At 47.2% G+C, this 62,877-nt stretch overlaps 1 protein-coding gene and 1 non-coding gene across 11 annotated transcripts; one reads left to right on the forward strand and one right to left on the reverse strand.

Annotated features, from left to right (window-relative positions):
• Nucleotides 1–917: 917 nt before the first annotated feature.
• On the reverse strand, nt 918–51,576 carry ARHGEF37 (Rho guanine nucleotide exchange factor 37). 10 transcript variants are annotated; one of them, XM_054513967.2, is made up of 15 exons: nt 51,002–51,347; nt 39,132–39,190; nt 38,483–38,589; nt 35,365–35,561; nt 34,024–34,147; nt 26,707–26,854; nt 18,710–18,909; nt 17,324–17,454; nt 16,530–16,634; nt 14,481–14,591; nt 13,346–13,675; nt 10,752–10,880; nt 8,095–8,290; nt 6,336–6,493; nt 918–3,812 (listed from the first exon to the last, which is right to left on the reverse strand). In XM_054513967.2, exons 3-15 carry the CDS (start codon nt 38,517–38,519, stop codon nt 3,603–3,605), a joined length of 2,076 nt encoding a protein of 691 aa, XP_054369942.1. In that variant the 5' UTR covers nt 38,520–38,589; nt 39,132–39,190; nt 51,002–51,347; the 3' UTR covers nt 918–3,602. The 10 variants fall into 10 exon arrangements, with proteins under 10 accessions (XP_054369942.1, XP_045759019.1, XP_054369952.1 ...); XM_045903063.3 differs by lacking the exon at nt 51,002–51,347 and adding an exon at nt 50,732–50,970; XM_054513977.2 differs by lacking the exon at nt 38,483–38,589.
• Nucleotides 28,284–28,393, forward strand: LOC123836623 (U6 spliceosomal RNA). Its single transcript, XR_006789010.1, has one exon. It is a non-coding gene; the product is annotated as a U6 spliceosomal RNA (small nuclear RNA).
• Nucleotides 51,577–62,877: the final 11,301 nt, after the last annotated feature.

Genomic DNA, 62,877 nt, shown 5'->3' on the forward strand with positions numbered 1-62,877 from the left:
CCACGTGACAGAACCTTGGGGAAATTCCAGAATGAACTGGAGCTTGCATCCTAAAATACGACCCTGGGCATGTCACTCCTCTACTTCAATCCTTTTGGTGGCTCTCCACTGCCCTCAGAACACAGCTCAGAGCTCCTTCCCATGCGGACATCTCTAAGCCATCTCTCACCACACCTAGCACTCCTCCACACACCTTGTGTTCTAGCTCTACAGCATTTTGTTTCCCTGATGAAACATGCTTATGCCTACCTCTGGGCCTTTGCATGTGCCCTCCCTCCCACCTTCACCCAACCCAAGTTACCCGTTAACCCTCAGCTCCCATATTACTTCTTTCAGGAAGCCTTCCTTAGCTGCCTAGGGTCAGTTAGGGGCTGACCCCTCCACTGGACTCCAGTGGTACCTGCCATTGCCCTATTCTAATACCTACACTGCATGTAACAGATTACTGCCTTGTCTGTCTCCCTCCCGAGACTGTGGGCTTTGGGAGGACAGGGCCCCCATCTGTCTGACTTCTCTGACTTCTCCCTGTATCCCAGCAGCTGAGGCCAACTCCTAGAGGCGTCAGCAGTGTGTGGTAGACCCTCCTCAAATGAACACATGAGGGGTGCCTGGGTGGCTCAGTTGGTTAAGCATCTGCCTTTGGCTCGGGTCATTATCTCTGGGTCCTGGGATTGAGCCCTGAGTTGTGCTCCCTGCTCAGCGGGGAGTCTGCTTCTCCCTCTGCCTCTCCCCACCCACCCCTCCGCTTGTGTGCATGCGAGCTCTCTCTCAAATAAGTATAGTCTTTTAAAAAAGAAAAAAATGAATGCATTAACAAATGAGGTCCCATTTTTATGAACAGTAGATGTCCAGTGAGCACCTGTCACACTGGGGCATCTGACTATCCAATGGTTAGAGTTCTGCAAACTCCAGAGACATTTTCATCTTTGAAGTCCTTTATTCTCTGTGGTTCACGTCACTGATTCACCAAGCTAGAGCTCCTCACAGTAAGCAGGCATTCATTCATCTTTCCTCCATATTGTAACCTTGTCCTCATGTTCAAACCTGAGCTTGGGCCCAAAAGGTTAAAGAGGACACACCCTGTGGCAGGGAGCAAGGGCCACCCTGGGGATCAGCCTTGTTTGGTTCCCAGGCAAATACCTTAGCAAGTTTAGCATGTGGCAGCCCCGAAGTGCAATACATAAGACAGTGCAATGGCTCCAGGCATCGGGGGGAGGGAGGGTGGGGGGGGGGAGGGAGGCACATTACATAGAGGCCCCTGGAAAAAATCCAGGCCATTCTCTCTCTCTCAACATGCATTTTTCTCAGCCGTCCGTGACTCCGGACCTCCTTCCCTGGTCTACAAGAAACCACAACCCGTGTGCTACTGAAGACATTTTCATTTTCCCCTCATGAGATAGATGTGGTTCCAAGTATATTCCAGGTTTCTCCCTTCCGCCTTCAAGAACATCCAGTTTTGTTCAGGTCCCTCTTAATGGCACTTAATAAATATACATTCTGGGACTGACAGAACAGGCTGTCCTCTTTCAAAGCACCTTTAAAACTGCCTGTTCAAAAATCTGAGCTAGGACAGAACTCAGAAGGGGCACATCCTAGCTTATAGCTGGTGGCCGCTTCTGACCGCAGGCCTGTCTCGTCCACTACTGCGTGTCTAGGGTCGAGGTCCCCACTCCTGGTGACACACCAAAGCACCTGGGGAGCTTTCTGAGTTCCTGAGGGCCTGGCCACACCCCAGACCGACCCTATTACAATCTTTGCGGGGGGCGGGGGAACGGGCAAGCAGCCAGGTTGAGAAGCCTGAGCTGGGGTTCTAGTCCACAGGACATTCTCAGTAAGCACTGAGGAACCCACAAACGGATTTCCTATGTTATTGTCTGCTCCCCTATGCCTCCTATTTGTATTAGAAATCTGAGTAGGAAAAAGAAAGGAAAATGAGTCAAGAGCATCTTAAAGAGTGAATTTGGTGCCAGGACAGGGCCAGTGGGGACTGAGTTTCTCTTGCATGATGCATCTTCCCGCTCTCACAAGCCGAGGAGTGAGGTGAAGATCTCACGCAGGCACGTATGTATTTCTTCAAAGCCCTGGAAAGCCAGAGCTAACAGCGTTACGCACTACAGTTATAATACCATGGAGATGTTCTTAGAAATAAGTCTAAACTACCACTGGATTTTCCCCCACACTCTCCAACTTGGGTTGGTCCCCAAATATATAATTTGTATTACAGATCAGACTGAACCACCTTTTCCCACTTCTGTGAATCTTGAGATGTATCTTAGCCAAACCGACAACCCGGAGAGGATGATTCAACAGGGGCTGCACCCAAAATGGCCCCGCTGGGTCAGTCTGCCTTGAACAGGAACTGTTTTTCCCATTTCCAGGTCCTAGAAAGGGATGACAATGGGTTTGATCTCACCAAGTTCAAGAGACTGGCTACCTAGAACGCAGCATGGAGAAGGGTCCTAAGGTGCCCCTGGGCTGAGGGGAAAAGTCACCACGCTGATTCCTAGTGTCCGCCACGCCCGGGCGGGGCCAGCAGCAGCATGCAGGCTTGTCTGCAGCCGGGCCGCTGGAGGCTGGAGCCATCCTGAGACCACTTCCGAGTGCATCCTGCTACCAGTGGCCATTTACATTTTATCACACTTCCCAATTTACAAGGAGCTTCCCTCAGGCCATTCTCACCACAACCCTGTGAGTTAGGTCTTTGTGGATGGGAAAACTGAGGTTGTGTCCTATGTCTAAGGCCCTACAGCCAACTGACATCACACTCACCTGCCGCCTCCAGCCCTGAAACCACCCGGGGATCCCCCTGGCTCCCGACTTCCAGAAACAGGAAAGCAAACCAACACCCAAGCTCCCCCACCCACCAGGCTGTTGATCACCTGCTGCACAGAGTTGCCTAAGCAATCTGCATGCCCTTTGTTCCCTAGTCCAGAGAACACAACAGCCTCACACACACCCCACATAACACACCCTCAAAATCTCCTGGTCCCTGGAATAGCCTCTGAATTTGCCTAAACACATTCCAGAACTGTGACCTGGCCACACCTGCTCCGAGACTCAGCCAAGAATCTCCTGAGAACCTTTCCGTTGCCCACAAGCCCTTTCTCCTCAGCTAGAGAGGGCTCCGAGGGGGTTCACTGCCCAAGATAACTCAGCTGCCAGTGTGGGTCGGCTGCGGTGTCTCCTGATGCCACACGGAGGGAGTGAACCGTCAGGCCAGGCAGCTCTGGACGTGTCCAGTGCCCCCCTCCCCGCAACCCCATCGCACACAGGTAACATTCACCTGGGTGACCCACTCTGGTGGGCAGGGCTGGATGAGAGCACAGGTAAGATGGGCCATAAGCTACAGCAAGTTCTCATCACCTTGACCTGCCATCCAAGCTGTTGTGACTTCAGATGGGAACCACCTTTTCTGCAGACCTGATGAGCGGTTCTGGCTGGAGCCTTTCATGCTCACCCATGCCAGGCACTCCTGCAAGGCCCACCCACCTCTTCTCCTTGCCCTTCACCCTACCTCGGCCTGATCTCCCCTTCTGCCCCCACAGGGTCCTAGCATCTAAGCCTCCCTGTCCCTTGGCAGCATGGGCTCCGCGGCGGGCCCCCTAGGAGGGCAGACCCCAGCCCCATGGAGCTGGGCTTGCGGCCCTGGCCAGGAAGCTGGAAGGCACATATCCCCGCTGCTCGTTCACTTCCACGAGGCTCCATTCCGGGTTCCCCTTCTTGTCCTGGGCCTCCAGGACAGTCACCAGCTGGCCCGCCTGCAGACTCACTTCATGGCTGCTTCTGGCCACAAAGGGGTACACTGCCACCACCTGAAACACATGGGGAGCGACAAAGAAACGGTCAGAGCGGGGGGGACAGACAAACCCAGCGCAGAGACGCTATTCATCCTGCTCGCCCCCTGCCCCGACCCCACTCAGTCCCCAAGGCTGGGCAGTCGCCGCCTCCCAAGGACATCCTCGTGCTAAAGATGAAGCCTGCTGCTTCGTCTTCTGCCAGCAACAACAACTGCGTGCCAGGCTCTGTTCCAGGTGCTACTTGGCCTTGACTTTCACAGTTCTATAATTCAATTTGCCCCATTTTTCAGATAGGGAAATCGAGACTCAGAGAAGTCAAAGAGCTTATTCAAAATCACATGGCAACAAAGCCAGGCCTGTCAGAATGGGTGCCCTCGGTCCACTGCTGCCACCCCACTGAGCAGAGGACATGGCACCCTCTCCCCCAACACCCTGCCCAGATCTGAGGGTGTCATCCGCCCAGGCCTGCTTCCCAACTTGGAGTAGAGACTGGGGGTTGGGGGACTTGGTTAATTTTTAGGGAAAGTAATTGAACTGGACAAAAAACTAGAGGGGAGGGCATTTATTAGGCTAATATTTCACTTCCCTGGCCTCGGTTTCATCATCTGCAAAATGGAAGTAATAACATCCTCCCCTCCAGGTAATTGTGGGAATTCAACAAATGATGTACGCCCGTGCCTGGTACATGCTCAGGGCTCAGTAAATGCAGGCTGCTCTGATTTTGTTTACCATTCCTGTTGTCAGAAGCTGGGGAGGACTGGGATGACCCCACAAGTGTGGACCCATGAACAGAAGAAGCAGCTGATGTGTCTAGGAAGATGGACAGCTGGGCTCACCGGCAGCAGGGTTCCTAGAGACGCTGCCCACACTGGGTGGAGCTGGGGCTGAGCTGGGTGGCCAGGCCCTCTGGGGAGCTCCTTGTGGGTCCTTTGCTGAAAGTCAGGAATGCCCAGCAGGAGGCAGCCCTGATGCACCACTTGTGGATAATGCTCCAGGCACTGGCCCTCGGAGCCTTCCCGGGGACGTGCCGCAAGCCGCACACCTCAGATTCCACAGGCTTCTTGGCAACCTGCACACCGCCCCCCTGAGGCTCCTCCCTGGGCTATTCAGCACCAGCCTCTGGGTTCCGCCGCTGCTCCCTGCCACTGCTCCGGCCCTTTCTGCCGCTTACCTGTCACCGGTGAAGTCCTTTTCTAACTGGGAGCGTGGCTGCCATTTACTGAGGCTCACTTTGGCCCTGCCTGGCCTTCCTGTCTCATCCAGCCCTCACAGCGACCCCACGGAGTTCTCCTCCCTCGAGGACTCCGTCCCAGCAAAGCCAAAGCCTTTCATGGCTTCCCATCACTTTTTGTTTGTTTTGAGACAGAATTCAAATACCGTAACAGTCATCTTTTCAAAGTGCACAATTCAGTAGTTTTTAATATGTTCAAAGGCTGTGCAACCATCATTACTAATCCCAGAACATTTTCATCCCCTCAAAAAGAAACCCCACACAAGATAGCAGTCCTTTCCCAACCCCCCACTCCGCAGCCAACCACTAATCTACTTCTCGTCTCTATGCATTTGCCTGGTCTGGACATTTCATATAAACAGAGTCATACAACACATGGCCTTTTGTACGGAGTTGCATGTGACAGCACGTATTGGCCCTCCCTTCTTTTTTATGGCTGAGTAATATGCCATTGTATGGATATGCCACATTTTGCTTATCCATCCACCAGCTGATGGACATTTCAGTTGTTTCTACTTTCTGGCAATTATGAATAATGCTGTTGTGAACATGCATGTAGGTTTCCCATTGCTCTGAAGTGAAGGCTGACACCCTCGCCAAGTCCACAAGGCCCTGCCCACCTCTCTAGCAGTACCTCACCCCTATCCTCTCTCCCCGGCCACAGCCCCTTCATTCAGTTCCTCACACACCCCTCCTTTGTACACACACACACACACACACACACACACACACACACCGGCCCCTTTGTGTTCACTAGGCATGCTTTCTGGGGAGCTCTTCCCACTCACAGCCTGGCACAGTCCCTTTATCCAATTAATCCCTGCTCACCCTTCAAATCTGAGAAAAAGCATCATTCCTCTTAGAAAAGCTTTTCCTGAACCTCTCCCAGCTAGGGCTCTGGCATTTATCACTGCTCTAACTTTACAGTGATTCACATGATTATTTTATTAATTGCTGTTTTCCCCACCCCCAGATTATAAATCTGAGGAAGGCAACGACCAAGATTTACTTTTGCTCATTATTACATCTCTCATCCAGCACATTGCCTGGCAAATACTGAATGAATGAATGAATGAATGAATGAATGAATGAATCCCACTTGCCCTGCTGATACGGAGCAAGGGCTTGTTGATGTGGCAGGGATGGGAGGCTCCTTTTTCCAGGTTCACTCCTGACCAGGACACTGGTGAGGCCACTGACCAAGACCATGGCCTCACAGGATGGTAGCCTCTTCCAACAGGAGGGAAATCAAAGCCCCACTCCAGGTGGCCATGGGGAGGCAAACCCCACCCCTCTCTTAGACTCACCTGGGTCACCACTGGGACAGAGGGGACGGGGGCTGGAGTGGGCTCTGGTGTTAGGTGACGGGAGTCCTTGTGAGGCCACTCCTGCTCTTTGACCTCCTCCTGCCTGGGGATGACACGGTACAGCTCCAGTTTCCCAGCCGGCACATACCCTCGATGTCCTACAGGACATGCAGAACGTTATCTGGCTGCAGACCACCTCCCCATCCCTTTTAGTGATAGAGGAATCAGCACCATTCAGGGATGTGAATACCTCCAGCACAGCTTCCCAGCACTAAAGAGGACCTGAAAAAGTCATCCAGGAAACTCACAAACCCACCCCTAACCAACCCACACTCACTGTTTCCAGCTTCTACTTGCACACCCCCGGTGACAGGGTGCTTATTCCCTACTGAGGCAGCCCACTCTGTTTTGAACAGCTTTGACAGACATAAGAAGTTCTTCCTTGGGCTGGTATAAACACAGCTTTCCTGGTGCTGGGCCCACTGATCCCCTTCCCCTTGAGCAGAGGCCTAGAGTAGGGCTGTTTCCTCACCCAGGACAGCCTTTTCCAGAAGGCAGCAACTGCCTTTCTCTTCGCTGAGTGCCCCCAGTCCCTGCTCATGAACAGCTACCCCAGGACTGTTCTGGTCACTATCCCCGCCCACGGCCGACACCTCCCGAGGGCTTGCTAGGTGCCAAACCGGCATTCAATTGTCCAGTCTTCACATCAACCCTCCAGGTCAGTACCGTTGTTTCCATCTGATGGCCGAGCCACTGCAGCTCAGAGAGGCTCTGTAACTTCTCTGAGATCACACAGTTAGTAAAGTGGCTGATTTGGAATCCAAACTCAGTCCTCTTGACCCCAGTGGCCAGCCTGAATCCCCGTTCAGCTGTTTGTCAACTTGAGTCACGAGACTGCCCTTTCACGGTTTCTGCTGGATTTGTACTGTTTTCTTAATTTCTTTTTAAAAGTAGTCTCCATGCCTAGCGTGGAGGCCAACATGGGCTTGAACTCATGACCCTGAGATCAAGACCTGAAGCAAGATCAAGAGTCACCCACTTAATTTTTTGATAGACTCACTTTTTAAAACTTAGACTTGTTCTATTAATATTATGAATAAAATCACAGGTTTACGTACTAGCTATGGTTTCTCTCATATTCAGAAAAATATTTCAATAACAATTATGATAAACTGTCTGAAGGGGGAAAACTATCTGCGGGTCCCCTCCCAATAATCCTGTGTGACCCTCATCTTGTGGGTCACAGGCCCCTTTTTGGGACACATGGCTGCGCCATCTCCTCTTGGGTTCAAGGTGCCACCTGCCTCCTGCCCAGTTACACTGGGGCACCCAGACCTGAGCGGCACATCCAAGGGTGGGACCAGTACATGGGAGACAGGACCACACGTCCCTCAATCTGGATACCAGATGTCTCCCTGCAGCTGGGATCCAAGCGCGCCCTCTCTGCCTTTCTACACCTTTCAGGGTGATGCTGGACTCTCTCCGTACACCTCTGTCTACCCCAACGGCCTGTGAGGTCCCCAAGGCTGAATAACGTAAGTGCTGAATAACGGATGTAGCAATGTAAGACTCACTTCCTCTTTGTGGCATGTCACGGGCCACACTAAGCTGGCTGTGCCCCAAGCCCTGCACTTTCACCTGTGTCAATTCCCATCCTGGATTTGCACAGCCAGACCCCTGCCCACACCTGGATCTCCCCACTGGTTCCTGTTGGGGGGTTTCCCAGAGGGAGGGGAAGAGCCCATGAAGGCCCACGTACCCCCAGTGTCCACCAGCCAGCGACTGCTGTTGCCTCTGGTGTCCTTGTTTTGAAGGAGAGCCACGATTTGGCCCCGCTGCAGGGTCAGGTCCAGAGTCCCAGCCCCACTGACGCCGCTCATCACCTGGTACAGCTTTTCGGGGCCATACCTGCTCAGGAGAGCCTGCACCTGGCGCTCAGCCCCTGGAAGGAGTGGCTGGGGGGGGGGGGAGGGACAAAGAGAGACACACGTGCCTGAGTTGGCGTCTCAGAGCTGGTGCGCCAGCATATGCCCACGTGCTGACAGCCAGGAATCCCACGCCGATCCTACCTCTGCTGCCAGTGGGCAACAGTCTCCTCGCTAACAGATGGCTGGGTTAGAGGAAGAACACACTCTTGGGATCCAAAGGGATCTCAAAACAAAAAAAAAAAACAACCGCACAAAACACCCTCTCATTTAACCTCTAACATCCCTCCTGGGTCTAAACTTCCGGGATTTTCTAAAATCCTAATTCAGGTTCCAAAAGTTCTCAGTTACAGAACTCTAGGATGGGACCCTAAATTCTGGCCACAGCATCAAGCTAGATTATCCCACAGGAAAAAGCCCGGCACAGGTCTTCCGGCCTGAATGAGCAGGACCGTGAGCTTCACGCGGGCACCAGGCGTATGGCTGCTTTGAACGCCAGTGGAGGGTGACGCGTGCAGACCCTCCCTCACGTGTGAAGGGAGTGCTAGCTTTTATTCCACAAGTATTTATTGAGCACCTACTGTTTACAAGGCACAGTAAGCCTTGTGAATGGGGTAAAAGAAACACAGAAGACAGCTTTGCCCTGATGGAAACTGCCATCTAGCTGGGACGAATGACTCAGTGGCGCTGTCCATGCATCCAAAAATCTCCTGGCATTGCCTTTGTTTTCTTGTTCATTGCTTCCAGCAAAAGTATCACCAAGAAGAGACTCAGGGGTGACTGTCTCTTTTTGTAAAACAAAGAAGAAACTAAAAATGTTGAATATAGATTTACTATACACTCTCTCTCTGACTATATACGTGTGTGTGTGTGTGTGTATAGAGATCATATTCTATGTGGTTATTTCTGGGGGGAGGTGGTGCTTGGTGTAGGAAAAGCAGACAGAAGTGCCCTTCGGGGACATCTGGGCACAGACTCTGCCATTACCCCTACTCCAATGGGGTTCACTAGTCAGGATCAAGAACTAGGAGAACCTGATGTTTCTAAATGGGCCCTTAGGTGGAAGTGGAGACAGGGTAGCTTTTTTTCAGAATGGAGGTGTTACCCTGCGTATGAAAGTCAGCAGTGTAGAAACATTTGCCTTCTTTCTCAAGTCTGAGAGGCCCCGGGCAGAGAACAGCAGTATTCCCTGGAGGGACCAAGGGGAGACATGGGAAAATATCACGAGGACTGCTTCTGTCCTAGGTGACCACCTCACTTCTGTGGGTTCTGAACCCTTAGCCAAAGAAGTCAGGAATTATAGGAGGGGTGTGGGGGGGTGGGGTGGAAACAAAGGTGGAAAAGAGGGGGCATCTCTTCTCTTCCTACCAATTTGCAACACACACTGGGATTATGCTGTTCCCATTTGTTTCTCTTTTTTGTTTCTCTGTGTCTTCTCTTTTTTCTATGATCAGCATGGAATACTTTTCCAATAAGACAAATGTTATTGTGTCTCAAGTAGCAAGAGAGAGGAGCTTCCCAGGACTCATCCCAGTAGCTGCTCTGCTCTTTACTTTCTGCCCCATCCTCCCCCCACACAGCAGGGCCCATGCCCCCCCCACCATGGGACTTCTGGCTGGGACAGCCTCGGTGTGGGGAAGGAAGGGGGATGGCTGTGGCCCAAGGAAGAGTCCACCCTCCTCCTGCATCCCTGATGGCCTTTGACCTTCTCTGCATTCCAGTCAGGTGTGCAGGCCACCTCTATGGGCCAGCTCTGCTGGGCTCCTTTCCTTGTCTCTCTGGGTCTCTGGAGCCCCCTTCTCCCTTCTGGGGAATCCTGGCCATCTCCCGGTCCTTCACTTCACATTTCACATGTGACTGAACACACAGTTTCAGGATCCTCTCATCTAGGTCTGTCCCCATGTGGGGCCCCCTCCGCCTTTCAGCTACTTCAGTTCCACTTCTGAAATATACTACCTGGGGACATCCTTCAAGTCCACTGGAAGATTCCCTTTCCTTCTATTTTAGAGAAAAATACTTTACTGCAAAGAAGGATTTGGCCAGCCAAAGTCTGTAAACCATAATGCAGCTGAAATACTGTCTCTTGCAATTAAAAATTCCATAGCAAAAAGAAAATTTAAATGATTTGTTATTCCAACTTTTTATTCATCCTGAATGCTGGTATCTGAAGGCAGTTCAGTGAGATGGTGAGGAAACAGGGGCTTTGATAAAAAAAATGTGAAGTTCCAGGCTTGGGGATGCTAATGCCACTTGTCTGTTATTATGTCTAATTTCACTTAATATTCTATTGTTCTGCTCTTATGTTTGTTGGCCACGAAGAGCATGTGTGTAGGTGGTGTGAATCCCAACACCTCCTCCAGCTCACAGACAGAAAGAAGAGAGGGAAAGGGTACAAGGAACCCTGGGGGAGGAAAAGGAAAAGGAAATGGGATCGGGCCTGACTCCACTGGCAGGGGAAGGACTGGACGGTCTGCGGGGTGAGGAGACTTACTTGCACGGTGGGAGGTGGCAGCACTTTCTCAAAGTTCTCTTGAAAGGAGCGAAGCTGGTGACCGGTCTGGCCCAGTGCGTCCTCCACCAGCTTCCTGAAGGCCGGCTCCGAGAGGTGGTAGTGGGGCAGCTGGGTGGGACAGACACTGTCCTCAGAGCCATCTCCAGGAGAAAGGGGACAGAAAGACTCTGGCAGCCTACATTCTAGCCCCAGATGTGTGGAGATGGGTCTTTACATCTTTGTCAGCTGTAGTTTTTGCCTGCTGACTGCCCCACTTGGTGTCCTTCAAGAAAGCGTCCCTCCGTGGGGTCCAGGAGTATTGCCCGCCGTGGGGCGGCAGCCACAGGGCTGGCAGGCACGGCCTCCCTCTCCCATCCACCGTGAGCAGCCCACGGACTAGAAAATGAACCCAAGCAAGGCCAAGCAGAAGCCTCCCATCAGAGTTAGTACATGAAGGCTGAGAATGAGAGGAAAACTTTTCCTTTAGATGCTGAGGCATAAAAGCGGTCTCTCCCACCGTGCAGAAAATGGTTGGCCTGACAATGAAGCCAGCCCAGACAGGGAAACAGAACTAGGAGGTGGAGCGAAAGCCGGAGCCCTGACAGCATTATTTGTACTGAATGCACCCTGCCTGGGGCTCGATCCCCTCCTGGGTCTCCCAGTTATGCAAATGAGGACGTCCTTCTTTATGCCTCAGCTGGTTTGGAATCCAAGGAGTTCTGAGTAATGCTCCATCCTGAGACCCTGGCCCTGCTAGCCATCTCCTGCATTCTTCCCACACAACTTAGGAACGAGTAAGACCCCCAGCTAACAGAGACATGTCCTCTCTGCTTGTCACCAAGCTCGCTGCTGTCTGACTCAGAGCCTTTCCCCCTGCCCCCAGGATGCAGATAGATTGAGGTTCTACCATGCAGGCCTTTCCCGGGCTCCACAGGACTGGTCCAGGGGGATGGGCCATGGGACACAGACAAGAAGCTGGCACCAATCACCGGCAGGCTCTAACATTCTAAACGACAGGCCCAACCAGGAAAGGCCCTCTTTCTGCTTTTATAAAGTTATCTTCCTGCTACTGGCATCCTGCAACACTCCCCAGCCCCGCACATCCCAGTCTGAACACATGGGGCCTGGCAGCCCTGGAGACGGAACTAGAGGGCGGGAAGAGGATGACAAGATCATCTAATCAGATTGACCCTCTGCCTTCAGGAAAGAGAAACGCTTCTTTTTGCAGATGGTTCAGGCTTAATTAAATTCAAAAAGCATGTCTGAGACAGAACTCTGTACTAAATGCTTTGAAGGCCAAAAAGAATAAAAGCCTATAGTTCCAGCCCTCCTCAATAAGGAGAAACGGCTTCATCCAGCATCCCAGCTGAAGGCAGGCTCTGTGAAGTGCTTAGCACAGCGCCTCCTACAGGCTGTTGGAGTACACACGATGGGGAGACGGGCTCTCCCAGCTGCAAGGAGGGGGTTCTGAGAGCTTCACGGAGAGATTCATTCATCTGTCACATATTTGGGGAGTTCCAACCATGCACCAGGCCCTGTGAAAGGCATGGGGGGGCACTGGGCTGGGGGGCATTTCAGGCCAAGGAAGCAGCCTGTGCAAAGGGACGTGGTCCCACGCAGAAGCAGTATGCTACAAGTGGGAGCACAGGGCGGACTGGGACCAGGAGCCACCAGGGCAGTGGTGCATGTGCATTTCAGAGGAAGTTTCATGCAACACACTGCATGGGGGTGGCCCAGCTGGGGACCACGAAGCCCAGGAGACAGCGGCTGGTATGAAGAGTGCTGGCCTGCCCTGGGGGCCAGGCCCACAGCCCCTCAGCTCTGACGCTGACATCAGAGACAGATCTGAAAGCAGCTCGGTCTTCTTCCCCACGTCAACCCCGGTCTTCTTCCCTGTGTCAACCCCCGTCTTCAAAGCTCTGAATTCAACGTTTGCACTTGGAAGTTTGTCCAAACTTCTTTGCAATCTATTTCTGCTTTCAGCCGACAGCTCTTCTAAAATGCTGCCAAGCACTGTTCAGAGCCCAGGCTGCGGGACTTGAACTGCCAGGGTTCAAATCCTGCTGTCGGCTGTGTGGCCTTGGGCACGCTGTCTAACCTCTTTTGCAGTGAGGATGCTGATGATACCTACTCTGTAGGGTCAGCGTGAGGATGAGCTGGGATAACAAAAGGAAGGTACACCGTACGCGCTCGCGAGGACGCAGCTGCTAAAAGTAATAACAGCAGGGGGAACGCCAACTGGAGACACTGACTCCCGACTGCGTAGAAGGGGCCTGGCCTCTGTCATCGACTTCTAATACATTCCAAGGACGGGCCCCAAGGTCTGCTATTTTCCCAGCAGAGCCTCCTCTGCTTCTGAATCCCAGAGCCCAGGAATTGCCCAGAGTCCCAGTTCTCTCCTTGTTTGCATGATCGGATCCCATTGCTGGAGGGACAACTGGCACAAGAGAGGTCCAGAAGGTCCCCGGGGCTGCCTGCTGCGCACCCGATGGCCTAATGTCCCTCCATCCCAGCCCCCGAGAACAGCTAGCTGCAGGCGCCCTGAGGCCCCGCCTGGCCCTCCTGCAGGGGCGCCCCGGTCCCAGAGGCCTTACCTGAGCCAAGCTGCCCTCCGCCCTCTGCAGCACTTGCTGAGCAAGCTCCCTCTGGAGGCCCACGAATGTGCACAGGATCTGGCCCAGCCAGCGCATGGCCAGCTGGTTCAGCTGTGGGAGCTCGGCCACTAGCAGGGAGTTGAGGGCCTGGTACGTGTGTCGGGCCTCCTGCTCCTCGTACGTCACGCTGCCCACCTCCAACAGCTTCTCTTCCACCCTCTCGAAGTCCAGTAGTTTGTCCAGACGCTTCTTGATCAGGTTCTGAGGGCCAGCCAGGGCTTTAGCCAGGCTGCACAACGGCTGCCACACCAGGCCTTTCAGCCTCTGCTTCTGCGGGGAGAGGCGAGCTTGGGGTTGGGGAAGGAAGCGGCAGAGGCCAGGCACTGGGAGAAGGGGTTTTGGAGGGAGCTAGGACCGGGCTGTAGTCCCACCCCTGCCGACTCGCTGTGACTTCTTGCATGTTATCTAAACTTTCTGGGCCTCAATGTGCCCATCTGAACAATGGGGACAGTGCATGTATGAGCTTAGCAGAGGGCCTGGCACTTCCTAACATCTGTGCACAACTCTTAAAAGATTTTGTAGAGAGGGGTGACAACAAACACAGTCTTTGGGGCTCAGATCCCATCTTGCCACCGACCATCTGAATAACCTGGGAAGTCACCCTCTCTGTTCCTCCACCTCTCACCTGCAGAATGGAACTCTTAACAGCATCTACCCCCTAAGCTGTGTTGTGAAGATTAATGGAGATGAAGAATGTAAAGGGCTGAGCAGCTTATCTGCCTGGCAGATAGTGAGGCACAGCAAACATCAGCTGGGGCTATTTTTATCAGTAAAATGCATTAATAATAATCTCCGCCCTGCTGACTACTCTGGGCGGTTATGGATACGACAGTCATATAAAGGGCCTGGCTTCTAAATATTATTCCTTTTTTTTTTTTAAGATTTTATTTTTAAGTAATCTCTACATCCATTGTGGGGCTCGAATTCACACTGAGATCAAGAATTGCATGCTCTACTGACTGAGTCAGCCAGGAGGCCCCTAAATATTATTCTTTTTTTTTTTTTCTAAATATTATTCTTACCAGGCTCTGCCACCTGCCTCACAAAGAAAGGAGAAAGGAAAAGCTCCACTCACAAAGTGTGGGAAGGCCTGGAGCTGGAGGTCTCTCATCAGGCTGCAGTACTGTACCACAGGCCCGCCAGGGATGTCCAGATCATATTCCTGGGGCCTGAAGCAGAGGAAAGCCTGGACCCAAAGCAAATCAGAGACAGCCAATCAGGACCCATCATAGCCAGCTCATGCCCCCCGCCCCACCCCCCCCGCCCGGAAGAGGCTGTCCAGGTTCTCTGCACACCCACCATGACAGGGAAGCACTTAGCCTATTCCATCCTTGCATAACTTGGGTGATTAGAAAGTTCTTCCTGGCGCCTGGGTGGCTCAGTTGGTTGAGCGACTGCCTTCGGCTCAGGTCATGATCTCAGGGTCCTGGGATCGAGTCCCACATCGGGCTCCCAGCTCAGCGGGGAGCCTGCTTCTCCCTCTGACCCTCTCCCCTCTCATGCTGTTTCTCTCTCGCTCACTCTCAAATAAATAAATAAATCTTTAAAAAAAAAAAAAAAAAAGTTCTTCCTTAGACTAAACCAACATCTTTCTCCCTATTCCAGTGCTGCTCAAACTTCGTGTTTGCATAGCACCTCTGTGATTTTACTGCCATGTCTATATTCCACATATTCTATTAATACTTGAAATCAACAAACCATTCCTATTTATATCAATGTATTTTTTAAAATCACCTTATGACACTACCATAATGGGAAAACCAGCAATAACTGCTACAAATAGGCATGTAAGAATAACTGCTATAAAAACAAACAATGTCATTAAGTTCTATCTGGACATCCCTGCCTGCAGAAGGCTCCCAGCCCAAGACTTGCTCTGCCTGTGTTAAAGACATACCAGCAAAAGCAGCTTCTCCTGCGCTCAGAGGATTAAAAGATGGAGTCACGTGCTTGCTGTGGGATTCCATGTCAACAACTGTATTGTCACGAAAGCCTGCATCTGGGGGAACATAACCTAATGCTTCCAAATATCTGTCCTACCCCGCAAAGCCGGATGGGTCTTCCACGTGCCTCTGCTTTCTCTCTCATGGCTTCTCCATCCTCTCTCGCGCGGGCTCAGGGAGCCGCCCCTCCCATCTCGCTGCACTGTAACAGGATCCTGCTGCCTTCTGCTGGGGGGCCCAGGAAGGAGCCGGAACAAGCAGAGGCATCTGCCCCACACAGAGGGGCCTGCAACTACGGCCTCCTGCATTTTCCACAACTCCCCTAAGACCACCCCAAATCCCATTATCCAAAGAGCCCGTTATCATCTGACCAAGCTGCTTTGCGCAAATGGACATGACGGAAGATAAAACCACAGAAAAGGGACGGAGTGGATGGAATGAGTCAGCATCGATGACAACAGTGAAGGATTTTGGCACAAGGAAAATGATGTACCGGATGGCATGCAAACTGGTGTTCCTGTGGGCTGAATTCAGCCTGTAGAAATGTATTTTCTTGGGCCTGCATAGCATTTAGGTTTTCATTAAATTCGTTGCTCACGTGGACATACCATGAGATTTCATCTGAAAGGTTTTTTTTTCCCCCCCCTAAAATCAGAACTGGCTATGCTGGGTCCACATTCCCAAACAGCAACAGCTTCTCCAAGCCAAGTAACAGCTGCCCCTTTCGATTTTATTCATGCATGCATTCAGTCAAATTCTAAATATCAGTATGTATTTAACTCTACTGAAAAGTTTCGTGAACAGCCTGTTAGACATTAAGCCTTGGACACTTGCACATTTCACTCAATATTATTACCTGCCTGACTTTCTCAGGCACCTGAGTGTGTCACCTGCTCCAGGTGCCAGACTGGCACGGTCCCTCTGGAGGGCTCGGACCCCAGTGAATTTTAAGCCCACTCAGTGGGAACCTCACCCCCTGAGAGCTCAATGGGCTCAGAAGTTGTGGTCTGGGGAGTGCTTGCCTGTGGCCCTTCTTCTGACCCGCAGCCAGTGACCCGGTGACCTCTTCCCTTTGCGTTCCTGCAGCTGATGCGTTTGCCAGTTTGTCGGATGGGCCCCGCACGCCTCCTGCCTTGGGGGAACCAGCCCAGCCCAACCATTATTAGGGGCAGGATCCTCACCTCCAGATTATCCAGGTAAACAGCCACGTTGTTCTTCATCTCGGTCACACACAGCGACACCCAGTGGAACCTCTCTTCTAAATCATCAAATTCCTTGTCTTCTGTCTGAGAGGAGAGCGACGTTTGTGAGAGCTGAGAATATCCATGCCCAGGGAGAGAAGGGAATAGCGTACGCCCACATCCGCGTCCCAGGCTCTCACTGGGGACCACCTTTACCACAGCCCTGCCCATCAGAGCCAGTTCCTGCAGCCCCAAAACTGAGTGGGCCGGTTAGAGGCAGTGAGTGCTGCTTAATGGTTTTGTACTCAAATCATGGAATCAGATACACAAGCATCCGAGTCCTGGCTCCCTAGCTGTGTGACCTTGGGCAAGTGTTTTACCCTCCCTGAGCCTGTTTTTTCAGGTGCAAATGGGGTAATAAAAACACCTACTTTATTGTGTCATCAAATAATGCCTGGGGTAGAGTAAGTACTCTATCAACCTGAGCTGTTCCTAGTGGCTTTTCCAAGCTGGTTCTTTGCTCAGACCCAGAGATTAGCTCTCCTATCTGCATACAAGGATACTCAGAGAAAGAGCACACAGGACGCGGTGGAGAGAGCCCTACCTGGCCCTTCAGAATCACGTGAGGGTGCCGACTCGGCCTCCTCCTGGCGATGCAGTGCTGAGAGGTTACTTTGGTCCCTTGGCGCCCGCCTCCTCATCTCTGAGAGGACTCTATGCCACCTGCCCCATCCACTGCCCAGTCCTGCCCCATGGAACGGCTGGGATGCCACCCGTCCTCCACCTGTGCTCACCCTGGGCACGAGCCCCGCCTCCTGCTTCAGCAGCTGGCTCAGCCGGGTGGTCTTCTTGGAGAGGGTGTGCGTGTTGAGGCGGGCCAGCCGCTCCCGGAGGGTCAGCTGCTCCCCTTTGGTGTACTTGGAGGCTGCACCAACAGAGGAGAGGGAAGGCACGGGGTCCAAAGCTGCCCCAGGCAAGCAGGCATCCCGGACAGCCCTGGCTAGGCGCCCGCTTGGGCCCTTTTCTCAAACATCAGCAGTACGCCTGTCTGAACAGCCGCTCGCAGAGGGAGAGCCCAGGTCTTGCTGCAAGGTGTGCGCCCTGGCTACACGGCTGCCCGCCTGCCCAACTTTGGCAAGGCGCCACTCGTTGGGCCTGTTTCCTCATTCATAAGTGAGACCAGCCACCTTATATGGTTGCTGGGAGGATCACATAAGATAGTGGGTCTGAATGTACCACACTCCCCCACTCGGGTGCAGGGCTTTCCACTGATCTGTCACCCCGGGCCTGAGTCTGAAAGCCAGCTCTGCCTCTCACCAGCTCTGGGATCTACAGCAAACGATTTAAGCTTTCATTTGACCTGACTGTGAGATGGCGCTACCAGGGCCAGCCTCTGAGGGTGACTATAAGGATCAAACCAGATAATGAATGAAAGATGTGTCACAGGAACTAAATTATCACTATTATACCATCTAGATCGTGCAGTTGAGTTTGCTCTCCACTTGGGACGCTGCTTCATTTTCCAAACCTTTCTGTTTTGACAACCTGAGAGTTCCCCACCCACTAGTTGTCCTTCCCAAGGTGTATTTATATATACTTGGCCTCCTCCGTATTCATTTCTCCTCCACAGTATAGCAGCCATGTGGTTTGCATGGGACTGATTTCACTTTGGTTCAAACGGTGGGTGCTAGCTGAGATAAGCCAATTCATAGAGTCCCAAACCCCTGGCCACAGTGATTGATACGTAAGCCGGGCCCAAGCCAATTAGCTCATGGCATTCCCCTAACCATGGTAACTGGTTCAGGGTGAGCACATGACCCAAATGGGTCCTTTCAGAATGATGCTCCAATCTAATTTATGACTAAGGGGAGAAAGGCCCTGTCTTATCCTAGAGGGTATGGTGTGCAGATGTGAATCTTGGAATGGCAATAGTCATTTACTACTATGAGGGAAGCCAGCCTGAAGATGAAGCTGACACACAGTAAAGAGCAGAGATAAGAGAATTATTGGGAAATGGAGCCATCACCCTGATCAAACCCTACCTAAAGTCCATATTGCCTCTGGACTTGTGGTTACATGAGCCACTACATTTCCTTTATTAATGAAGATAGTTTGAAATGAGTGTTCTTGTAGCTGGAAGCATTCTCACTGATATAGCCCTAAATTCCCCAAGTCCTTACCCACTTCCTTGCGCCTCTTGTACTCATTGATGTTGGTGTTCACGTCCTGGAGGGCAGAGACAGCCCTCTGAAGCACAGGGTAGGCACTGGCATCAGGGACTGTGTTCTCCAGGATTTTCTGCAGCAGCAATGGGTACTTGGTAATCCTCTGCAGAGGGATTACCAGTAAGAAACTGAGGCCAGAGGGCCCAGCTTGTGGCCTGAGGGAGAAGGCTGGCGTTAGGTAGGGAAAGCCCACCATTTTGGGCAACAGGAGTCCTGGACTCTAGGCCCAGCTCTGCCTTTTAACTCACTGTGTGCTCTCAGGCAAGTCACCCTCCTTACATGGTTCTCAGTTTCCTCATCTGTAATGCATGAGGTCTAGATGCTAGACAGGCACGGCTAGTTCTCATTGTACCCCTTTTCTGGGCCCTGGTTTCTCATCTGTACTAAATGCAATGGTCAGTTCTGTCCTCTGCTTCCTTGGCCTCTCAGCAGCAGACACAGCTGACTAATCCCTGCTCTTGAAACACTTTCTTCTTTTGGCCCCAGAGATGCCTTTCATCCTGCTTTTCCTGCTCCATGGGCCATTCTCTTGGCCTCCTCTGCTGGCCTCACTCCAATGCCAGAGCGCCCTGGGCCTTCCCTCCCCTCCATTCACTCTCTTACTGACTTCATTTAGTCTGATGGCTTTAAACACAGCCCCAACCCAGACCTCTGTTTCCAGCTTCTGTCCCGAGCTCCAGACTCACACAGTCAACTGCCCGTGTGACATGTCCATGGCTATGTCCCAAGCACAACTCTGTATGCTGGACATCCATTTGAGAATTCATTCAGTAAAATGGTTCTGTGGCTTTAAAAGTTGAAAGTTTAAAAAAATAATCACAGGAACTTTATATGTTTATAGAGATGCATTTAAATTATTTAAGGGTAGGGCGCCTGGGTCACTCAGTCAGTTAAGCATCTGCCTTCGGCTCAGGTCATGATCCCAGGGTCCTGGGATCGAGTCCTGTGTCAGGCTCCCTGCTCTCCAGGGAGTTTGCTTCTCCCCCTGCTCTTCCTCCCACTTGTTCTCTAAATCTCTCTCTCAAATAAATAAAATCTTAAAAAAAAAAAAAGTATTTTTTTAAAAAACGTAGTTAATGGTAAAAAGTCATGATGTCTATTATTTGTCTTTAAACAGTTTAGCATAAAAATAGATGAAGCAAAATATTAATACTGGTTAATTTTAGGTAGTGGTATATGTTTGTTACATTCTATTTTTCTCCAGGTGTGAAAATTTTCACTAAAATAAAGTAAAAAATAAAACAAAACACAAGAATGAGTAGCGTCAAGATCCCCTCCAGATGCACTGTTCGATGAATGGATGACTTTTTCCAGTCCCTTTCTTGTTGATATCAGGGATTTGCAGAAAAACTACCCAAATCAATGGCATCTGGGAATAGGCTCCCACAGTTTTCCCTTGATCATGACCAGAAGCCCTCAGACCTGCCTCTCAAGAAGCCCCCGAGGGTTTCAAGTCTCAGTGTCTAAGCATGCCTCATCCAAGAAGACTCACAGATGCTGCTCACAGCCCTTCTCTGGCCCCTCTCCATGGTACCCTTGCCTCTTGCTCTTCCTCCTAAGGAAATACTTCCAGACCAAATGTCCAGGAAAGACCAGTCATGAGGCTAAGAATAGGTAGAGCAGGTGGGTGCCCCCTCATTAGCTGCGGGGGGCTGTGGGGGAGGCAAAGGTAGGATTACCTGTCAGGACATGCCTACATTGACCATCTGCTCTCACCATGGGTTTCCTAGCACTTGGCTGACCACAGGCAGGGGAGATGGAAAAAGTCACCAGATATTTGCAAAACTCTGTCCTCTGGGCTTACTTTCCACGGGAAAGGGCCAACTGCCTCATGGGGACAGCTGTCTACAAATAAGAGCACAGGGCATCTTCAAAGAGAGGATCACAGCTCTTCTCCACAATTATCAAGGAGTCATGATAGAATTACAGCAGCCTTTTACGATTACAGCTTTTCTAAGGTAATCTGAAGGAAAAAACAACAACAACAACAAAAATATATATATATATATATATATTTTTTTAACGTGGGCCCAACAGGGGGCTAGAACTCACAACCCTGAGTTCAAGACCTGAGCTAAGATCAAGAGTCAGATGCTTAAGTGACTGAGCCACGTAGGCACCCCTGGAGAAAATTTTTTAAGTGACCTTTCAAACAGGCAACAAAAATTGAAAGATAATCCCCCACCCCCAAAAAAAGGAGAGGGGAAGGGAGGGGAGGGGAGGAGAGGAAAGACCAAAGCAAAGCAAAGCAAAGCAAAGCAAAGCAAAGCAAGACAGATAATCCCCAGAGCTGGGTGGGTATGTGGAGACAGGCCCGCTTACATTTTCTCAGTGGGAGCCGTGATTGGTAAGATCTTTTTAAAGAGCAGTTTGGCAATTTGTAAAATGTACAAATCCTTTGCTCCATCAGTCCCACTCCAGAAATCTACCCACAGAAATGTCAACTCAAGCGAGCAAAGATAAAGGCAGAAGTCACCAGCAACTCTACTTATCACAGTGAAAAACTGCAAACAAGCCAGATACCATCAGCAGAGGGTTGGTTAAACCACCGTAGTCTGTGAGCTGCCTTGGAAAGGAACTCTGTGCAGCCATTAACAAGAACATGGTAGAACTATTCCTGGTGTTGTGAAAAGATATTCATAGCCATAGTTAAGTGAAAAAGTTGTTGGGGCACCTGGGTGGCTCAGTCAGTTAAGCGTCCGACTCTTGACTTCAGCTCAGGTCATGATCTCAGGGTCCCGGGATCGAGCCCCACGTCGGGCTCCCTGCTCAATGGGGAGTCTGCTTCTCCTTCTTCCTCTGTCCCTCTCCCCTGCTTGTGTCCCCCCTCAAATAAATTTTTTAAAAACTTAAAAAAAAAATAAAATGAACGAAGATTGCCCATAAAGGAAAACAAAGATTTGCCTTCCCCAAACACTGCCTCAGCCGTCATTCTGAGATAGTGGGTGCTTTGTGCGGGACCGATCAGCCTCTGCAGGGCAGCCTCTTCCCCACTGATAGCTGCAGAGCTTCCTGTCTACTGCAAGGGCAAGCCTTCGATCCCCTTGGCCCGCAGGTGGGAGCTGCAGTAAGAGACAGGATAAACTGAACACCCTACCCACTCACCCACTCAAATAAAAGGGTAGCAGGCAGCATGCATTTTGGAATCACAAAGAATCCGATTAGATAGTCTCATCCATCCTAACTGGATAAGAAGAACCACTTACGAGAACCACTTACTACTGGTTGGTCTGGTGATTCTAGTCGGCTAAGCTCCAGAAACAGTCCCATGATCATAAGCACAAGAAGGCCAGGATTACTGTTTCGAGAGAGGAGATAGAAAGCGATGCTGGCAGGAAGAATGACATTCCTGGGGCAACATTAGACCAGGGGCTCTCATCGAGGGCACGGTGGAAACTTGCAGGCACTGGGCTGCTCCAGGCACTTAGTGGGCAGGGGCCAGGGCAGCAGCCATCTGCAAGGACTAAGCACTAGAGTGCTAAGTCTCCTAGGTCCCTCTGGATGCGCACAGGCTGAATGAATGCCTCAAAATGTGCTGCAATTGCAAGAGCGGAGATGTTTTTGTGACACTCCGACTCCATCCAGTCACTTACCATAGCACTGCAAATTATTATGATGCTCCCTTTCATAAACAAGACCCAGATCATCATACGTCCTACTTCCTCACTTCCTCTGCCCCCCAGAGCGTAATGTTATCCCTATGTCATTTATGTTGTTGTTTGCTGCTTCTTATCATGCACAAGTAGGTCAAATTTGCTCTCATTGCTACTTGTCATTCTAGGGCACACACATTCTCTGTGCTTTCCTTTTTTGATATGCGTTACGTGGAATGGCTTCTGACTTTTCTTTCCTTGATTCCAAGCTTATTTATTATGTGTAGGTGCCAGCGTCTGATTGCTTCATTAGGTTTTCCAGGGTAGGGGTGCCCAAACATTGGCACACTGAAATACATTATGACTTTACTAGACATTATTTTCCTTTTACTTCTCCTTTTTATTACAGTTAAGCCATTAAATTTTCTTTCCAGTTCCGTATACAGGTAGGATATTTATATGTATTTCGAGACTGCATGTCAGGATAATAATTTAATGTTTGTTATAAAAAAGGAGCATTGAGGAGCACCTGGGTGGCTCAGCTGGTTGAATGTCAGGCTCTTGATTTTGGCTCAGGTCATGATCTCAGGTCATGAGATTGAGCCCTGCATTGGACTCCGTGATGGGCGCGGAGCCTCCTTAAGATTTTCTCTCTCCTTCTCATTCTGTCCCTCTCCCCTACCCCTCACTCCCTCTCTTAAAAAAAAGAGTGGGGGTGCCTGGGTGGCTCAGTCAGTTAAACGTCTGCCTTCGGCTCAGGTCATGATCCCGGGGTCCTGGGATCGAGCCCCGCGTCGGTCTCCCTGCTCAGCGGGGAGCCTGCTTCTCCCTCTGCTGCTCCCCCTGCTTGTGCTCTCTCTCTCTCAAATAAATAAATTCTTAAAAAAAAAAAAAAAAAGGAAAAAAAGGAGCATTGAAACCACTAGAGCCGAGAGCCACAGTGTGGTTTCAGAGAAATACAACCCCTGCCTAGTCAAGACAAGGATCATAGCAGGGTTTACAGAGTGTCACTTGGGTACAACTGAGTCCAAACCCCCATGAGGTATAGTTATCACTCCCCCTTTACACATAAGGAAACCAGGTTCTGAGTCATGAAACGGCTCTGCTCAGGTGAGATAGGGGCACAGCCGGAATCGCCACTGGGCAGTGTGGCACCAGAGCCCATGGAGGCCAGGCTGGTCTGGCCGGGAAAGCCCAGAGTGTGGAAGGCGTGACAAACCGCAGCCTCTGTGCCAACCAGGGCCGCCCAACACTGCTTCTAACATGTCTGAGCTAGATGCCAGTATTTGGCACCTGGGAGATGTTATATCAAAGTTTCTGACTTCTTTTGAAAAATCAGAGGCTCCAGCCACACTGGACTCATATTCCTACATGGCAATTGAAGCGGATGGTTTGTAAAATAGGGCTGTAATTACTCTGCTCACAGTATGCACACCCTTTGTTGTGGTGGCTGCTGTATCCACTTTGAATAGGACCCCGAAGCCCCTCCCCTTGAGAAGAAGGGTCTATTTTTCCACCCCTTCGTTCTGTCACAGAATGTCAATTCCCAGCCAAGACCTCCAAAGGCCTTCCCCTGTCCTCCATCTCACTTTTCCCTCCCTCCTGCTCTCTCCCTGTCTCAACCCTGTGACCACCATGTGAGCAAGCCTGGGCCACCTGCCAGATGATGAGAGGCTGTATGGCCAGAGCTGAGTCAGCTCACGTGTCTCAGATACACGAGAGAGCCCAGCCAAGATCAGCAAAGCTGACCTACAGCTGATCACAGGCATGTGAAGGTGCTCAGCCAGGGCTAGAAGAATCGTTTACTGAGCCCGGCTATATTGCTAACGTGCAGGAGAGTGAGCCAAATAGATGTCTGTCTTAAGCTGTTCTGTTTTGGGGCAGTCTGTTACACAGCGAAAGCTACTTGATAGAGCAAACATCAGCAGAAGCAGGGCTGCAGCTGCCCTCTACACAGGGTCTGTTGGCTCTGGTTGGCCACAGTCTACACTGCTCCCTTTTGCCCCACACGTGCCACCCTGCTTCCCTCATTTTCGTTACCTGCCTCTCTCATATTGACATGTATTTAGTGACCCTTGCAAAAGCCTAAATTTGTAAGACTCTCGGAAGGATGAATCAAAGGGGGAAGTGAATGTAGTTTTTTGGGGGGTAGAGGGGGCCAGGACATGGGTAACTGAAAAGGAGGCTTCAGCGGGTTGAGGGGTTAGGCAAGGGAGAGGAGGAGGGGAGATAGCAGGAGCTCCCACAGGAGATAACATCATCTTCAAAGATCTACATCTACACAGTCTTTCTCTTGGGTGTAAAGGGAATGTCTAAATAAGATAAAATAATAGTAGCCTCTCATCCTCCTACACTATTCTGATTTCCAGAAAATGACCTTCATCTATCTCCATTTGGGGAGCTTGTCCTGGGGAAGATAGAAGCCTTTTCGAAACAGAAAAGAAGCAGAACAATCCCAGGCAAGGAAATATAAACGACTCTTAAATATACAAAGAAATGACCAACTTTAATCATGAGAAGTAAATGCAAAAGGAAACCACACTGAGACACCATTTGTCACCTCTTTCAGTTGCAAATATTCTAAAGTTTAATGACACACTCTGGTGAGGCTATGAGGAAACAGACATGCACACCTTGCTCATGGTATAGCTTTTATAGAAGGAAATTTTGCTATATTAGCAAAATTATCCAAACATACTTTCTTTGACCTAGCGAGTCCATGACTGGACATTCACCTTACAGAAACCCTTGCACCTGTGGGGCACCTGGGTGGCTCAGTTTGTTGAGCATCCAGCTCTTGATTTTGGCTCAGGTCATGATCTCAGGGTCATGAGACCAAGCCCCGCATTGAGTTCCACGGTAAGCATAGAGTCTGCTTGAGATTCTCTCTCCCTCTCCCTTTGTGCACACTCCCCCCACTCATGCACACACTCTCTCTCTAAAATAAATAAATAAAACCTTAAAAAAATACTTGCACTTGAGTAAAATGACATATGCTCATGAATAATCACTGAACACTATCTGTAATCTCCAAAGAAAAGAAGCACATCAATGTCCATTAATGGAGACCAGTTAAATAAACTGGGGAGCAGCCATGTGGTGGCAGAACATGCTGTTCAAAGGCTCACACATGTATGTATTGAAATGGGAAGATGTCCAAGATATATGGTAAGTGGAAAAAAGATACAAACTTTCTCTAAAAAGGCAGTAAAATGAGAGCATGTATTTGTATTTGCTTCTACATGCATAGAGGAACTCTGCAAAGATTCACAAGCAATTTACAAGTGGTTAGCTTGACTTTGGGGCTGAGAGTAGTATTTGGGTAGATGAAGGGACAGGATTAGACAGGACAGGACAGGATTGTGCTGCATAAATTTGGATGTTTTAAAGCTTCTGAACTACGTAACTGTTCTCCATTCAAAATTTTAATTTAAAAAATATCTGTTCTACATATCTCTATCTAGAGCTTCTGCCCACTGGTGCTAGCTCTGGGTGGTGAGGCCAGCCAGGGCAGCTTTGATCCCGTTTCATGGGGCAGTTTTCAGCTCTCTGCGGAGAGGCCTTCCAAGGTGATCCGAACCTGCCTCATGCCACTGTGCCTACAGCACGTGGTTCCCCCCCAGCTCACCACCCTTCCCTTGGGAGACATGAGTGCTGTCCACCAAACGTTTCTGCTTTTCCACCTCTGGACACCCAGGCAGGGTGGCACACCCTGGCCTCTGGGCAGTTGGACAAAGTCATGGGATTTGCTCTGGCCCATGAATTATGAGAAGTGATGAACATTCTTTCTGGTCTGAAGCACCTGATTACTAGCATCAGACCCCCCAAACTCTCTCTCTCTTTTTAAGGATTTTATTTATTTATTTGAGAGAGAGAGAGAAAGTGAGAGAGAGCATGAGAGGAGAGAGAGTCAGAGGGAGAAGCAGACTCCCCGCTGAGCAGGGAGCCCAATGTGGGTCTCCATCCCGGGACTCCAGGATCATGACCTGAGCCGAAGGCAGTCGCTTAACCAACTGAGCCAGCCAGGCGCCCCACCACCCCCGGAGCTCTCTTGCCCTTTGCCACAGTTACTGGCAATAATCCAGAGAGTGGCTGCTCTCTGGAGTGAGGATGGCACAGAGAAGAGCCTCAGGTCACCCGCACTGGAGCACAGCAAGGTATAAACCTCTGTTACTGGAAGCCACCGAGAGTCAGGAATTGTGTGTCTCTGCAGCCTGATCTGACTGAGACACCCCTGCAGCAGCATGAGCCGCACCAAGGAGGGGTGAGACCTGGACAGCTCCTGACCCCAGGGTCAATGGCAGCGGGGGGGGGGGGGGGGGGGGGGGGGCGGCGCGAGCTCACTGGTCTGCTACTCACACCACTGCCTCGATGACGCTCTGAATCTCTCGCTGCAGCTCCGGCTCCCTCCGGTAGGTGTCAAGCAGCAGCAAGGCCTGGTCGTAGCTAGCACAGTACACCTTGTAGACTCGCTCCAGCTCTTCGTGGCATTCCAGGAATAAGTTACCTGATGGTGCAAAAGCAATAAGGAGCCCTCAAAGGCATGTCTGCACGTCCCCTCACTTGGGACATGGAGGTGGTGAGTGAGACAGCTAAGCCCTCAGCTCGGGAGGGAGACTAGACGGATAGGCCTAACCAGTTCCGTCACTCTGGGCAAGTCACCTCTTCTTCCTGAGTTTCCATGTTTTCATCTCATTTCAAAAGGCTGCCATAAGAATTATGTGACAGAATGATGCAGAGCTCAGGCTGGTGCCCTGGGAGTCTTAATAAAGTGTAGCGATATTTAGATTTTTTTATTTATTTATTTATCTGAGACAGAGAATGAGAGAGACAGAGAGCACATGAGAGGGGGGAGGGTCAGAGGGAGAAGCAGGCTCCCCGCGGAGCAGGGAGAAGCAGGCTCCCCGCGGAGCAGGGAGCCCGATGTGGGACTCGATCCCGGGACTCCAGGATCATGACCTGAGCCGAAGGCAGTCGCTTAACCAACTGAGCCACCCAGGCACCCAAGTGTAGCGATATTTACGGCAATAATATTCATAATTCTTATATTTGTACAGAGCTTCACAGTTCACAAAACATACTCATTGTATCTTTACAATCACCCTGTGTGGCCAGTACAACTTCAAACCCCTGGTCTACAAAGACACCCTCGAGTAGAGCACAGGTAGTCACAAGCATGGACCTGGAGTCAGAGAGAACTAGGAACAGATCTCCAGCCAACCCCTCCCCTGGGGCATAACCGAGGGCAAGCACTTGACCTCCTGGACTCTCCATTTCCTCATCCATAGATCGGAATAAAAATAGTATTCACCTCCAAGTGTTTTTCTGTTAGGACTAAATCAAATAATGCATGTAAAAATACCTGACGCAAACTTTACTCAAGAGATATTTACCAACTGCTTATTTATGGATTATACGCCAGGCACTCTTCTACGCTCTGTGAACAAAACAAAAGCCCCTGCCTGATGGAGCTTACGTTCTCGTGGTGAAGCCAGACAATAAGTAAATACATTACATATGTCAGAATGTGATGATACCAAGAATCAAAACAAAGCATTAGAAAGTAGAAGATCTATGTAAGGAAGGCCTCCATGAAGATGTGCATGTTTATCAGAGACCAGAAGTACCTGGCCCTGGGCATGCAGAGTGGAGGCAGCACTCCAGGCCAATGGAAGGAAAATGCAAAGGGCTTTAAGCCTGAGGCAGGAGCGCACTTGGCATAAGGGCAACAGCAGGAAGGCAAGAATAGCCAGAGCAGAGTAAACAAGAGCACAAAGCAGAGAAAATAAAGAAGAAACTGCAGACAGATCACACAGGGCCTCAAAGTAGGTAGGTAAGATGGAGTAGTGTTTGGATTTTATTCTAATGGTGTCAGGAAGCAACCAGAGGGGTTTGGGCAGGGATGATCTGCTTTCTGTTTTAAATCGATCACTCTAGTGCTCAATTTCAGCAGCACATATACGAAAGTTAGAATAATATGGAGAAGATTAGTGTGATCCCCTCACAAGAATAATAGGTAAAAATCTGTGAAGCATTCCAAATTTTTATTTTTTATTTATTTTTTAAAGATTTCATTTATTTATCTGACAGAGAAAGAGAGAGCACACAATCAGAGGGAGCTGCAGAGACAGAGGGAGAAGCAGGCTCCCCACTGAGCAGGGAGCCTGATGTGGGGACTTGATCCCAGGACCCTGGGATCATGACCTGAGCCAAAGGCAGATGCTTAACCAACTGAGCCACCCAGGCGCCCCACATTCCATATTTTTAAATCAGAAATTTATAAGATTGGTTACCTGCAGCAGGTGGATGGGATAGGGTGGAAAGAATGAGGGAATGGGATAGGGTAGTAGGGATGAGAAGTGAGCATGGATTGGATGGACTGGAATTGTAGGTATCAGTATGAGCTCATGTTTTTAAATATATAAATACAGAGATAGATAGATAGATATAGAAAGAAATGTAGATAAGTGTATAGGCATACATTAGTGTGTGTGTGTGTGTGTGTGTATTTCCCAGCTCTATTACCTGAGAGGGCCTAGGAACAATGACATCCCAGGGACAAAGAGCACACCTACAGCCTAGAGCTTGGTGTCTAAATACCATTCCCCCCAAACAGGAACCAGGGCTCCTAGGAGAAATGGTTGATTCCAAGGATGGGGCAGGGAAATACAAGATGAGCCAGGAACATCCTGTGGTGTCAGAAAATAAGAATGTGCTCAAAAATTGTTGGAGGCATACCAAAAGGACACAGGAACCAACTTGAAGGAGTTCTCAATGGCCAACACTGGTACAATTTGAACAAGAAAATAAATAATGATAGTACTGGATTCTGACTCATGGAATAAAGTAAATGTTCAAGAGTCCATAGTGTCATAAATAAATAATTGAACAAATGAATGGGCATGAAGGCACAGTTCTTGCTTATAGAAAAATTGCAATTAATGACGGTAGAAGGGGGCGCCTGGGTGGCTCAGTTGGTTGAGCGACTGCCTTCGGCTCAGGTCATGATCCTGGAGTCCCGGGGTCGAGTCCCGCATCAGGCTACCTGCTCAGCAGGGAGTCTGCTTCTCCCTCTCCTGCTCCCCCCTCTTGTGCTCTTTCTCTCTCTCACTCTCTCTCTCAAATAAATAAATAAAATCTTAAAAAAAAAATAAATAAAGGTAGAAGGAATAAGTGAAATTGAAATTACCATGAGAATACCAGTAATAATTATTGCGGGCAAGAACCACTGATGGATGCTAAAACTAATGGGTAAAAGTTTGAGATGAATTACGACATTTGCATAATATCAAAGTTTTTCTCCATAAGCTATTTATTAATAACAAGTGGGAAAAATAGTAACTTTATAGTGGAAAAACACAGAAGATATTACCTTCTATCAACCATGTTATCAAAATTAACATTATTCTAAGTAATAACATATAGCAACATCACGTGCCCCTGTTCTGAGGCACTAAGAAGGACAGGACAGTGGCTATATTGCCAAAAATGTACAATGTCAATTTAAGAATGAAAATAATTTTAATTTTATAGATATATAAAATGTTTATAAAATATGCCCTTTTATAATTTATAAAATATAGATCGTACATAAACTTTTATAAAATCTATAAAATCATTTTAATTTTAGTAACTTCAAACTTCAAACTGAGGGATATACTACAAACCTGGCTCAGACTCTTCAGAAGTGTTATGGTCACAAAAGACAGACAGACTAAAGAAGCCAAGAGAACATGCAATAAAATGAACTGTGGTAACCTAGATTGGATCCTGGGCCAGAAAAAAGACATTTGTAGGAAAGCAGGCAAAATGTGAATAAGGTCTTTAGAGTTAATAGTGTTGCAATAATGTTAATTTCCTGGTATCAACAATTGTACGATGGATATCTGAGATGTTAAAGTTAGGGCAAGCTAGATCAAGGGTTATATAGGACCTCTGTACTATTTTTGCCACTTTCCTATAAATCTAAAATTACTTTAAGATTAAGAAAGTTTAAAAAGAACTTTGAAGACATTATGCTAAGTGAGAGCCAAACACAAGAGGACAAATATTGTATGATTCCACTTCTATGAGTTTACCGAGAGTGGGACTATATGAGAGTTCCCTGTACATTCTACTGACTGTCTGTAATCCTAAAAGCACTCTAAAAAGCAAAGTCTATTAATTAAAAAAAAAAAAAAGATCTATACTATGTTGAGACTAAACTAGGGGTCAAAAGTGGTTACAGGAATGGCTGTTAGAACACTACCTCAACTATCCATAAGAGTCTTTGGTTGTCCATCCAGGGGGAAGTGGTGAGGGTAAAGAGAAATGTGTTAGCCATTCCAAAGGGGGTGGGGAGCTGTGGACCACAGGACACCCAGCAGACCCTACTGCCTCCTGAAGCTACAGGCTGGCCTCTGACTTGGACCAGACCCCGTCGGACACATGGGATGGTGCGCAGCCCAGTGTGGTCCAGCTTGCAGCTACCCAGTACTTCTTTTCCTCTTGCCTTATGGTCACAGACCAGGCTAAACAAGTCACAGTAGTGGAAAAGTTACTCTCGGCATCAAAAGAATACCTGTAGCTGGGAGGAATCAGAAAGATGAGAAAGAGAGTCAAGCTGATCAAGAGTTAGGGCTCTTGACTCTGCCTGGTCAAGCTGTGTGACCTTGAGGAAATAAATTACTGAACTTTTCTGAGCCTCCGGTTTTTCTTTAGTAAGATAGAGACAGTAATAATAGTAATCAACAAGTCACAGCACTGTGAGAATGAAAGAGCTAGTCCGTGTTACTCAGAGTCGCGGCTGGCACGTTTCAAAGAGGCAGAAACTGAGGCTCAGAGACACGAAGGAACTGGTGGGTGGCAGAGCCTTGCCAGTCAGACTCCAAACCATTAGACCCGCACCGCCCAGATGCAGTAGTCACCAGCTACACGTGGCCTTTGGGCACTTGAAATATGAGAATCTAGACTGTGATGTGCTGTCAGTATAAAGGACGCTGGATTTCCAAGACTTAGTACAAAAAAAGAAGTAAAATATCTCATGAATAATTTTTATATTGATTACATGTTGAAATATTAGTTTGGACATATTGGGATAAATCAAATATATCATTAAAATTAATTTCACCTGCTTCTTTAATTTTCTAAATGGAGCTATTCAAAAATTTTCAATGAAATGTGTGGCTCGAATTACATTTCTATTGGACTGCACCATGGTACCTTCTGGTGAGACAACCCGGGGTCGATACGCCTGTGAATGTCAGAGTTGTGTTGGACTCATTCGAAAGGACAAGGGACCTAAGTCACCTGGGAGGAAAAAAAGCCTGTTAAAGACAGCCATGCCTAGGGGCGCCTGGGTGGCTCAGTCGGTTAAGCATCTACCTTCGGCTCAAGTCATGATCCCAGGGTCCCGGGATGGAGCCCCGCGTCTGGTTCCCTGCTCAGCGGCAAGCCTGCTTCTCCCTTTCCCACTCCCCCTACTTGTGTTCCCTCTCTCGCTGTGTCTCTCTGTCAAATAAAAATAAAACATCTTAAAAAAAAAAAAAAAAGACAGCCATGCCTGAGGTCCAAAAATCTTTTAAAATGCTGGAGCTACAGGATTGGGAGAAGGGCTTTCCTTGCATAGGAAGGCATGGGGGCCGGATCAGGAATACAGAGCTGGCAGAAGCCAGGGCAGTCTTGACCCAGCACACAGGGTACCAAAGAGAAGAGCCATGTGGATTCTTTGTGCCTCTTTTTGGCTAACCACAAGGGGCAGAGGATGAGGAGGCTATTTTCTGTAGACTCTATGAAGGTCAGGAAATAGGACTGCCAAATTAGAGGCGAAAAAATATACAACTGAATTTTAGTTAAACAATGAATACATTTTTAGTATAAGTATGTCCCAAATGTTGCATGGGACATACTGATACTAAAAAAGTATTCATTGACAGGGGCGCCTGCGTGGCTCAGTCAGTTAAGCATCTGCCTTCGGCTCAGGTCATGATCCCAGGGTCCTGGGATGGAGCCCCGCATCGGGCTCCACACTCAGTGATGAGTCTGCTTCTCCCCTTGAGAATTCTTGTTAATTTTGTGTTCACCTGACTTGTATAGGCAACAGTGACTCATCCACATTGCTGTTTCAATAAGGAACTCTATTTTCAAGGGAATAATAAACACGTAACACACAGGCTCTACTCCATGGAAGCTGTTCAGTCCACAACTGACAGCACTGGCTACGGGGACCGACGGCCGAGCTCAGATCCTGGCTCTGCCACCAGCTGGGTGACCTTGGCAGGTCACGTCTCCGCTCTGTGCCTCCGTGTCCTCACCTGTAAAATGAGGTAACAGCATCTACCTTTCAGGGTTGTTGTGAGGATGAAATGAGTTAATACATGGACATCAGAACAGTGCTAAGCATTTAGCAAACACTCAGAAAGTGGGCTGTCTAAAAAATATCTGTCCTTGCTATTTTTAATCCCCATCATCATTCATGTCTCAGAAAGGGTAGACTGGTGATGTAAAGGCCAGGGAACTTAGGTGGGCCCTGTGCGGGGTGCCCTCCCCTCCTCCTCCCCTTCTCTACTCGGCACCCCTACACCTTACCTGCCTGACTCCACTCAAAAAGTGCTCGCTTCGGCAGCACATATACTGACTCCACTCAAAAACCCTGACCCTGAGGTTCTGTCAAGTGACCCAGGGCAACAAGTGAGAAGAGACTGAGGGACACAGGTGTGAGGTTTATACCCACACGTCCCTCCTCCTTTATGCTCCAGAGGGTCCTCCTGACCATTCCAGAATGAGGACACTCCCACCATCGCTCACTGGGGTGACAGTAAGGCCCCTGCGGGTCTCATGCTTCCGTGCTTGCCATTCCCTCACAACCCACTGTCCACAACAGCCAAAGAGGTCATCAAAAACATAAATGGTACCATATCGCTCTCCTGCTCAAAACAGTCCAATAGTTTCTCCCCACATTCTGAATAAAATCTGAACTCCTTACCATGGTCTAGAAAGCCCTACATGATCTGGTCCTTCTCCACCTCTTCCATCTTATCTCCTAACACAATCCCCTCACAAACTCCCCTGGAGTGACACTAGACTTCTTTCTGTCTGTCCTTCAAACATTCTAGGTTTATCCCTGCCTCAGGGCCTTTGCATAGCCATTCTCTCTGCTCTCCCTCCACATCCCATAGCTGTCTCCTTCCTAATATTCAGGTCTCAGTTCAAATGTCCCCTTCTTAGGAGGACTACTCTCATGCCCAAAGGTTACTACATTTGTTTCTTTCTTCAAATTCTAAATTATTACCTAAATTCTCGTTTATCTGTTTATTGTCTGTCTCTCTAACTTGTCAAGCCTTAAGAATGAGAACTTGGACTCACTTGATGCTGTGACCCCAGCACACAGCATAATGACTGGCAACGCTCAGTACATAACTAAGCTTAGTAAATAACTAAAGGCTCAGCAGGGTCACTGACCAGTTAGTCCCTCCTTGTCTCTGGGCCCCGGTCTCCTCTTCTGTAAAGCGATGGGATGGGCCTGGATATTATTTGAGGGTCCTACCGGCTCTGACATGCTGTGTTTCAGGGATTCCCCAAAACAAACTCCCATTGAGCTGCATTTCCCTGGAACTCTGGGGACAGTGCAGCAATGCCCACATGCTGAGGACAATTCCATGGGAATCCAGGGCTGACCATGGCCTTGTCTTTGCTCACCAATCAAGTGCACTTGTTCCTCCTTCCTGGATGCTGTCTCTTGCAGATCATGAAGAAATCTGCTGTTCACCTCGATGACATCATCGATGTTTGAGAACAGGACATCCAGATCTCCCTGGGGCAGCTAGAAGGAACAAAGAAACCATAGGAGTCTCTGGGAGTTGAGAAGAGTGACTTTATTTGCAGGCTTTGGAGATCAGTCCAGAACATTCACACCTTCAGGGTCCTATTACTCCTGGGCAGATTGCCCCAGTGGAATGTTTGCAAGGCTTTGAAAAACCTTATAACTTAGGTATAAATTAGGTGTTCTCATTACTCTACAAGAAGAGAGGAAGAGACGGAGGGCTCAGCATGGAATGAAAGCTGAACTGGGGTTTTAGCCTAGATCTGCTGGCAGCCATCATGTTTCTTGCCTCAGTTTCCCTGTCTGTCATATTAGGGTGGAAAGCTGGACTTCCTTCCAGCTATGACATACTTGGCACCCACCACCATTACCTTGAGATGTATTCTGAACTCCAGCTACTATAAACTGGCAATACCACTGCAGGACATCTATATATGTGCATGTGTGTATACAGGAGATTGTGTGTGTGTGTGTGTGTGTGTGTGTGTGACTATCCTGGATGCACAATCAAGTAGGAAAACCTAACTGTAGAAAAATCTCTAGAGTACGCTCTTATTTTTGTTAGAATAAATAACAATCTGTAGTTGTTTGTTTAATGCCTATAGAGAAAAATCCTAATTTCTGGAGGGTAAAATATGAGAGGACATTCACCTTCCACATTTCCTACTTGAGTATTCCCTTCATTCATTCAAGAAACGCTAATTGAAGTCTCTGATTTATGAGTCCAGAACTGGGGTTATATTGAACTAAACAGTCTTTGCCCTAATGGAGCTTACATGCTAAGGGATACTTTACATTTTATAGAGAGAGCCTGTATTATTTTTGAAATGAGGAGAAAAAAAAAGATGTAAAAACCCATCATAGTGATAACTTCTTCCTGTTGCCATCTCCTAAATGAGACAACTAGAATATAGGTCAGTTTAAGCAATCTGTTCTAAATTTGATAAAGGGCTACTTTATCCATTAGCTCACTTAATTCTCTGAGGTGACTATTCCTCTCTCCATTTACCAGATGAATACGCTAAGGCACCGATGTGTTAAAGGCCTTGCTGAAGGCTGCATGGCCAATAAATGGAACTACCCTGGCTTATATACAGGTGACTTCCAACCACCACACCTTCCCCTCTATCAAGCCTGCCCCTGGAAGAGATGTGGGGTCTCAGAAGCCAGGACCCACGTCTGCCCCTATTACGGGAAGCTATGTGCAGCCCCAATACCTGCTGCAGGGAGCTCCTGATGTCGGAGGCACAGAGGCGGAGCATGTGCAGGTAGGAAAGCTCAGTGTCAATGAGCTCCCTGACAGCCAGCCTCTGATGCAGCAACAGTCTCTCCCCAGAGACCCGGCCTTCTCCGTCGGGACTCCCTGTCCTGGAGGATGGCTCATCAGTCCCAGGTTCAGCCATATCAGCAGGTTCTAGGAAAGGCAAACACATCCCAACTCACTTCCGGGAGATCTACTGGAATACGCTGTCTCTAATCCAAAGACAACTACTCATCAAGCAGCCTAAAAACATCTCTAGCTTGCACACTGCAAAATGAACTGTGTATTAGCATCTGTGGGCAGTATCTGAACAATCTTAAAAGGTAAAACACAGGGCGCCTGGGTGGCTCAGACGGTTGGGCGTCTGCCTTCGGCTCAGGTCATGATCCCAGGGTCCTGGGATCGAGTCCCGCATCGGGCTCCCTGCTCCTTGGGAGCCTGCTTCTCCCTCTGCTTCTCTCTCTCTCTCTGTCTCTCATGAATAAATAAATAAAATCTTTAAAAAAAAAAAGTTAAAAGGTAGAACACGGCTCATAATTGTTGACATTTTCCAGGATTCAGATAATGTGCTTGCCTAGCTTTTCTTCTATTTTTCCCCCAGCTCTTGACCCAGATTTATTTGGTTCAGCCAAGTCTCTCCCACCCTCTCTCCCAGGGGTTCCCTTCTCTCTACCCCCACTACCCCACTCAGGCCTCACGACCCATCCCCTGGGCTCTTTCCACAGCCTCCAGGAGCACCTTTCCAAGTCTAAAGCCCTCTCCCTCTTGTTGCCACCCATGCCCATGCATCCTGGAGGTGCTTCCAGCTTAAACTTCCTGAAATAAAGGTTTTTTTTAGATTTTATTTATTTTATTTGACAGAGAGATAGAGAGAGAGCACAGATAGGCAGAGCGGCAGGCAGAGGGAGGGGGAGAAGTAGGCTGTCTGCTGAGCAGGGAGCCCGATGTGGGGCTCGGCCCCAGGACCTTGGGATCATGACCTGAGCCGAAGGCAGACACTCAACCGACTGAGACACCCAGGCGCCCCCTGAGATAAAGCTTTTGACCTTGGCATTCCATGCTGTGAGGCTTGAACGGCTCCCTGCTTTTCTGTGGTCCGGCTCCAAGCTCATTTTCCCTTCACAGACCATCTTCCAGCCAAAGAGAGCTACATGTTTTCCTCCAGGCCTGCATGGTCATTTCCTGCCTCTGTGCTTTTGCACCTGCTGGGCCCCCTCCCATGTCTCTACCCTTGGACATTCATCTTCCCTTCCTTTTCCTGATACTCCCAGCCAGATGGACTTCCCGTCCCTGAAACTCCCACAACCCCTTTATCTCTAGGCTTAAAAGTACAAGTGACAGTACTGTGGACAACATGGCCTGAAAACCCTCCCTGCTACAAAACATCCTAGACATGCTGGATCAGGTATAACCAACTTCCTCTTCATAGCCCAGCAGGGCTTGCAAGAGAGGAAAGGAAATAGCAGGGTCCCCAAACAGAGAGAACTGGAAAGCAGAGCAGGAGCAGCTGAGCGGACGTGGCTGGGGCCCGGAGCAGAGGGGTGGGCAGGGAAAAGGGCATCGCCAAGTTCAGGCAACCAGGGACTTGGGCGCAGGTGTTCAGGCAGGAACAGGAGATAAGCTTCTTTAGATAACTGGGGCCCCCAAAGACTCCAATGAAATGGTGAATCAAAAAAAATGTCCCCCACTCACACAGAAGATGAAGTCCTCTTGGCTTGGGTCCTACATGAGGACAAAAAGTCCCCTCTGAAAATTCATAAAAACAGGCTGGCCCTCACTGGGTTTTAGGTTCAAATTGATACTACACATGTGGCCCAGGTAACCCAAAGCTGAGAAATCAACAAGAACAGTCCTGGACTAATGCTACTCTGCATGCTCATAGAAATAAAATGTCTCCAGCAGCTAACCCTGTGTCCTGAAGATGAGTTTGCAATCCAAAATTACAAGAACTCCACAGCAATGAGCAGGATTAGACCCCAAGAACATCAGAGTCAAACTATCAGGTAAAAACTAAAATAAGCAGGGGAAAAAACCCCATATTATAAAAAAAATAAAGACCTGTATGATTTTGATTTTTTAAAGCACCAAGCAGAACATATAGAAACTAAAAATTAAGCCCTTGAAATTAAACACTGAATAGGCAGATTAAACAGATATCTAGAAAAGAGAAATAGCAAAAGGGCATACAGATCTGAAGAAATTATCCAGACTGCTAAACAGAGAGAAACGCATGGAAAATATGAAAGAGAGTTTAAGGGATCTGGATTCTGAAATAAGAAGGTTCATGCATCAAATCTGAATTCTAGAAGGCAAGAATAAAGAAACTGAGGAGAGGCAATATTCAAAGAGATAAGAGTAAGAATTGTCCAGAATTTATAAAAAATATGCATTCTTAGATCCAGGAAGTACAAGTCCTTAGCAGGATAAGTTTTTAAAAAATCCACACCTAGACGCATTGAGGAGAAACTGCCGAACCTTGAAGGCCTAGAGAATTTAACTTTGTATGTTCCTCTTCTCAGGAAACTATGGGAGAATGTGCTCCACCAAAATAAAGAAATAGGAAAGAGGAAGACATAGGGTACAGGGGACTGGTGATTTAATGTGAGAGGGGCCAAGGAAATCCCCAGACAGGGGAAGGAAAATCCTAGGATTGACCGTTGGCTACAGGCAGATGGCAAGCAGTCTACAGTATTTCAGAAGGTGCTAGAACGTCTTGAGAACAGATTTATTGAATTGGTAAAGAATATGGTTCATCTTTAGGGATAATCACACAGATCATACATACAAAACTAAGAGACAAACCATCGAACAAACACAAAACAATTGTTAAAAAAATTGTGTAGAAAAAATACAAGTAATTGTATGTTACTGCCTGGTTCAGTTATAAATACGATTTACATACATTATAATGCAAGTGATCTAAACAGTATTATGTATAACTATACTGGGAGAATAGGGTAATGGGAGGGGCATATATGTGTTGTAGAGGGGGAGTAAAAAACCCACTAAATTCTCATCTTCCGCAGCAGAAGGTCAAACAATACCTAAACCAAAAGCTCAACAAACAATGGTACCTGCATGCTCTTTAAAGACATGGAGGGACGGCTGCATGGTGCTGTCGGCTGAGCCTCCAACTCTGGTTAAAACAGAATGCCTTGTGTTCTCTCCAACTAAACTCCAGCTGATACAGGTATGGACAGGTAATTGACAAAGGAAGAAATTTAAATGGCTAATACACAAATGAAAAGATGCTCAGTTCACTAATAACTAGGCAAATGTGAATAAGTAAAACCACAGTGGGGGCACCTGGGTGGCTCACTTGGTTAAGAGTCAGACTCTTGGTTTCGGCTCAAGTTGTGATCTCAGGATCAAGGGATCAAGCCCAGCATTGGGCTCCACGCTCAGCATGGAGTCTGCTCAGGACTCTCTCTCCTCTCTCTGCCCCTCTACCCTGCATTCGCACGTGCTCTCTCTCTCAAATAAATAAATCTTTTAAAAAAATCTTTCAAAAACAAAAAAACCACAGTGAGATACCATTTCATGCCCATCAAATTGACAAAATATAAAAATGTTGCTGAGACTGTAATGAACAGGAAGTCTCATGTACGGATATGGTAATGTAACTTGTTGCAACCACTCCAAAGAGCAATTTGGCAATAACTAGAAAAGTTAAAAATGCTCACAGTGTCAAGCCAATCAGTTCTACTCCTAGATATATCCTACCTTTAAGAAACGTCACCGATACATGAGGAATGGAGACAAGAATGTTCACTGCAGCACTGCTGATAACGACAGGAAATTATAAACAAGTTAGATGTCCATAACAGGAGAGTGGGTTATTAACTTGTAATATATCCATACCATGGAATTCTCAACAACAGTGAAAATGAACAAACTACGAAATCATGTATCAACATGGGTAGCCTGACAAACACTGTAAAGAAAAAAAAGGGAAGTTCCAGAAAGGTAGATAGAGTAGAATACTATTTTCTTAAACTCAAAATATGTAAAACAGGGGCGCCTGGGTGGCTCAGATGGTTAAGCGTCTGCCTTCGGCTCAGGTCATGATCCCAGGTCCAGGAATCGAGCCCCGCATCAGGCTCCCTGCTCAGTGGGGAGCCTGCTTCTCCCTCTCCCTCTGCCTCTCTCCCTGCTCATGCTCTCTCTCTCTATCTCTGTGTCTCAAATGAATAAATAAAATCTTTAAAAAAATAAAAAATAAATAAAACGTAAAACAATACTAGATAGTGTTTAGAGATATATACATATGGAGCACCAGTATTAAAAATTTTGTGGACATGATTAACAATAAATTCAGGATGGTAGCACCCTCTGGAAAGGGAAGCAGAGAAATGGAATTGAGGACATATCAAAAGGGATTTAATGGCATCTGAAGATGTTTTGTTTTGTTTTGAGTTACATTTTTAATTTTGAGATAGAGATTCACATGCAGTTATAATAAATAATACACTGGTTCCATGTACCCTTTACCCAATTTCCTCAATGGTAACATCTTGCAAAACTCTAACACAATCTCACAAGCCAGGATACTGGCACTGATACAAGCAAGATAGGGATCATTTCCATCACAAGGATCCCTCATGTTGCCTTTTCACCCACTTCCCTCCATCCCCACCCCATCCTTAACCCCTGGCCACCAGGAATCTGTTCTCCATTTCTATAATCTGGTCATTTCAAGAACGTATGTGAACGGAATCATTACAGTGTGTAACCTTTTGAGGACTGACTTTATTCAATCAGCATAATGCCCTGGAGATTCCTGTAAATTGTTGCATGTATCAATAGTTCCTTCCTTTTTATTACTGAATATAGGAGAGGTTTTATTTGCTTAAAAATAATGAAGCACATCGGGCAAAAATGTTAAAATTAAACAAAGATAGGCGGTAAGAACGTGATATTTGTTTCATTGTTCTTTGTTCTTTTCTGGATGGGTAAAGTATTTCCTAATATTTAAAGCGGCACACATCCCATTCAAACGTGGACTTGGTTATTTAGGGTAATTTAGGACCAGCCCTCAGATTCCTGGCCAGACACTAAGCGCTTAGAGATAAGATGAGCACCCATTCACCTGGTTCCTTCACTATTCCTCACAATACCGATGATACTTGCATATATAAATGGTCCTTTGGGAGGGACTAGTAGCAGCAGAAGTTTCTGTCCTGGGCCATAAGCACTGTGGATCAGATGATCTGTAAACTGAGTGGGGAGAGCAAAGGGCCTAGAAAGATCCCGGAATGCATCTGTCTAGTGCACTGCTCTATTCCAGCTCTCGAACACTGTGGCCTGCTGACCTGTCCCTGGCCTGAGTCGCTGACACTCACCACCCTGTGCATAGGTTCTCTAGAAAGATCCCAATAGGCTTTCAGGAGAGCTACTCGGAACCGTTGCTAAATAAACAAAAAGCATACTTTATAGAGAACTGCTAAATATTTAAAATAGCATTAATTTGTCCTTAGGTTAATTGCAAGCTAGACCTCCAAGCAGGCCCAGCAAAACCTCTCTGTAATAGCATTTTGTTATCTTATAGTCTGTATAATGGAAAGAAACACACTTTTATTTCTTTTCTTTTTTTTTTTTTTTTTTTTTAAGATTTTATTTATTTATTTGAGACAGAGAGAATGAGAGGGAGGAGGGCCAGAGGGAGAAGCAGACTCCCCGCCGAGCAGGGAGCCCGATGCGGGACTCGATCCCGGGACCCCAGGATCACGACCTGAGCCGAAGGCAGTTGCTTAACCGACTGAGCCACCCAGGCGCCCTCTTTTTTTTTTTTTTTTAAAGATTTTATTTATTTATTCATGAGAGACAGAGAGAGAGAGGCAGAGGGAGAAGCAGGCTCCCAAGGAGCAGGGAGCCCGATGCGGGACTTGATCCCAGGACCCTGGGACCATGACCTGAGCTGAAGGCAGACGCTTAACCATCTGAGCCACCCAGGCGCCCCACACTTTTATTTCTTTAAAAATACTATACATTAGGGACACCTGGGTGGCTCAGTCGGTTAAGCGTCCGCCTTCAGCTCAGGTCATGATCCCAGGGTCCTGGGATCGAGTCCCGCATCGGGCTCCCTGCTCCGCGGGGAACCTGCTTCTCCCTCTGCCTCTGCCTCTCTCTCTCTCTCTCTCTCATGAATAAATAAATAAAATCTTTAAAAAAAAATACTATACATTATTTGGCAATGAAGAGGACTGAAGTACTATGTGCTCCAACGTGGATGAATCTTGAAAACATTATGCTAGGTCAAAGCAGTCAGTCACATAGGACCACATATTTTATGATTTGATTTACAAGAAACGTCCAGAAGAGGCAAATCTGTAGAAAAGAAGATCACTGGGATCCTAGGCTGAAGGGATAGGGTATGGAGCGTGGGGGCTACTGGGTATGGGTTTCCTTTGGGGGTGACGAAAATGTTCTAAATTTATTGTGGTGATGCCTGCACAACTTAGTGAATATACTAAAACCACTGATGTGCCCACTTTGAGCAGGTGAAATATATGATATGAATTACAGCTCAATAAAGCCATTAACCAAGAAAATATTATATAGCATTAGCTGCTGGCAAGGATGCAGGAGAAACGAGATCGCTCATACATTACTGGTGCGAACGCAGAGTGGTACAGCCGCTCCGGAAAACAGTTTGTCAGTTTCTTTAAAAAAGAAACATACACTTACCAGCAATCATACTCCAGGGCATCTATTCTAGAGAAAGAAAACTTATGTCCATACGAAAACCTGTCCACAAATGCTCATAGAAGCTTTATTTGTAATAGCCAAACTGGAAACAAGCAAATGTTGTTTTAATAGGTGAATTTAACAGGCGAATGCTTTAGGGGCACTGACTGGCTTAGTCAGTAGAGCATATGACTCTTAACCTCAGGGTCATGAGTTCAAGCCCCATGTTAGGTGTGGAGCCTACTTAAAAAAAAAAAAATTAAAAACAGGCGAATGTTAAAAAAAACCAAAACAACTGGTAGATTCAATACAACTGAATACCCAGAAAGAACAGGGAATGAACTATTGATAAACTGCAATAACCTGGATGGCTCTTGAGGGTATTATACTCCCTGAAAAAAAAACTAATCTCAAAAGGTCACACACTGTGATTCCATTTATGTCATGTACAAAATTACAGAGACAGGGAACAGATTAGTGGTCACCTGGTTAGGGGTGAGGGTGAAGGGCAGGTCGGTGGGACTATAAAGAAAGAACACCAGGGAGGGACGCCTGGGTGGCTCAGTCGTTAAGCATCTGCCTTCAGCTCAGGTTGTGATCTCGGGGTCCTGGGATTGAGCCCTGCATCAAGCTCCCTGCTCCGTGAGAAGCATGCTTCTCCCTCTCCCACACCCCCTGCTTGTGTTCCCTCTCTTGCTGTGTCTCTCTCTGTCAAATAAATAAATAAAATCTTTAAAAAACAAAAGAAAGAAAGAAAGAACACCAGGGAGAACTTTGTGGTCATGAAATAGTCCTGTGTCTTTTTTTTTTTTTTTTTTTTAAAGATTTTATTTATCTGAGAGAGAGCAAGAGAGAGTGGAGGGCTAAACTGATTTTAGTTCTAAATTTCCTATCATGGGGACGCCTGGGTGCCTCAGTCAGTTAAGTGTCTGCCTTCAGCTTAGGTCATGATCCCAGGGTCCTGGGATCGAGTCCCGCATCGGGCTCCCTGCTCAGCGGGGAGCCTGCTTCTTCCTCTGCTTGCCACTCCCCCTGCCTGTGCTCTCTCTGACAAATAAATAAAATTTTTAAAATAAATAAATAAATTGCCCATCATGGGACATGAAAGAGATCCCAGGACTGCACATGACTGGACTACAAGGAAAGCCACGTTTCCCAAGCTTGTCCTCTGAGACAAGCCTCCTTATCAGGCCAGACCAGGAAATGGAACAGGGACACCCATCCTGCTCTCCCAGGCTTTTGAGCCGTACTTGTCCAGAGAGAGCTGCAAAGATAGTGGATAAGTTAAGCTATGTAATATTTTGTTTAACTTTTTATTTTGAAATACTTCCAGACAGGTATAAGACTTATAGACTTATTCAACAGGAAGTATCAAGGACAGTACCAGAATTTCTGTGCACCCTTTACCAGGGTCCTCCGATGGTTCCCTATTATTTAAATATAGCACAATAACAAAACCAGGAAATTGGCATTGGTATACGTTTCGTGAATGATTGCTTTATGCCATTTTATCACATGTTAGATTTGTGTAATCACCACCTCAATTAAGACACAAAACTAGGGGCACCTGGGTGGCTCAGTTGGTTAAGCGTCCAGCTCTTGATTTTGGCTCAGGTCATGATCTCAGGGTGGTAGAATCAAGCCTTGCGGTAGGGAGTCTGCTTGGGATTCTCTTCCTTCCCTCTCCCTCTGCCCCCCTCTCAAATAAAAACAAAGGAATCTTAAAAAAAAAAAAAAAAGAAGAAGAAGAAGAAGAAGAAGAAAAGAAAATCAAAGGGAGGAAACGCCTATAGAAAGAAGAGTGGCCACACTGGGGTCCTGCCTGATGTGCCTGGTTTATAAAGACATATACAATAGTCAAGGAGAAGGGTCCTGTACAAAGAGCTTCCAAAACTCTCAAAACCCAGAAGGATCTGAGATTGACAAAATTATAAGAATAACTTCCAAAGCTCTGCCCCGACTATGATTGCCATGTGTATTTTAAGATTGATGTTCAGAAAAAGTAAGAAACAGGCACACTCTTTGATGGCTTTGCTTTCCTCTTCTTAGCCCTACACAGGGACTTCAAGAGGCATTGTGAAGTCTTGGACCCCACACCCCAGAGCCAGAACACCTGATTTCAAATTCTCATTCTGCAATCAATTGGCTGGCTTTCCTGGGATGGGATAATTATTAACCTTCTTTACAGGGTGGTTATAAAATTTTATAAGATAATCCATGTAAAATATCTAACAGAGTACTTGGTACAAGATACGTTCTCAGTAATTGTAGCAGTTGCTTTTGTTACTACTACTATTAAACTGTAAAGGATAGCATTACCATGGATCCAATGGATCAAGAAATTGTCTAAGGACACTTGGCTAATCATATTCAAGCAGATGGTGAGAACAGCTGATCATGATGATAATAGTAAGTAATAGGAATGACACACCAGAGCCTGACTCAGAATGCAGCTAACACCAAAGAAATGGAGCTAAGGATTGAGCCCTGATGACATTACTCAGTCCAGCCATGATGGAGACTGACTGTCTTTGGATTTTTTAGAGCGGGGGGAGAGGGAGAGAGAGACTCTTTTTTTTTTTTTTTTTAAGATTTTATTTATTTTGACAGAGAGAGAGACACAGCGAGAAAGGGAACACAAGCAAGGGGAGTGGGAGATGGCGAAGCAGGCTTCCCGCTGAGCAGGGAGCCCGACGCGGGGCTCGATCCCAGGACCCTGGGATCATGACCTGAGCCGAAGGCAGATGCTTAACGACTTGGCCACCCAAGCGCCCTGGAGAGAGAGACTCTTAAGCTGACTCTGACACAGGGCTCAATCTCACAACCCTGTGATCACGACCTGAGCCAAAATCAAGAGTCAGACACTTAACCAACTGAGCCACCCAGGTGTCCCTGCCTTTGGATTTTTTTAGGAGCCAATACATTTTCTTTCCCCACCCCTCTTTGGCCTTAGCCATTCTGAGCTGGGTTACTGCCATTTGAGTAAAACAGATAGCCCCTCAGCCTTTAGAAAGGGAAAGAGACATCACTGGGAGCCAGCATAGGTTAGCAAAAACCAAAAACAGAGTAACAAGTCGTACCAGACTATCCTCATTCCCTTACTGAAAGGCAGCTAGGCCAGTAGATCAAAAGAATGCTGTATGCTAGTGTAACTGGCTCAGCAAGGTGCTGATGTCTTTCTAAGGAGTCTCTCTAAGGAGCAAGACTTGGGTGATGGAGGCAGAGAGCTAGGGGTGGGGGTGGAGGGGACCACAGGACAGTAATATGAACTAAAAACTGATAAAACTAGGGACGCCTGGGTGGCTCAGTCTGCCTTTGGCTCAGGTCATGATCCCAGTGTCTTGGGATTGAGCCCCGCATTGGGCTCTCTGCTCAGCAGGGAGTCTGCTTCTCCTTTCCCCTGCTCTTGAGCGCTCTCTCTCTCTCCCTCTCGAATAAATAAATAAAATCTTTTAAAAAAACTGATAAAACTACACTATTCAAAGAATGTTGATCAGGGTCAACCTCTGGGATCTGCCCAGTTTGATTAAGGATATCCATCAGTTTTCTTTCAGTGCTTTCCATCTCCAAGACCACCTGAGTCTAAACCTCTACCACCTGTCTCCTAGACTAATGTAAGAGAGTCCTGATTGGATGCACAGCAACAGAATGGAATGGTGTTTCAAAAACATGAAACTGACTGCTTTCCTTCTCTGCTTGAAACCCAGACAAGTTTTCTCTGATTCCCATTCCCCTTCCAAATAAGCACTCCTTTCCCCCAGTAATTATTTTTCTTATCCTATTTGTTTTACTGGTTCATTCAATAAAGGGTAAGCTCCACAAGGGAAAGGATCATGTCTATATTTTTTTAAAGATTTTATCTATTTGTCAGAGAGAGCTCACACAAGCAGGGGGAGCTGCAGGCAGAGGGAGAAGCAGACTCCCTGCTGAGCGAGGAGCCCGATGCGGGACTCAATCCCAGGACCCTGGGATCATGACCTGAGCCGAAGCCAGACGCTTAACCGACTGAGCCACCGAGGTGTCCCTATGGATCATGTCTACTTTATTCACCAACACATTACCTAGTGTCTATTTAGATCAAGCACATGGTAGGTGCTCAATTAATTGAATGAATGGCATGGATAAACACTGGCAGATCAAATTGCCAATGACACTATAACAAGTGGAGGTGGACTAATATAATCATACACAACTCTTAAGAGCCACCAGAAAGTTTAAGATCAGGGGAGTGACAGCAACTCCCCTTGAATTTTATATAAGTGGAATTATAGAGTATGTACTCTTTTTGGTCTGGCTTCTTCTCCTCTTTCTTTTCAGCAAAAGTATTTTGAGACCTATCAATGTTGTAGTAGTTCATTACTTTTTAATGCTGAGCAGTATTCAATTGCAGGGACATAGCACAGTTTGTTTACCTATGCACTGGATAAACAATTGGTTGTTTTCTACTTCTCTAATTCAATAAAGCCAGACGTAGGGATGAAATGTCTGGATCACATGACAGGTGTATACTCAACTTTTTAAGAAGATGTCAAACTTTTAAAAAGTGGTTGTACCATTTTACATTTCCACCAACAGTGCATACAAGTTCTAGTTCTTCCACATCCTTATCAACGCTTGCTATAGTCAGTCTTTTTAATTTTAGCCGTCCTCATAGGTAGGAAGTGACATCTCAATGTGGTTTTGATGTGCATTTCCCAATTATCTTGAGCATCTTTTCAAGTGCTTACTTGCACCCATATGTTTTCCCTGGACATCATGGTTTGTTCAAATTACAAAAGAGGCTCTTACTCATTACATAATTTAGACAAACTATAAGGAATTTATAAGGAGTATATAGTCCCCCACTACCAATCCCCACCCCCAACACCCACACAGGTAACCAAAGGTGCATAAGAATCACTGGGAACACTTGTCAGGCATGCAAATTCTTGCCTCCACACTTGAAGATTCTGATTCAGGTGGTCAGGGATGGAGCATATTTCCACAAGCCCCAAGGTGATTCTTTTTTTAAGATCTTATTTATTTATTTATTTATTTATTTGACAGAGAGAGAGAGAAAGAAAGCAAGCATAAGCAGGGGGGAGCAGCAGAGGGAAGGGAGAAGCAGACTCCCCACTGAGCAGGGAGCCCCATATGGGACTCGATCCCAGGATGCTGGGATCAGGACCTGAGCCGAAGGCAGACGCTTAACCGACCAAGCCACCCAGGCACCCCTGTTACTAGGTGATTCTGATGCAAGTAGTCTGCAGATAATTTCTTGGGAAATTCTGCTTTTAATCTCATCCTAGTAAGAAATGTTGAAGGAATGAAGGCAGCGAGTCTGGAGGGAGAAACATGAAAGGGGTCCATGGGCTGCATTCAAATAAGGAAGAGCCTTGGCCTAAGAGAGTATGTTTGCTCTATGTCATGCTATGGAGCAACAAATGTTTAGAATCTAAAGGTCAAATTAGAGAAAACTTTTTAGGAGTACCTGGCTGGCTCAGTTGGTAGAGCATGTGACACTTAATCTTGGGGTCCTGAGTTCAAGCCCCAATGATGGGTATAGAGCTTACTTTAAAAAAACAAAACAGGGGCACCTGTGTCGCTCAGTTGGTTGGGCATCTGCCTTCGGCTCAGGTCATGATCTCAGGGTCCTGGGATCAAGCCCCATATTGGGTGCTCTGCTCAGCGGAGTCTGCTTCTCCCTCACACTCTCCCTCTGTGCTCTCTCTTTCTCAAATAAATAAAATATTTAAAAAAATCCAAAAATAAATAAATAAACAAAACAGGGATGCCTGGGTGGCTCAGTTAAGTGACTGACTCTTGATGTTAGCTCAGGTCTGATCTCAGGATCGTGAGTTCAAGCCCATGTTGAGCTCCCCATTGGGCGTGGGGCCTACTTAAAAAAACAAACAAACAGGGCGCCTGGGTGGCTCAGTCGTTTAAGCGACTGCCTTCAGCTCAGGTCATGATCCTGGAGTCCCAGGATCGAGTCCCGCATCGGGCTCCCTGCTCAGCGGGGAGTCTGCTTCTCCCTCTGACCCTCCTCCCTCTCGTGCTCTCTGTCTCTCATTCTCTCTCTCGCAAATAAATAAATAAAATCTTTAAACAAACAAACAAACAAACAAAAAAACCAACAAAAAAACCACAACTTTCTAACAGAGTTAATGTGAAACAAAATCAGGCCACAGAGCCAGGAAAGGGAAGGAACTTGCCAAAGTCACTGAGCTTGCAGAAAGAGGACTTCTCTGGGTTGAGAAATGACTGGGTCAAGGGGAGGCAAAGAGGGGGCAAGAGACATCACACACATACACATTCTCTGTTTCTGAGGAAAACCTCCTTTATAAACACCTGGAGAGGAATGTAACCCACCAGACAGGTAAAGTGTGTCTTAACCCAAATTAAATAGCAGCTATTTGCCCTAAGCCATATTTCCCTGACTCTATTTGCAAAGCCTAAAATGGCAGAGAAAGGAGACAGCACAGTATTTTGTTTTTTGGTTTTTTTAAAAGATTTTATTTATTTATTTGACAGAGAGAGAGAGAACACAAGTAGGCAGAGTGGCAGACAGAGGGAGAGGGAGAAGCAGGCTCTCCGCTGAGCAGGGAGCCGGACGTGGGGCTCGATCCCAAGACCCCAGGATCATGACCTGAGCCGAAGGCAACCGCTTAACTGACTGAGCCATGCAGGCGCCCTGACAACACAGTATTTTGTAAGAGCAGTTCTTTTTATAGGCAAGTAGACCTGCCCAGGCCCTCTCCTCACAATTTTGGATCAGCAGATTTTAAAACTCTTAAGCCTGGGGCGCCTGGGTGGCTCAGTCAGTTAAGCGTCTGCCTTGGGCTCGGGTTGTGGTACCGGGGTCCTGGGATCCAGTGAGGGCTCCACGCTCAGTGGGAAGTCTGCTTCTCCCTCTCCCTCTGCCCCTCCCCGCTTTGTGCGCTCGCTCGCGCGCGCTCTCTCTCTCTCTATACATAAATCAAATAAATAAATAAAATCTTAAAGAAAAAAAAAACCTCCTAAGCTTGTCAATAAACAAGCAATAGGCTTTGGACAATCAAGCTCAACAAATGCCATTTTGCTTCAGTTATAGCACTCACACACACACACCCCCATTGGTTAAATAAAAAGCCATTTATTTGACCTAGAACACAATCAACCAAGGCTCTGTTTACCACGACAAGCTGCTGATCCAAGAGGGATGAGAGCCAACTGCTAGCAACTCCTGTACCCTGGCAGAAAGTCAGCTGAGCCCCCATCACCTGGCAAGACTGGGTGTTGCCCAGGTCCCCACATACGCCCTCCTCTTTCCCCTCATTTAAAAACAAGCTATACAAGTGCTGGTTCTGTTCAAAAGAGGCAAGCAAGGCCCAATAAACAGTCCTTGTTAGAATGTTTGGTCGCTTCTGCTGTCAGCATTTCACCTTAGGCCAAATACTGATGTGGTGCACTGTTGCACTTTTATTTAGATGATCATCACCAACATCTGTGCTGTCGTTTGTAAGTCATTATAGGGCTCACTTTATAGTTTCATGTTTGTAATTTTTAAAATTTTGTGTTTTATTTCAGAGACAGACCAATTTTTTCCGGGTCATCATCTTTCCTAACTGGCACAGCTATGAGCCACTGGGTTCTGAGTGCCAGCACGTTCACTGAGCACTCCCTACGTGCCAGACACTGGGCTCGGCATTCATTCCCAAGTCTGACAATAACCTGAAGGATGGGAGCGCCTGGGTGGCTCAGTCGTTAAGTGTCTGCCTTAGGCTCAGGTCATGATCCCGGGGTCCTGGGATCCGGCTCTCTGCTCCGCGGGAAGCCTGCTTCTCCCTCTCCCGCTCCCCCTGCTTATGTTCCCTCTCTCACTGTGCCTCTCTCTGTCAAATAAATAAGATCTTTAAAAAAAAAAAACAAAAACAAACCTGAAGGATGAAGCAGATAATCTTATTTCTATTTTACAGCTTAAACCGGGCCTTGGACTGAAATGAATACTACACTATATAAATGAACTAACTTGAATTTAAATAAAATCTTGAAAGGAAAAAAACACAAAAAACTGGGCCTTGGAGAGGTTAAACGATGTGTCCAAGATCACACAGCTAGAGGGGTCAGGACACTGTCTGGACTGACAGCCGGTACTTCCCGCCTGCCTCCCTTTAAAAGAGCCCGAGGGCCAGCCTTCCGTCATTTCTTACAGCAGAATGCTTCATGGCAAATCTGAAACCGTGCAAGGCTATGTGTGAACCCCTCTGTGGGGAGGGTCCCAGATTTCTAAGGGGTCCAGGATCCCAAGAAGGTGAAGCCCGTGGGCAGGATGCTGTTTCTCCATTCCCCTCCAAGTTCGGGGCGCTCACTGTGCAGGGAGCACTGTGGCCCCGGGGGAGCCCGACAGTCAGGCTTCTGGTCCCCAGCTTTGACACTACTTTGCCCGGGGTCCTTGGCCAAGGCGGCTCAACATAGGGACTGCAAATTTCCTTTCTCTTTTCCCCTGGCCCGTGGTCATAATTATATGTTCCTTGGCAAGGATTCTTTAATATTGTTTTATTTTCCCATTGTTTTAACCTATGGGTTCTTATTAGAAGTCACCCCAAATCCTACACCGAAGCGGGCAGGGATAAACAAACCGACGCAAGAAGTAAGTTTTTTCTAGACCACCTTACCTCTCTGGGCCTTAGCTCCCCACCTGGATCAGGTTGCTCGCACTTCCGTCAGGCCCAGGGCACAAAGCTCGACCGCGCCACCTGGGACCGGGGCGTCGCGGCCCCGCGCCCGCCCCCTCCCCGCTCGGCCCGCGAGCGGCGGCGGCTCACCCGCGCCCCTCGGCGCCCTCCCTGCCCGTCGACCCCGCCCCCATGGCCGCGCGGAGCTCGGGCGCCGGGGACCCGCCGCCGCGGCGGGAAGGGCGCCCCGCTCGCCGACACGCGCCGCACCTGGGCCTCCGCGCCGCGGGTCCCGCCGAAGGCGCGGGCGGGCGCGACTCTGCCCGCGCTGCGTGCGTGCGTGCGTGTGGCGCGAAGGGGCGGCCCGCTCGCGCGCCTTTGTCGATGGTCTGCGGCCCGGTTGTTTTCGCTCGCTGCTCCCGGGACCCGGCCCGGCCCGGCCCGCGGTGGCCCTGGCCCGCCGCCAGCGCCGAGAGCGGCGGCGGCTCCGAGCGCCGCGCCGCCGCGGAGGGCGGGGCGCCCACGCGTGCCTTCTCGTTCAGCCCCCTCTCGCCCGGACTCGGCACCCCCAAAACACCGGCCGGCGCTTAGGCCACCCGGGGGGAATGTGGACCTCTGGGTCACTGAAATCTGTATATCCGTGACCCTGCTCGAAGCACCAGATTTTAGGGCGGGACCTCGATTTCATTCCCAGGGCCCGCTGCCTAGGACTTCTGGGTTCTTACCCAGCTCTCCCATGAGCGCAGTCTTTGCCAAATCCGCCAGTCTCCCTGCACCCCCGGCTCCTGTCCTGGGACACAAAGTATTCGTCCACTCTCTCCCTGCTGTGAAATGGGACCATGTTCTAGGCCCTGAGTCCCACGCAGACAAGGTCCCCGCCCTCTTGGGGGGAGGGGGAGGGTGGTCAGACATTGAACATTGACATGGAAAAGTGAAAATTGCTATGAAAAAGTTTCGTATCAGGGAAGGCAAACCTTGTTTGTGGGGTGAGGAATCGACTAGATTAACTTTCCCAGATCTTCTTGGTTCTAATTCTTATTCTTGTTATTAGGGCTTAATATTTATTATTATTAGTGATAGCAATAGTAATATTGCTTCCTAAGTGCCAGGCGCTATACTAAACATTTTACTTGTGTTTTCTCATTTATCTCATTCACAACTTCTCTATAAAATAGGCATGCTTCTTAGCATTACTGTTACTATTATCCTCATTTTAGAAAAACTGAGGCCAGAAAAATGAAAGTAACTTGCTCACTGTTAAGTAGCTACTAAGCGACAGGACCAGTATTCAAATTCAGACGGTTGGAGGCCTCTGTCTCCTCCGTTGCTTAACCACTAGTCTACACCCATAAAAACATGAAGACCAGGGGCACCTGGGTGGCTCAGTCTGTTAAGCCTCTGCCTTTGGGTCAAGTCATGATCTCAGGGTCCTGGGATCAAGCCCCCCCTCCAGCTCCCTGCTTGGAGTGGGGAGTCTGCTTCTCCCTCTGCCCCTCCCTACCGCTTGTGATCTCTCATGTGTGTGCTCTCTCTCTCATAAATAAAAAAAAAATCTTTTTAAAAAACCCCCCAAAACCAAGAAACATAAAGACCAAAATGGGGCTGTGTCTTGAATGTGATGGATGAAAACAATAGAACGGGAGAGGGGTGGTTTAGTCTGTAGGCAAGAAAAGCAAAGGAAGTTGAGAGCATTCTGATCCATGGAACAGACTTCATGTGTATGACCTGAGAAGTCACTAGCATTGGGAAATCTAGAAGGCCCACATTGCAACATGTAAGGAAGAACTTCTCTAACAGAACATTTCAAAAGTGGCATCAGTGCCTGGAGAGAGCGAGCACCTTACCACTAAAGGTCAACATTCAAAATATAACACTGCAGGGCGCCTGGCTGGCTCTGTTGGAAGAGCATGTGACTCTTGACCTTGGGGCTGTGAGTTTGAGCCCCACGCTGGGTGTAGAGATTACCAAAAAATAAATAAATTTTAAAACAACAAAACCCCAAATATAACATTGCATGTCAACTATACAATAATAATAACAAAAAAAATTTTTTTTAAGTCCGCATTCAAGGGATGCCTGGGTGGCTCAGTGGGTTAAGCAACTTGCTCAGCGGGGAGCCTGCTTACCCCTGTGCCTGCTCCTCCCCCAGCTTGTGCTCCCTCTCTCACTCTGACAAATAAATAAATAAATAATCTTAATTTTTTTTTTTTTTAAGTCAGCATTCAAGCAGAGAGGCTTATCAGGAATGCTTCAAAGAGGGATGCCAGAGGTGTGTGGTAGACCCTCATCAAATGAACACATGAGGGCGCCTGGGTGGCTCAGTTGGTTAAGCATCCGCCTTCAGCTCGGGTCATGATCTCAGGGTCCCGCAGCAGCTCCCTGCTCAGCAGGGAGTCTGCTTCTCCTCCTGCCGCCCCCAACTCATGCTCACAGTCACGCTCTCTCTCTCAAATAAATAAATAAATAAAATCTTAAAAAAAAAAAAAAGGGATACTTCAAAGAAGAGTCCCATGAAAGATTGGTTTAAGGATCTCTAGGTTTCTTTCCCATTCTGTAGGAATTCTAAAGGGAAATGGAATCCTAGAGTGGCTAAGTGACCTATCCAAAGCCCCCTAGGGAGTGAAGACCTGACCCCAAAGCAAGGCTGATTCTAAATGGACTTCCTGTTTGTGGGAAGGATCTTGAGTGTTCAGCACCTCAGTTCTGCTCCTGTAAGGGGTGTGTGTGTGTTGGGGGTGGGGTGTGACCAGTCTTTTCTTGGGAGTATGGAATCATCTGCTCTGCCTGTTTCACTTTACATTACTAATGTGTGCCCTTCTTCCTTGCTCGTGTTGAGTATTCTGTGATTTCAGACACAAGTGCCAACACTCCCAGGGCAATTGCTGTATTACTGGGGTTCCACACCCCCAAGAAGTATTTATTTGGTAACTTAAGGAAAAGGAGACAAGCTGGCTAGCATTTTCACTTGAAACATGTTTCTTAGATTCTGTTTGAGAACTCTGGGTTATCTGGAATTAAATTCCTAAAGTACTAACACTAGTGCCCCATCTCTTATCCTAGTCACAAATACTTTGATGGGTAGCAATCTAATGGCCAACTTCAGAAAAGTCATTCTTTTCTAACTGGAAACCTCTAACAAAGGAAACCAATTATTTGGGGGGGGGATTGGTTTCTAGAACATTTACGAAGAAATGGACATCACCTTGCCCCCAGTGACACAACTCAGAGATAGAGTTCCTCTTCACTTCTACCCTCCACAGAGTGATCAAGTTTTAAATTTCTTTTTTGAAAAGAAAATACATTTACCTGGTTCAGAATCCTAAAGTATACTGTGAGGTCTACAGCTTATCGATCTTTGGGCTCCTCTCAGTGCCTGGCGTCTTGCCTTGTATACAGTAGGTGCTGAATAAGTTTTTATTGACTGGGTGGATGAATGAATGTGAATTAAGAAGTTGTGAGAGACAGGGGCACCTGGGTGGCTCAGTCGTTAAGCGTCTGCCTTCGGCTCAGGTCATGGTCCCAGGGTCCTGGGATCGAGCCCCGCATCAGGCTCCTTGCTCGGCGGGAAGCCTGCTTCTCCCTCTCCCACTCCCCCTGCTTGTGTGCCCTCTCTCGCTGTGCCTCTCTCTGTGTCAAATAAATAAATAAAATCTTTAAAAAAAAAAAAAAGAAGTTGTGAGAGACAGAGGAAGAAGTTGGCTTAGGATGGGACAGCAGACATTGTGCCTGAGATGCATGGACTTCAAGGGAGCCCAGATAGAACTCCCAGGCCAATTGCAAATTTGACCATGACTTTATCCAAAGATCTGCACTAAAAGCAGTGACATCAGGGGCACCTGACTGGCTCTGTCGGAAGAGCTTGCAACTCTTGATCTTCGGGGTTGTGAGTTCGAGCTCCATCTTGGGTATAGAGATTATGTCAATAAATAAAAACTGAAAACAAAAAATCTTAAAAAAATAAAAAAGCAGCAGCATCAGACTCTTGAGTTAAGCATTACTTAAAGACTGTGTGCCCCCCCCCCCGACAAAAAAAAGATTATGTACCAGCCTGAGTCTTTTGGTTGCAAGCAATAAAAACTAATTCTGGTTGACTGAAGCAAAAAAAGGAATTTATTGAAACAGTATTGAGCTCAAAGAATCAATGGACAGGCTGGAGAAGCAGGCTAGGCATAGAGGCAGGCACAAAGGGAGGCTGGGGGGCTGGACCCACCGAGGAAACACACCGCAGGAAGAATGCTGCTGTCGGGCACTGGCAACACATGGAGGATGGGGGCCCTGGTTGCCCCAGCTGCCCCAGCTGCCCCAGCTGCCACCACATGCCGCGTGCTTCCGATCCCGGGGCAAGTTTTGCACATTGCCTGCTTCTCTGGGCTCCTATCTCCTGAATCACGATCCAGGTGGGACTGACTGAATCCCAAGTAGTCAGTGATCAGGGAAAACTGATACCTGTGCCTTTTGGCTTCCATGAGTGAGATGCAGGCCCACCTCACACAGTGGACTGTACTCCAAACTTATAAAGGCAATTTAGAGGCTGAGCAATCAGGAAAATGATAAATATCCACTATGTAGTTGTCTACTAATCATTTGTAGGCCCCAAACAGAAAGAATTAAAGAGCAGAATCTGTATAAAGTGCTGTATAATATAGCATCTGAGCTGAACTCTCAAAACCAGAAGAGGTAGCTATTATACTTGTTACTCAACCTTCCATTAAAAAAAAATTTTTTTTTTAAAGATTTTATTTATTTATTTGAGAGAGAGAGAATGAGACAGAGAGAGCACATGAGAGGGGGGAGGGTCAGAGGGAGAAGCAGACTCCCTGCCGAGCAGGGAGCCCGATGCGGGACTCGATCCAGGGACTCCAGGATCATGACCTGAGCCGAAGGCAGTCGCTTAACCAACTGAGCCACCCAGGCGCCCCAAAAAATTTTTTTAGAGTAAGCTCTATGCCCAACATGGGATTTGAATTTTCAACACTGAGAGCAACAGTCGCATGCCCTACTGACCGAGCCCGCCAGGTGCCCCTTACCCAACCTTTTAAAATTTCAGCTACTCAGAGAAATTCTTTACAGCACCAGTATTTTCTTCCCAAGCCTTTCCTTTTCTTTCTCTCTGGAATCACTTATAATTGCACAATTGAGCAAAGAAAGGTTGAAAAGAATTAAATTTGTGCCAAACTTGTACTTAGCAGCACAATAACGGCAGTGCCATGAGCCTAATAAATATGATTTGGTTTACCTTTCTTTTCTTTCTTTCTTTCTTCTTTTTTTAAGAGAGGGAGGCGGGGGAGGGGCAGAGGGAGAGAGAATCTTAAGCAGACTCCACGCCCAGCATGGAGTCCAACACAGGCTCTATCTCACAACCCTGAGACCATGACCTGAGCCAAAATCAAGAGTCAGATGCTTAGTTGAGCCGCCCAGGCGCCTCCCCAATTTGCTTTTCTGATAAGTTTTTTTTAAAAAACTACTTACCTCTTTTAGAGAGTCCGTCTTAAGATCATATCTATTTTTTCATTCAACTTTGTGAAATCTACCCATCTGATTTCTACAGTAATAATAAAAACAGGTGCCCCTTACTGAATGCCTAATACATGCCAGAAATTTCTCACAGATGATCTCTAATCCTGACAATCACCCTATGTGATAGATATTATTATTTGCGTTTTACAGTTGCAGAAACTGAGGCTTGGAGAGATTAAGTAACCCATGCAAGGTTACACAGCTCATAGATGACAAGTCTATAGCCAAGTCTACCACTATACCATTCTGTCTCTCAGCGGAGAGTCTGCTTCTCCCTCTCTGTCCCTCCCCCTGCTTGTGCTCACTCACTCTCTCAAAGAAATAAAAAAACAAAATCTTTTAAAAAAATTCTACGAAGTCTGAATGTCATTATTTATTTTGCCTTTGAAGATTCTAAATAATCAGAAAGACAAGTCAAGAAGTTGTTAGTTGCTGGGTCTTTAGCAGAATTAACCTTTATCACATTAACAGGCTAGTTTAATAACCTCATTACTAATGTATAAAAAATTTTATAACAAGAGTGTCTGCTTTATTGAGCCCATATTATAAGCCAGTTACTATGCTAGTTAGCTCTAAAAGATAAGTTCACTGTGCTCTATCAATGAGAAACCTGAGATTTTCAGAGACAGAAACTCGCTACGGTCCTTGCTGCAAGGAAGGGGCAGAACTGGGACTGCTAGGCCTCCTTCCGTCGTCCGGAATGTCACACCATCTCTGGGCCAGTTTTATCATTTGTACGGAGCAACACCACTTAGCATCTCTTCTGTTTCTTTCTCTTCCTGGTTTCCAGCGGCTCCCACCTGTGTTTCTGGCTTGTCACAGGCATCATCACCCTTCTTTAAGACAGGGCTATTTTCTCTTCCCTTCCAGGTTTCCCAGCTCCCTTTTCCCCCCAGGCAAGGCCACAACCTTCTCACACAGACTCAGCCCCGAGCTCTCTAACAGTCCTGTTCTTAATCTGTAGAAAGATGTGGAAACTTAGCTTTGAAGTTTAGGAGATACCCTCTCGTCTACTTTGCTGGAATTCCATCATGAAATAAGTGCCTCAGTTCTAGAAATTGACCTTAACACATCACCGTCATGATTTTTTAGCCCGGTTTCGGGAAACTTGTTTTGCTTTTACTATACCACACTCCTTGTATCAGTCAGTAGTCTTTTGGTTCCAGTGCCAGAAATCCAACTCATCTAGAAATTACAACGTCCATTAGAAGACAAGACCATCTCTGCCCAAGTGTCTCTTCAAGAGAACAAGCCCTCCAAAAAGCTCTCCAGCAGACCTTTCCTCTTATCTCATTGAGTAGAACAGCATGTCCATACCAAAGCATACCTAAACCAGTCACTGACTGGCTTAGATGGATGAGGACCCAACACGGGGCCAGCCCCCTCTGAACTATATAGTCATGTATCCTGAACAAAATTGGAGTCTTTGGGGGAAGAGGAAGGACAAGGGGGAATGCCGTTGGGTAGGCAGCCAAAAGTGTCTGCCGCAGGAGGGAGTGGGCAATCTACAGGGAAGATGGGCAGCCAAAGATAAGGTGACCCTTCCTGCTGAGTCTTTAAAGAGAGAATCCTTACCAAGCAGATAGGCATGGAAAGTCATGCCAGGTAGAAAGGACTGCAGAACATGTGCATAACATGCACATCAATACGCAACTCCCTTGTGTTTTCAGAAAATGCAATCACTTCGTTACAGCTGCATTGAATGCTATATGTCGGGTGGTGCTGTGACAGCTGTCGGCAAATACCACATTTGGGAAGGCGCGTAGGCCATGCTAAGGAATTTAAACTATTTCTGTAGGCAATGGGGAAGTCATTGAGGAATGGGGACCACGTGATATTATTTGAATTTTAAAAACATCATCTAGTAGAAAATAGTGTCAACCTTCAAAAGTGTGCGAGTTCAGGCTCAGCTGAAAGTTAAAAACCAGACCCTGATAGAGCACCAAGTTGCAGAACAATATAAGGCTGAAGGCGGGAGCCTAGTTAGAAAGTCGTAGTATCCAGCCAGGGGAGAGATAATAAGGCCTCAGGTTAAGGCTGCAATAATAGCGAAGTAGAAGAGGAAAGGATAAGAATAAAATGTTGAAGGAATATCTGATGACCTACAGGATGTAAGGGGATGGAGGGCCTAGGCCAACTTGAAGATTTTTGTCTTGGGCCACTAGGTGCATGGTGGGATCTTCACTAAAGAAAGGGCATCCTAGAGAAGGAATATGTTTGGGGCAAAGGTTTGGGGGAAAGTAATGAGAGCACTTTTAAACTAGCTGACACCTGGAGCAGATCCAAATGAAGGTGTCTGGTGGGGAGATGGATATAAGGTTCTGGGAGAGGGAAGTTGGGATGGGTAACCCAGATTTGGAAGTCACTGGCAAAACTGTTTTACATGAAGCTATAAGAGCGAATGAGGTTGGCCTGGGAAAACAGGAAGGACATGAAGAGAAGGAGGCCAAGGATAAAGACTTGTGAGCACAAGCAAGGGGCAGGCAAAGGAAGGGGAGCTGGCCAAAAAGATGGGTCAGGGGCAGTAAGAGTGGGGAGGTGAGCCGGCCTCTTATTAAACTTCCTTGTGAACAGTTTCTTTCGACTCTTGTGCTTCAGTCTGGTCCCACACCACCAAGTCAAACCACAGTTAAAATATTTGGCTAGTACCCTTTCATTCGAGTACTGTTTGAATTATTTTAATACCTGATTTTTATTTATTGGTTTCTAGTTAGAAGTCCCCTTGGTCAGTGCGATGCTTTCCTGGAAACTGCATGAGAAAAAAAAAGGTCTGGTGAGAAAGGGAAAGTCTTTCTCCTGTGATGTTCATTTCCTGCCCTGAATACAGCCTCAAGGGCTTGTTGCTGCACATTTAAGGATCTGTGATTGTGTGCACAAGCGTATAAATGACTTGTAAGACTGACTGTAAGTTGATAAAACCTTTGTGACTCAGCAATTTCACTTATGTTCATTTATCTTATAGAAATCCACACACAAGGGCACCTGGGTGGCTCAGATGGTTAAGCGTCTGCCTTCGGCTCAGGTCATGATCCCGGCGTCCTGGAATGGGGTCCCGCATTGGGCTCCCTGCTCCTTGGGAGCCTGCTTCTCTCTCTGCCTCTCTCTCTCTCTCTGTCTCTCATGAATAAATAAATAAAATCTTAAAAAAAAAAAATCCACACACAAGTGCACAAAGATACATGCATAAGATTGTTTATTGTGACTTTTTTTTTTAAAGATTTTATTTATTTATTTATTTGAGAGAGAGAGAGAATGAGAGACAAAGAGCATGAGAGGGAGGAGGGTCAGAGGGAGAAGCAGACCCCCCGCTGAGCAGGGAGCCCGATGCGGGACTCGATCCTGGGACTCCAGGATCATGACCTGAGCCGAAGGCAGTCGCTTAACCAACTGAGCCACCCAGGCGCCCAAGATTGTTTATTGTGACTTTTTAAAAAATCAAAGTAAAGATCTAGAAATAGCCCACATAACTGTCAGAGGAGATAGTTAAATAAATTCCAGTGTGTCTACACCATGGACTACTATGCAGCCAAGAAAAAGAATAAGGTTTATCTATAGGCACAGGTATGTAAAGATGTCCATGTTACAGATATTGTTATAGATGTTGTATATTAACTGGAAAAAGAAACAGGTTTCAGAGCCATATGCTTAACATGTACATAGGTAAATCTATATAATGCATATATATAATCCATTAGTCATTCGACAGATACTATTGAGTCAGGCACTATTCTGGGGATTCATTAGTGAACAAGACAGAAAAAGTTCCTGTCTCAGTGAATGAATGTTCTACTGAAAGAGGTTAAGTCAAAAAGAGTAAAACAATAAATATATAGATTTACACACTAATACGTGCTATGAAGGAAAATCAAGTAGGGTATAGACCTGAAGAGTCGCAGGGTATGGTGAGGAGATGTGGGTAAGGGGTTATTTTAAATAATTTAGTCAAGAAGAGTGTTTCTCAGGAGAGAACATCTTATCTGTGATCTGAATGAAGTATGGGAATGTACTAGAGTTCTCCAGAGAAACAGAACCAACAGGGATGTGTGTATGTACGTGGAGACAGTGGGGGAGAGAGAGTAAGAGAGAGAGAGAGAGATTTATTTTAAGGAATTGACTTATGTGATTGTCCAAAATCTGCAGGGTAGGTCACAAGCTGGGGACCCAGGGAAGAGTTGCAGTTTGAGACTGAAGGATGTCTGCTGGCAGGATTCCTTCTTGCTTAGGGGAGATCAGTCTTTGTTCTAGTAAGGCCTTCGGTTCTTTGGATGAGACCCACCCACGTTGTGGAGGGTATTCTGCTTTACTCAAAGTTCACCCATTTATATGTTAATCTTATCCAAAAAACACCTGCACAGAAATATTCAGAATATCATAACGTTTGACTAAATCTCTGGGCACCATGGCCCAGTTCAATTGGCACCTAAAATTAACCAACACAAGTCCATCCCTTGTCAACTTGGTACCCATCTGCATCTCCTTAAACCGTGCTGAGTCTCTGAATACACAATAACAAGGTCATACTTCCATCTAACAGGACACAACTATCTTGTGTACAAAATGAAAACATACTCTCTAGTAGAGGATACAAAGTTAATAATAATGCAGTGTTTGATCTTGTTCAGAAAGCACCATAGGTTCGCTCAAACTCTTGACACTTGCCTAGCCCCTCAAATGTTATTCTAAGTTACCTGATTCCAGCCCTTTCCTGGGCATTTTACATTTGATTGTTCAGATTCCGCTGGGTAATCCTGGTCATGCATTATGCTAGGCTACAGAAGTCGGCTAAGTAATAGAAAATGACTACATCCACAAGGTGGCAGTATTGTATAAGTATTGAAAACCATGACGCAGCATGTGCTCTTGAACATCCCCTTCTGTGGCATATTCTGTGATCTATTAAGTGAATGTCTGTTTTTATATCTTCACTTAATCTTGAAATAAATGAGCAGTTTCCTTCCCAGGGTGTTTTACAGTTCTGAGATGCATGGGCTGGAGAAATAAAAAAGCAGGGTTTTTTGGAATCAGAAAAGTCTGAGTTCAAGTGCAACACGCACCCCTAGCTTATTTAATGCACTTGGGCAAGTTAACTGAGAGCTCAGATTTACAGATCTGCCTCAGCTGCCCTATCTAAAAATTTAGAACAGTTGGGGGCAACTGACTAGCTCAGTCGGTAGAGCATGTGACTCTTGATCTCGGGGTCCTTCGTTCAAGCCCCATGCTGGGTGTAGAGCTTATTTTTTAAAAAATGTAAAACAATGAAGGGGCGCCTAGGTGGCTCAGTTGGTTAAGCGTCCGACTCTTGATATCGGCTCAGGTCCTGATCTCAGGGTCATGATCTCCGGGGTCATGAGATTGAGCCCTGCATCAGGCTCCACGCCTAGTATGGAGTCAGTCTGCTTGAGATTCTCTCTCTCCCTCTCCCTCTGCCCCTGCACCCCCTCGAATAAATACATCTTTTTTTTTTTAAATAAAACAATGAAATTACTTCTTCCATGAAATATTTTTTGTGATATAAGATAATATAGGTAAGAATACTACTATACAAAATGCCATATAAATGTTAAAAGTAATTATTATCTTAGCATTGGAAAATCAATCAGGGTAGATGTCATCTGAAAACTCAGTATCTTCAAGTTGATTCAGAGAAAGGTTCTGAGGCCTTTAGATTAGCCTAGAATATTTCATTTCTGTTTCCTGTGATACATCTTAGCCGGTGGTGACCTTGTCAAAAGTAATCATCTACATAAAGAGATCAGTTGTGGTACTGTCATAGTTATTACACTTCTCTTATTTTTGGCTTTGGACAAGAATTGTGACGTTCCTGTTTCAGCTGACAGCCTATCTCCTTCCACCGGGAAGGTTAGCAAAAGTCACCTCTGGCTTGAATTACCTAATAATAACAGCAGCAGGGTATATTTGTATGAGGTTTATGGCTTAAACGAAGTACTTCTACATATCCTATTTCAACTAGGGCAGAAGCTATGGCAGTCAGTGATACAGTGTGAGACAAGAGAATATAGGCTAAGAAGGTCAATAGGATTTGAAATTCTAAGCAGCAAAAGAAAATATAAAAATAATTGAGTCTTGGGGCACCTGGCTGGCTCAGTCAGAAGAGCATGTGGCACTTGATTCTTGGGGTCGTGAGTTCAAGCCCCACGTTGGGTGTAGAGATTACTTAAATAAACTATATATATATATGTATATATATATCTCATGTAGGTTAAAAGGAGCCAAAAGGTAAGTAGAAAGGGTGTATGTGTATCATTTGCCTAGCATAGAGAACACAGAAAAGAAACAGTCATGGGAGTTCAGATCAGGTTCAGGGTGCAACAGGAAGTAAGGAGAGGCTGGAAAGTCTGGTAGATAGCTAAGATTTAAATAAGTCAATTGGCTTAAGAATCTGAAAGGGAAAGAGGCAGAAGAAATTCACACAGGAATTAGGCAGGAATAAACTGTTGTTTAAGAGGGATGGCTGATGGGGTCAGGAGGTTGGAGTTAATAACTGAAATCAGGTAGCCAGAATCAAGGAAGCCGCTAGAGAGCCAGGGACTACTGGGCATGGAGGAGATGGGTGTCAGTCTTCAAAAGTGTGGGAGTTCAGGCTCAGCTGAAAGTCAGAAACCAGACCC

The sequence above is a fragment of the Mirounga angustirostris genome, unplaced genomic scaffold (assembly GCF_029215605.1).
Source record: "Mirounga angustirostris isolate CCGP_5_RB_7025 unplaced genomic scaffold, mMirAng1.0.hap1 SCAF_7, whole genome shotgun sequence".
Taxonomy (NCBI): domain Eukaryota; kingdom Metazoa; phylum Chordata; class Mammalia; order Carnivora; family Phocidae; genus Mirounga; species Mirounga angustirostris.

Excerpts from the sequence above, each read along its gene's own strand:
- ARHGEF37 (XM_054513967.2), bottom strand. The coding sequence starts at position 38,519 with ATGCAGCCGTCCCTCCATGTCTTTAAAGAGCATGCAG. Across the intron at positions 35,562-38,482 it reads TGTCTTTAAAGAGCATGCAG|AACCTGCTGATATGGCTGAA; the intron begins GTACCATTGTTT and ends TGCCTTTCCTAG. Across the intron at positions 26,855-34,023 it reads GGAACAAGTGCACTTGATTG|GTAACTTATTCCTGGAATGC; the intron begins GTGAGCAAAGAC and ends TTGCACCATCAG.